The 53268-nt window shown below is 41.9% G+C and overlaps 3 protein-coding genes across 5 annotated transcripts; 1 reads left to right on the top strand and 2 right to left on the bottom strand.

The window, feature by feature from the left end:
• Positions 1 to 176: 176 nt before the first annotated feature.
• Positions 177 to 6160, bottom strand: LOC103376121 (arachidonate 5-lipoxygenase-like). The gene is made up of 12 exons (XM_008306486.1): positions 5829 to 6160; positions 3956 to 4154; positions 3716 to 3797; positions 3520 to 3642; positions 2728 to 2834; positions 2462 to 2634; positions 2203 to 2349; positions 1900 to 2097; positions 1734 to 1820; positions 1269 to 1447; positions 906 to 1027; positions 177 to 447 (listed from the first exon to the last, which is right to left on the bottom strand). Exons 1-12 carry the CDS (start codon positions 5976 to 5978, stop codon positions 296 to 298), a joined length of 1719 nt encoding a protein of 572 aa, XP_008304708.1. The 5' UTR covers positions 5979 to 6160; the 3' UTR covers positions 177 to 295.
• A 698-nt stretch (positions 6161 to 6858) lies between these two features.
• slc25a16 (solute carrier family 25 member 16) lies at positions 6859 to 15796 on the bottom strand. 3 transcript variants are annotated; one of them, XM_008306488.1, is made up of 11 exons: positions 15731 to 15796; positions 15485 to 15624; positions 14537 to 14683; positions 13090 to 13182; positions 12867 to 13000; positions 12560 to 12623; positions 12157 to 12278; positions 11943 to 12009; positions 11682 to 11844; positions 11477 to 11545; positions 6859 to 10346 (listed from the first exon to the last, which is right to left on the bottom strand). In XM_008306488.1, the coding sequence occupies exons 3-11, from the start codon at positions 14628 to 14630 to the stop codon at positions 10190 to 10192; spliced, it is 963 nt and encodes a 320-aa protein (XP_008304710.1). In that variant the 5' UTR covers positions 14631 to 14683; positions 15485 to 15624; positions 15731 to 15796; the 3' UTR covers positions 6859 to 10189. The 3 variants fall into 3 exon arrangements, with proteins under 3 accessions (XP_008304710.1, XP_008304712.1, XP_008304709.1); XM_008306490.1 differs by having other exon boundaries at positions 14537 to 14662; positions 15485 to 15781; XM_008306487.1 differs by having other exon boundaries at positions 15485 to 15781.
• A 1887-nt stretch (positions 15797 to 17683) lies between these two features.
• Positions 17684 to 51723, top strand: LOC103376123 (methylcytosine dioxygenase TET3). The gene is made up of 12 exons (XM_008306491.1): positions 17684 to 18016; positions 18667 to 21031; positions 39916 to 42184; positions 42758 to 42848; positions 43716 to 43809; positions 44223 to 44431; positions 44527 to 44677; positions 45086 to 45175; positions 45976 to 46113; positions 46265 to 46441; positions 46555 to 46699; positions 48302 to 51723. The coding sequence occupies exons 2-12, from the start codon at positions 18848 to 18850 to the stop codon at positions 49336 to 49338; spliced, it is 6585 nt and encodes a 2194-aa protein (XP_008304713.1). The 5' UTR covers positions 17684 to 18016; positions 18667 to 18847; the 3' UTR covers positions 49339 to 51723.
• The last annotated feature ends 1545 nt before the right edge of the window (positions 51724 to 53268 follow it).

Consider the following 53268-nt stretch of genomic DNA (forward strand, 5'->3'; position numbering starts at 1 on the left):
CTGTCAATTTGAAATGGATTTTTAACAATGAGCGCTTCTCACATGGTTTTCTGTGATATTCACTCACTCACTCATTCATATTTACTCTGGTGAAGGCAGTCAACACCAGCTCCACGACAGGAAAACTCTACAGCTGCTCAGACTTTAAGACGTAAACACTGATGCCTGAGTATGAATGATCTTTAATAGTATCAGTGTCATTTCTCTGCAGAAGAATGACACTCAATAATGTTTAATATTTGAAGTACATTTTAGTAACAAAACCTCTTCCCTCAGGTGTATTGTAATATTCTTTTTACATTAAATGAGTCTTTGAATGTCCATTTCCTGACATCCTCTCACTCACCTGTCCAAAGTTGACGGCGGCATGCTGGGCTGAAGCAGTGAACACGATGACCGTCAGGTACTCGATCAGCTCCTCACGTGATTTCACAGACTTGGGAAATTCTGCACACACATTGTAGATGCACAGAATTGACAAAGTGAGCCTAAAACCTTACAAAACCCTCTTTTTTTTTTCTTTTTTTTTCTTTTGCAAGGCTTGCTGTGTGAGAAGATCCTTGCACAAAGCCTTCAGATAGGAAATGATGGTGAAATGCAAGATGGGTATTACAACACTGGCGTTCAGGCAGTGACACCATCACACTCCTGCAAATTCCTTTCTTCACCCAAAACCATTCATCTATAACAGAGCAGATTTGAATTTATAATGCCGTCTGTTCCCCGCCGTACCTGTCTTCTACAGAAAATCCCAAACTAATGAAATATTGAGGGGGGGAGCGAACTTTTTCTCTCCTTGAAAAAAAACGAAAATGCGAGGATTGGCTGGGTGTTACATGTTGTTTGTTTGTTGTTGCAGTGCTGCAAGATGATGATACAGTTGGAGGCCTGTAATGTGAACCCACCGCAATGATCAAAGTCCTGCATGCCGAAGCTGCACACGTCCTTAACGAAGGCCTGAATTTCTTCGTCTCCCTGGACCTTCTCATCGCTGGTGTAGTAAACGCACACCACGTCAGACACGAAGCTGCCAGAGAGGAAAAAGGACAGCTGTCACGTACAGAGGAAATAAAAAATGCTGTAACTTCTCTCTCTTTTGACACTCTGTCAGTCTCAAAAAAAAAACACACACACACACACACACACACAGGGGTAGGACTGTTCACATCTCACTGTTTATCCTTTGTTCTGACTCTTTTCTCTCCCACAAAAACACCAACTGCTCCTCGATGCTGTCTATAAAAACTCGAGGAAGCAGTGCCGCTCACCTCTTTGTAGCCTCCCACACCTTATAGCCGTCATCCCTGTAGAAGTAGGTTGGCAGGTCCTCTTTGCTGTCCACGCCGCGTGACTTGATCATATCCGGGAAGCACAGAGACCGGAAGGTCAGAGACTTCATGGCCTTCTGAACCAGCTGGACATGACCACCTCCACCTGTTGCATTTGCCTTGATATAAATAGAAAACATACAGCACGACCACATGTCACTTATTGTCCATTACTGAATGCGCAGTGGACCATTATTCAAAAATAAAAGCATCAATCGACTGTTATTTAGGGAGAAGAAAGGCAGATTTTATAGTGGAATGCGTCATGATTATCACCTTAATCCTGTTTCCTCTCTGTTCTGTTCTCCCCGTTTTCACTCTTGCATTAAACTTTAACACCATCAGCCCGTTCTTCACTCTCTTCCCTTCTTTCTACGCTGCACCTCTCTAAACCCACAGACTCACCTTGTCGAAGATGCCGCACTCACAGATGAGCTGCTCTCTGGCCTTAGTGTTGATCGCGATGGTGAAGCGAACGTGTGGGATGAGAAGCTGCAAAAAGCAATGACGCTCAATCAATCAATCAATCAATCAATACACCAGTTATTAAGCTAATTAGCCAGAGGTGTACCTTATAAGCAGGGTGAACAGCAGGGAGCTGCCTGTACATGGCGATAGCAAACATCTCTGTGATCAGATGCGTCCTGAGCAGGTGTGTGATGGTCTGGTGGTGCTGGAAGTCGGCCGAGCGGACCCAGATCTTTGCCAGCAGCCAGTCATACTGACCGTCAGTGGGCAGGAAGATCGGAAGACCTGGAGTCTGGCCAAGCTGTTTAAGTCAAAGGGGAAGCAGGGAAAGTAGACTAAGCACAGTTCAGTTTAAAGGAAATGTTTCCCTCATGAAATAAAGGTGCAACACACATCTCAGCATCACCTGTATGGCTATGGGCAGGATCTTGTTGTGAGTGTTCTTGTACAGCAGACAGATTGGAGCTGCCAGGTACTGCAGCGTGCAGGGGTCTGTGCAGTTCGCAGTGATGCCTTCTATCATCTTGTAGTCTACTATGTAGACGTTACCTGCCTGGAGCCACAACACTGGTTTACATTGTACATCAGGACGCTGTACCCTGTCAAGTTTCTCTCTTGGAAATAGAGAGTGAACAGAATAGATTCACTGAAACAGACATGTCTACCTCGATTTCCTGCTCCAGGGTCAGCTCCCTCTCCAGACTGACAGCAACCATCTCATGAGTGACAGGAAACGTGTCAGGAAGTTTGGTGCACTTTTGGATCACTACAGGGTTGCAACCATTCAGAAACTGGTATCCAAACATGAAGTCCTCTTTCCAGTGTTGCATCACATACTCTGTATGATACAATGCAACATAATACAACGCAATACAACACAACCAGTACATAACAGCATGATGTAAGATAATGTGACGTGTGTGTAGCTGACCTGAGATTGTGTTTTTGATTTTCACAAAGATTTTCTCAAAGTCAGCGAAGTCACTCCAGGAGGACTGGAACATGTGCATGAACTGGTTCACAAACAGGTTCTCTATTCTGGGAAATCATCATCATCGTCGTCATCATCATCATCATCATCATCATCATCATCATCATCATCATCCCTCTTAAAATCATCATCATCAGGGTCATGTTTGTCACCATATTTACGTCAAAACAATCCTACAACTGATGCAAGTAATATGTCACTCAAATATTTCAGTTACAATGAATTCTGTAGAAGGGAGTTGTGTTTTATACTATATTTATGCTATGTGTATGGCTGATCATTTTGTCAGCTCTGCATGCTCATTTACTGGCGTTGTTTTGTCCATAAACAACTTTGAAGCAAACTGCATGACTCATTTTTCTTTATATATTTTTCAGAGCTACTGCACGATGCAAACAGTTGTGTTTTGGATCTGTTTTGTGTTATTGTGTCTTTGTGTGAGCTCACACGCCAGCATCAAAGCGCAATGCAAATGTCCCTGGTGATAAACACACAAAGACTCCTCTGTTTTTTCCTGTTAACCCTGAGTACATAACATAGCATGCTCTCAGGCGTCAGCTCAACACCTGATCGTGGCATCATGAAAGCTTTGCATTGAAACCCCCCCGCCCCTCCGAGGTTAAACCTCCACAGACTCCTACTGTTCTGCACTGAAGAGCATCAGCTGTTGTCGTAACCACTGCAAACCTGTCCACCTATTTACTGCAGATGGCTGATAGTGGGAGCACGTACGCCTTACTGTAGTTCAGCACAAAGTCCACTCCCTTCTCACTGTCAAACTGGATGTCTCGGGGCAAATCCTTGTGTCTGTTCGCATCTATGCTCATAGGAAAGCCCGGCTGCCACTCCTTCCACCTAAAAAGGGCAGCAGAGTTGTTCAGCCTCCTATAGCATCCAAGAACAAAAGTTACATGTAGAGTGAACTTGCCTGTAAGTTTTTCTCCTCGTGTCCAGCTCCTTTTGTCTGTGCTGCTTGACCAGGCCGGTCTTATCATCCTCAGGGAGGTGAGCTACAACAATAAGACAAAGTGAGACATGGAGCAGAGTTGGTTTGTTTAACTTTTTGTTTTGGCACTGCAAGCTCTGACTGATAAAAACAAAACAAAAAAAAAAAAAAACACAAGGCAGGTATTTTTTTAGGCCAACAAATGAATGAACTGATGGCTACCTCGTCCATCCCGCAGCACCACTTCCTTGTCGTCCACCAGCCAGCGGAAACAGGGAAACTCTATGTAGTCTCCAGAGGGGGTTTTGACTGTGATGTACTTGCAGTACCAGTCATCCTGCATCCAGTATTTCCTCTTCTGGATCTTCACCAACACGATCTCACCCAGTTCCTCCTCAACCCTCACGTTATACGAGTCCACCTGCAATTTAGTCAGCGGTGTTGGAAATATATGATCAGAATCACTTGAATATCATTAGTTTTGCTTTTTAAAGGGAAATTAAGTGAAACTGATTTGACTATATGTGAAAACATCGATGTCACATGTGGTTTTTTAAGGAAACCATAATAATAAATCACATGCAGCAGCTGACATGCATTCATATGTGCTCACATGCAGTTTTTTGACATTTAACAAGAGGAAAATGACACAATGGAGGCATAGGTGTGTTTGTAAGGAAGTTGATCTAGTCATCCATCCATCCATCATCTATACACCGCTTAATCCTCACTAGGGTGAAGGCAGGAGACACCCTGGACAGGTCGCCAGTCTATCACAGGGCCACACTTAGAGACAGACAACCAAGCACACTCACATTCACACCTATGGACAATTTTGAATCACCAATTAACCTCAACATGTTTTTGGACTATGTGGGAGGAAGAACCTGGAGAACCCGGAGAGAACCCACGCTGCACGGGGAGAACATGCAAACTTTTCGCAGAAAATTCCCAGGTGTTCTTCTAGCTGCAAGGCAACGTTGCTAACCACCGAGCCACCTTGCCTCCCTTGATCTATTCAGTTCTATTTGTTTGTATAGCGTAGTTTACAACATATGTCATCACATATAGCTTAATATAGTCAGGTATAGACCTTACACATTTAACAGAGAATCCAACAATCCAAAGTAGTCTTTGGACTCCTTCTGAGGAAGCGGATCTATAATGTTGATGTTAATGTTGCAACGCAGAGGAAAAAGTGGCTTCAATATTTTGTACTTTGTTGTAAAAAAAAAAATAAAAAAAATTCAGTTAACAAACTGAACTTAAATTTCAGTATTGCATTGAGCAATCTATAAAATCAGAAAACCTGGTGCATAAAATTAATGGTTAAAATGGATACTTTTTTTAAACTAAAGAAAGGATTAAAAAGTGGTTGCTAAATTTCATTATATCATTATATCTCACCTTTTAATAGCAGCTTATAATCCATTTTATGCATTTTGCCATTGCTTTATTAATCACTGTCTCTATTTTATTCATTCATCTTGTCAGTTTCTTGTTGCAAAACACTGTGACATCTGATTTAGAAATGCTTTCCAAACTTAACTGAATATCTCATCATCTTTAGGCAACATTTGCAATTTGAAACAGAAGGTGTGACAGTGCATCTGTCACTACTTAAACTCTGCAGAATAAACTGATGGCAGCAGTTTAATTAGTCAAGAATAAAGTTTGGTGACACTGTAGAAAGAGCTCCACTTTGTGCATTTTTATATTTTATTTGCAGAAATTACTATCTTGTACACTTTACCGTGTACTTCATCATCATTAAGTTGACTGAAGATCCAAAGTGAAAAAGCCTGCTTCTATCTCCATTTAATGTGCTTCATATTAGCAGCAGGAGCTGTGAACTTCACTACACTTTGCTGAAGCAGATTTCACTTTGCAAAAAGTACACAAGCTTTGCATCCTTGAATTCTCTCCGAAATGAAATTATTCACTTCAACAGAATCAATCTCTGTCATCACTTCTTCCTCTTTCATACCAATATGCAGCTTATCTCAATTCACTGTGTTTGCCTGCAGTTCATCAGCAGATAAAAATGAAGGCATTTGTCACACAGTCACCCTCTCATCAGTGTAGCATCACTTACCGCACCCCTCTCAAAGTCATTGTACAGAGGCTTGTCCAGCAGCGTTCTCTCGCTGCATTGCTCCGTGCCCACCAGTGTAATGTAGATATAGTCATCCGTCCCTGCGAACCACTGGTTCCCTGTGGCAATCGTCACTGTGTAAGAAGGCATGGCGGTCAAACACAGGATGAAGAAGACTCCAAAAATGTCCAAACACCCTCTGAAGATGAAGAAATCTGCAAAAATTCAGCTCTACTATCACCGACCAAAAGTTCTTCTCAGATTTTTTTTTTCTAAAGCAAAGGCAAGTTTCTTCTTCTTTCTCAAATCCGTGTTTCTTCCACTAGTGTACACATCTCTTACACAAAGACAATGTGCAATCAGGCAGAAGAGGGAGGTGGCAGGACAAGAGCAAACTCTGTAACGTGACAATCCTCTCCCTCAAACTGTAAATGAGGTCAGAATATAACACAGCTGTCCTTCCTCGACGCCTTATCAGGGGTGATACAGACATGAATGTGGGCGCAGGTGAAGGTGTCTAATTCCAGAAGGTGATATCAAATTAGGTTTTTTTGTCTGCAAACAACAGACAAGCACAATAGATTGAATTCCTGAATTACAGACAAAAAATAAATAGAGTATAACAGTGTTAAGTTGGGCTTTAACTGTGTTTAACTGATGATGTGGAAATGAATTGAATCCAAGAATATGTTACACATCACATTTACAAGTCAAATTAGCGTAGGACGCTGGACAATAACTGGCAGTGTATTCCATTTTCGGTGAAATAAATGCAAATGCATCACAGCCCCTCCGTAGTTTCACAGAAGCATCAGCATTAACATGGATACGTACGTGTGAAACTCTAAGCGGGGAATGGAATCGGCTTGTTTCTGCGTCACAAACTTGACATGAAAAGTCGTTTTTCTGTCTGAAAGGATTCAAACAAGCCTCTGCTCTTTGTCACTTCGTTTAAAAAAAAAAGACATAATATGACACAAGACAATGGGTAAGTTGGCAATCAAAGGCAGAATAAAGAAACGAGGCTGAGTTCTGTTTTAAGAAGATGGCATTTAATGTAATTCAGACACTGCTTAGAAAAAGCATGAAACTGAAGAGGTACAAAGAGAAAAATAAAACCAAAAAAAAAAAGGCATTTTCATTGTTCATTCTCAAAACTATTCATCTTCTTTCAGTCATTTCCAACACAACCTCGTAAGAGAACCGCATAACAGCAATCATGTACATTTACATATAAATATCTGACTAATTCTGTATCAGTTGTAGCGAGCAGCAGGAACAGAGCTGATCTGGACGTACAGACAGAACACGTGGTAGAACCAAACAACCGCAATACGAGGGACAGATCCTGTGCTTGAAACCCAACATGGAAATCAGAAGAGCAGTAAATGAAAGCCACTGTGCACATCGGCACGGAGGACGAATGAGTGGCAGCATGAAAAGAAGATCCAAATACCATATTCTGTTTACCAAATGTAGCTGCCACTCACAAGTGTAAAACCCAAGGACAGGGAAACGGTTCAATATTGCATTCATTCATTGTTAGGAAATCAGAAGTTACACAGAAGTCTTATTTACTTGCACTTTTAACGGTGATATAGGAGAATCATATGTTCGTACGAGTTTAGTCTTTTGTTAAGCAACACCTTTTCTACACCTAACGTTCTCTACAGTGAATAGAGTTTAGGTTGTTCAGTAGTCTATGTACATTTTCAGCATTGTTTCAGTGTTTTACGGCAGTGGTTCCCAACCTGAGGGTCTTAACCCCTCCAACTGGTCAAATGATGAAAGTGAGCAACCACAACATGGTTCAAGTCCTTCCCCGAGCATTGATGTAACCCCTAAAAACTCATCTCTGCATATCAAAGTTACATACTTTCTTCCTTGAAAATAATCAATCCCTGCCTTTAAATGGTTTAAACCTTGATTTTACTCCCTTGTAAACGTGCACATAGTCAGCCAAAGACATCACATGTGTTACTGCTTTCTAGTCTGACACTATTTCTGAACTGTATGCTGATGTCCACAGTGGAATTGGCACTAACTCTTACAGATGGTAAAATTTATGGCACGCTGATTCCACTTGCAGACACTTGTCTTAGATGCAACTTGCTTCTTTAAGAATGTGTAGATTCATAGCATTCCTGTCTCTTTCTGCACCCGTTCCCTCTGCTGCTCAGTGCAGCTCGAGCACACCAGCTTGCCGGTGGCTGAAACACTGTAAAACTACTCTACATGTCACAAGTTAATTCAGCTACACATGTTTGAACCAGAGCCCCATTCTAATAAAGAATAAAAGCATAGGATTGACAGGATTGAATCTTGTCTGTTTGTTTTTTTTTTTATCTGTCATCAGTACAGAAAAGCTCAGCCAGCGCATACCACCCACCATATGGACGCACTAACAAGGTAAAAGCCTTGATTTTCACCAGATGCAGTCATTAAAGAACAACCAAACACCATATTTTAGCTTTAACACAACCCGTTTACAAAATCAAAACATGTCTTTCAACCCTGTGGGACCTAAGTGGATTTAGTGTTGAATTGTTTTTAATGGGATGAAGAATAAGAAAAAATACTGTGTTCTGTGCAAATTTGTGTTTGGGATGACAACTAATTTTTGCTTCTTTTGGAAACATCGCATAGTCTGCCTATTAATGTGAGATAACATCAAGAGAAAAACGGCTTCTTTGGTAGGCATATTCAAACTGTGAAGAGTAGATGTATGCAGACACAGCCTCAGCTGATGGAGGTCACAAGACCAAAAGGTTGGAAACCACTGTTTTAAGACGTCTGTTCTTTGCAATTCATCACCATCATCTTACTATATATGGAAGATAACTGCATCGTCTGTGGACAAATGCCAACAAAACCCATCAGTTACTCTGGTGAAGTAAGACATTAAATGCAGAAGGCGGCATGAGGCTGTAAAACTAGAGGCCATTGGCAAAAGTGATAAATAACATTTTCACTCAGCAATTATTGTTCAGCCTTCCCAAGACAGTGAATGCAAACAGCCATAGAGTAGCTCCAGTGAGTCGTCACATATATTTTCTGAACTGGTTTAGATGATTCCCACTTGCTTTGGTTGAGAAAAATGGGAAAACAAAACCAAAAAGATCCAAATCTGACTTGTAACTGATAAGCTGTGCATTAAATTTGTCTGCTGTGTCCAGCTCTGATGGTAAACAATACAATGTTGTGTCAATGCTGCCACCCAGTGGCAACAAGTCAGTACATCAATAAATAAATGATCATAAAGCTACAGTCATGAAGTGCAAATTACTCCTGAGTCCCTTCTGGCAAACATGTCAGACCAATCTCTATATTGTGTCAAAATCCCGACATCCGAGCAAAGATGTGAATAATTAAATATCACCAAAGCAACAAACGAAACAGTTAGTGCACATTAACCAACATAAAAAGCAAAGGTTTCGCAGCATTAGAAAAAAAAATGCATACAGTAACTGCTATACTCAAGGTGTGGCCTAAAAATTTGAGGTTATTTCAGCATAAAACCACATGCCACACTTGCTACTGCATCTTCTAAAAAAATGTGCAGATAAACGGAGTTATATTGATTTGTGTAGAAAAATGAAAGAAAGGCAAAAATGCACAAATGGCAACTTTTTCTACAGTTACTGCGATGTTCAATTAAAGACACGCTAAGCCCAAAATACACAAAACCTTTTAAATCACCAAATAAGTTTACAGTTCCAGTCATCTTTCAGTAATAACTACATATTAAAGAAAAAAACATGATAAACAACAAAGATATCACTCAATTCCCTTCTTTATCTATAAAAAAAAAATTAAAATGATAGAAATATGATGGTGTTTGATGAGCTGATTTGATCATTTTAAACATCTGAAAGTCACAGGTGATGGAAGTCAGAAGATAGAAGACATATGAGAGACAGATGTGGACTCTGCTGTATGAAAAAAAAAGGGGGCTTCTCCACATTCAGAGGGTTGTTGTGGTGCTGGGACCAGATCATTGACTTGAACCGTCAGACCAACGCAACCAGACTAAAGGTGCTGCTGCCCCACTGTGTCCAGGGAGACACTGATTTGTGGGGAGGGGCTGCTCAGATTCAAGCCACAAGTCGTGTGGCTGAATTGTGGCGAGCAACATAAGCATGAAGTAAAAGGAAACGAAACCGGACAGACGAGTGGCTCACTGTCCGACATCCAATCTCCTTTTCCAGCATTAAAAAAATGACTCTCCTGGTGCCCTCGGTGATCTCAGGGAAAAGGCAAATCCCACACAGAAGAGTTTAAGACGTAGTGAGCGAGCCTCAGATCACTCTGAAGGAAACACTGAGGTCGATGTGCTTAAATGGAAGGTACAAAAACGGCGTCTAGTTCAGGTGGAGGAACTGCTTCATGAACTCGTAGGTGGTGAAGGCCACGGCCTGAGAGGGGACACAGCGGATGTAGTTGAGAGAAAGGCCTCGATACAGTCCCTTCTTGACCCCGTACCGGTGATAGACGTACTTCAGGGTCTTTACCAGTGATCTGTTCGGGTGCAAAACACAAAATTAGACACTTTTTAGAAGCACGGCGTGGAAAAAAAAAAGGGTAAAATGTATGTGTTTATATTTTTTGTGAAGTCAGGTTTCTTTTTGTTTGTTTTTTAAAAGCGCTTACGCGCTTAGAATTTCTATTAATTATGCTGCGCTGACAGTTCAGTAATAAATCTTTCATTTTCTTACAGAACAATTTGCAGTTTATATTGCTGGCAATACAGGAACAGTAAATCAACTTTGTCTGTCGCTGGGGTCGGCCTGGGCCATCAGGAGCTGCACCCAGCTGATGAACAGCAGCCATATTAATACAAAAAACTGTCTCAGGCTCTGATGTATTGACTGGAGCTGGTGAACTTATCTTAAATACCGAGGCAAAAGCAGATAGTGCCAGAACAATGAGCAGTGTTTGGAATGGCATCATGTGAACCTCTACAGGTATGAACGGTATGTTGCTGCAGCTTTATAGCTCAGTTGCTAGTCTGCTCTTTAGACTGTGGGCTTTGACATTTTTATCTAACGTAAACAGCCTTCAAACCTCTGGAATTTATTCTCCAATTTTAAGCATTCAAGTTAATCAAACTCTGCTTACAAACCCAAATGTGGAATCAAGCATTTTAAGAGGGAATGTGCAAACACAACCAAGAGAGTCAGACAGGACCAAAACAATACAGATTTCATTCGTTGGAGTGCAAAGCAACTTTCCTAAGTCTTCTGTTAACATTCATCTCAGTCAGTTAGAGACACATTTATGACTTCTTCAAAACAGAAATGTGTACCAATTAATTCTCTAGCTAGATGAGCTCTGAACCTGTCACTTATGAAATAATGACGGCCATCATGTTGCTCATTGTTACGGCACATTCTTGCCATTATTTCCCCCTTATTTCTCTTCTATTGGGTCAGCTGTAACTAATCAAATCAGACCACTTGAGAACACAATACTTAGGCAACTTTTTGTCTATTTGTTAGAATCGAAAAACATCAGTAAAAATAGAATGGCTTAAACTCTCCTTACCAATATTTAAGAAGTCCACTGACCACACTGACAGCAGGTGTAATGTAGCACACTACATCATGGGGCAACAGAATGAGATGAGCAGGAAAAGTGAAGATACTTACGAACATTTCTCTGAGTCTGGAAGCACAGAGCCTAACTGCATTCTTCTTCTAGCCACATCAAAGGGGTACCTGGTGACAAGACCCACAATTTGACACATCTTCCATCAATAAATCAGTGCAATCAATAACAACACCCAGCAAGGCACCATAAATTAAGCAGCCACGCTACAGAGTTTTGAGTCGGCTCCCTGCCTGCAGCACTTACGATACTGTCTGAGCGATGGCACCGGCGACTCCTCCGCAGAGCAGGTTGATGTGGGTTTTCAGAATGAGGACATCAGGGTTGTCTGAGGAGGGGCGCCCCAGCAGCTCCGGGAAATGCTTCAAGCCAATGCTCTTCAGGGTGCCGAAGGTGAAGAACGAGAGACCTGGAAGGATGTGGGTGGGAGTTAAGAGTCAAGCTAATGCAACACAAAAAACACAATGGACACAATGATCATACATACAAAATAAAGACAAAAATCACCTGCATAAGGGGCCATTCCAATAAGTGTTGGGGTGAGTCCTCTGTAGAAGCCTAAGACACCCCCCTCCTTAATAAAAAAAAGAAAAACAGACAAAAGCAAGCAGGATTAAAGTCATGCTGCGCAGCTGTGAATTTGTAAAAAAAATAAAATAAAAAAAAAAATGCTTGTGAAGACCATGTTTACTGTTCGAGAAGTAGATCACTAGCAAATCACCTTAAGGTAGATGGTGTGGAAGGCATTGGCAATTCCAGTGTAACGATGATCTCCCTTCACCTGGAAGGCCAGCCTGGCTCGGACCACATCCAGAGGGTAGGTGCATATCACCGCAGTCATCCCTGAAATACACATCACAAGAAACCATAAGGAAGGAAAACAGAAGAGTCCACTGTGACTGTGTCCCCTCTTTAATGACACTTGGTAACAAGTGGTGACACTCCCATTGTGATGTAGTTTACGAGACTGTTTGTACAAAGGTGAAACATGTAAACCTAGTCTATGATGACAGAAGAACAAATGACAATGACCTGAGAAGACAAAGTTAAAGCCACAATATCTATGCCAGCAGAGTGCCTGACATCCAGCTAGCACTGAATGCAAAGGGAAGTCTTATCAGTACCTGCCATAGATCCTGCCATGAGGCGGTGGATGTGTCCAGAGATTCCAATCTGTTTACTTAGCAGCTGTAAAGGGAATATTATCAACATCAGCAGGGAGGAAGGTCAGCGGGTTCGACAATAAAAACAATGCACAGGCAAAAAAAAAAAATATCACAAACTGCAGCAAAAATGATGTTGTTGTTACAGCAAATACATATTGACATAAAAGCAAATCACATTTCCCCCAGCAACTTTCTGTCAACGAGTTCTCAATTTTGTCACTCTGGCTTTTCAAAGTGTTCTTTCACAATGAAGTGCATACTGTACCTTTTTGTATTTGTCAAAGGCCATGAACTGGATGGCTCCATAAGGGAATATCCTGACCATCATTGCTCCATTACCCTTGTACAAGCCCAGGATGCCTTCTTTCTGTGGCACAGCTCTGAGGGTGGAAAACACCCCTGTAAAAAAAAAAAGTGGAGAAGTTTCACTCCTGCGGTACAGATGTGTGAAAGCAAACACTTTCCATGCTTGGCTGCAGATGTTTTACCCAGATGTTTGTAATGGGGGCTCTGGGCTTGAAGAAGAATCTTGACTCTGTCCAGAGGAGCGATGGTAGTCTTGGCACAGCATCCTGCTACACCTAAACAAAAATAGACAAACAACACATTTATTATTAAATGTGCAACTTATCATACGGCTGAATGATTGGTTATTATTGTAACTTCAATGAATCAACCAGGGAAAAAGGCCCACCATTTGTAAACAGCCTTGGACTTTAAGACCGGTCACTGTGGATAAAATCTGAGGCATGCGACTGCAATACATGTGACTGCATGGGCAGTTGAGCTTCTGTGTTGACATTCATTGGCTGCGGCAAAGAGTTCAAAACAAGACACAGCAGGCTCCCCAGAGGATCACAGTGGAAGGCCTGCATTTTTGAAACTACTACATTTTATTTTGTTACCCAGAATCCTCAGCAAGCATTTTGGACAGAATATACAGCTGGGTCAGCCTGTACTGAGAGTAAAGTGCAGCTGTGGCAAAAGCGGTTTGATTCCCAGCCCCTCTCAATGCTAAACCCCAAGTTGCTCCTGATGGCAGGTAAACACCTTGCATGATACCAAGTTGGTGCTATATAAATGCAAATCATTCACTTGACACAGCTAAAAGAAACACTTTATTCATGTATCTTTGGTAGAACTGCCAAAGAAACAAGCCTGTTCATTGTCGTCACAAAAGAGTCTCAAAGTAGCAAGCAGCCAGATACGATGGGAACACTGAGGAATAACTGCAAATGATACTGTGTGATATTAGTGCAATGTTTGAAACAAATTCTTTACAAATCAAAATATGTTTAAATCCAACTTGTGTATGCTTGACATTAATGATCTGATTTACAATATTAATCAAATCTGAATTGTTAGTCATGTAGGTTTTACTATTGTGCTGAAAGTACAGCAGAATGCTTTAAGGCGAAAGTGATAAAGTATGTGAATAATTATAAATTTAGCAACAGAGTGCTCACATGTTCTACAGAAAAAGTACTGCTGTTTTGTTGGTGTGTTTACAGAGTTGTTGGAGTCTGTGAGGTCACTTCATGATCACCGATCAGTATTTTTTTTCTCTTTTTTTTCATGTCACGTGTAATTATTGGCCTATGAAGGCAAAGTCTATCTTTGTTTGCAGAAGAAAGCTAAATTCTTGCAAGCAAATAACCCCAGAAAACAATTAGTTGTTGTTGCTGAAGGGTTTTTATGTTGCTTTAAGCACCACTGAATGTCCCGAAAGGGTATGTTTATTGTTTCTTTTTTAAATACCTTCAATAAAGGAGCCTTACTTCCTGGTTCACAAAAGACAGACGTTAAGCAAAGAACAAAATGTTTCTGTGGAGATACCTGTGAGAGGCGTGATCCTGTGTCCTATTGTAAAATTCTACTCGAGCAAATCATGACAGATGTACAACTGATTAGTAAGTTGACGTGTCAGATTATTACCTCCAGCTACAAAGGAGCGAACCCAGTAGTAGTCCCTCTTGGCAGGAGCGCTGCTCATGCTGGGAGAAGTGGAGACCGCAGCCTCCGATGTCATTCTCTCTGCTCAGGAATCTGCCACATCCATGGCTGCAGGGTTTGGTAAAAACACTGTAAACACACTTGACCATGAACATGCAGGTATTGGTTTAGGACGACACAAAATGCAGAATTCCAAAAAAGAAAAATCTCTATGAGCAAAGCAGACTATTGTGAATGACACACCAACCTACGCTTAATAGTACAAACGATCTGCACTTGGTCATACATTAGATCAACTGCTAAGGTTAGTAGCCACAAATCAGGATTGAATTATCCAAGGAAAATATCTAATTGTGTAACTAACACATATGGTTTTGTGCCTTTTGAAGCTTTAGTTTAATATTTATTGTGCATTTCATTTCAGCCATATGATGGATCATTACCTAATGAATGAAATATCAAAATATTAATGAGAACAAGAATGAGAACCTAATGATATAAACTGCCCAAAAAATATATTTTTTACATTCTAAAATTACATACCTGACAGAACAATCATCACAAAAGACGGGGCTGTGTTAAGTTAAATAAATAAAGTAACAATAATAATGAACAAACTAATGCCAATAAGAAAGTAGTAGGACTTTACACTAAAAAATCTCTGACATTGAAACATATAGGTCATTCATGGCTTAGATGCAGCATCTTCACATTTTGAAATAAAGTCTCTTAAGAGTCTACAAAAAAAAACAAAAACGTGTTTGTTAATTAATAGTCCTAAATAATAGGACCAGTGTAAGACACGCTTCATAATGTATATTCTTAAGTGCAGCCGTCAGAATTTGCTAACTGCCATGTTTCAAACTGCGTCTTCGATTTAATATCTATTAACTCTTCAGCCTTTGTTGAATGTTAAATAGTAATACTCACAAAATAATCTGAAGTGCTACAGGGGCAGCACCAGCAGGAAAGTGGATAGTTGGTCTGATGAAATCTGTTCAACAAATCTGCTGCTCCTTCGTTGAGTTGCCTCCTTCTGTCGTTTTCCTCATTCCTCGGTTTAATCCAGCCTGTTGACAACAATGTAGCGTTATAGTCGACACCGGCTCATAATGTACCCAGACGTGTTACTGTTTCCGCCGAAAATCTGATTAAAAGGGGCAGTTATGAGGCAACCTGAGGCACTTGGAAGGGTAACAACATTCGTGTCCTTCGCCCGCAGACGACTGACGGCTGCTCGCCAAAAACAGTCGCACGATGATGACGCAGATGACGCGTGTGAAAGGAGGAAGTAGGAGGGAAGGCTGATAATGGGCTGAATAGATTTATGGCTTAGCTGTATGTTATCTGTAGATTTATGACACCGAAACAGAACATTAAATGGTGTTTTTTTGCGAATAACGCACAAATGTAATATAGATATATTTTAACTCTCAGCTCAATTCACAACCCCTTAGAAACACAGCACACTTACTAACCCAGCAAACAGTAGCCTTGAGGGTTGGGTTAAAAAAAAGTTTTAAAAAAATAAATACATTTTTTAAAAAAGCAACCGTAGACCGTCTAGAAAGTCTAGTTTTTTGTAACCTTCAGGTAACACTGTGGGAACTTCTTTACAAGAGAGTAGCCTATCAGCCCTAAAGTCTCTGTGAATGTTCGTAAGTATGACCTTGTTAATTGTTCCCAAAAGGTTTCTTGAAGGTTTAACAAAATCACCTTCAGAGAACCTTCAGTGAATGTTTGGTAACCTAGCAGCTTTAGGCATTCTGAAGATCTGCAGAATGCTATCTTGTAAATTCCTCGAGGGCACCTTCAGGGAAAGTTCAGGATCTGCTCCCAGAACATTGCTCAAATGTTATTTTAACAGAACCTTCAGACAATGTTCTGGAGACCTTTTTAACAAAAACAAAAAAAAAAAAAGAAAGCAACCTAACAGCCTTAAATGTTCTGGGAAAGTTTGTATGTATGACTTTGAATGTTCCTAAAATTTTCACAAATTCCCCTAAAGAGAGCCTCCAGGGAATGTGCAGTAACCCAACAGATGTTCTGGGAACATCTAGGGAATCTTTAGTGAACATTCCCAGAACGTCTAAGGCTATTTGTTTACTTAAAAAAAAAAAAAAAGATTATTACTTTATTTAACTTGATTCCAGATTGTGCAGATTTTGCTCTTGAGCCATGAATAAACAACCTGTTTCAATGTTAGTGACCATATACATTACTTCCATATTGGCATTGGTTCCTTTTGTGAATAAAAATGATAAAATTGCCAATAACCTAAAGCATTTCATGCTAGTGTTAGGATATATATATCATTCAGGGAATGTCCCTGGTGCTCTCAGCAGTGCATTTCCTGAATTTTATTTTTGTAGAACGTAACAGCCTGAGACTTTCTTAGAATATCCCCTAAAGGTTCCCTGAAGGTTCCCTGTTATTTTGTAGAAGCTGGAGGGAACATTCTGGGAATCTAATGTACATAAAAGCAACCTAACAGCCTTAGATGTTCTGGGAACATTTGTACATACAACTTTGTTAATTGTTTCTAAAACATTCACTAAAGGTTTAACAAAATAACTTTTGAAGAACCTTCAAGGAAAGTTCAGTAACAGCTTCTCTGAATGTTATTTGTAGAACCTTTAGAGAGTATTCTGGGAACGCAACCCGAGGGTCTTAGATGTTCTGGAAATGTTTGTATGTATGACTTTGACTAAGTATTGTACATTCTGCAATCAAGTTAAAAAAAAAAGTAGTAATCAGTTTTAAAAGTAACTTTACAGCCTGAGGGGTTCTTGGAATGTTCCCTGAAGGATCCCTGAATGTTACTTTGTGAAACCTCCTGTGACTGTTTCCTGAAGGAAAGAAAAGTTCAGGGACAGACTTCTCCCTGAATGTTATTACTGGAGAACCTTTAGGGTGCCTTCAGGGAAAATTCTGGAGAAAAAAAAAAAACAGTCGCACCTATGGCAAAAACTGCAGGTGCTTGATAATGTGCAATAAGTGATTTATTATCCTTTACCACCTCTGTCTTTATCAGTTCTTACACCCTCCTGCCACCTCTGGCACTGCTGGGACAGACAGCGGCTGAACTCCACTCCGGGTTTTCCCGTCCTCCCTCCCCTCCAGAGCCGACGACGAGTTTTTGGCCAGCGGAGACCGTAGGTTGCGTCTGGTGGAGGGAGAGTGAGCGGGGCTGCCCTGAATGGATTGACATAAGAGGGATTTACATTTTAACGGGTGTCGTGCTCCGTAAAGACGACACGGTGCACGGTGAAAAGCTGCTATCCGGCCCGGTGTCCGCTCCACGCCGTCGGTGCTTGTACCATGTCCATGTGTCACCGTCGTGAGAGGATTGAACTTAGCAGCGGTCTATATTTGCCGAGGAGGGAAACCAATAGAAGGTCTCGCTGTCTCGCTGGAGCGGAGTATTATTAGCAGTTCAGACAGTGCAACTGTCTCTCTGTGGTATGTAAAGCATTTCAGCCGTAAATGTGTAAATAAAAACCACCGCTGGCAGCAAAACAATTTGTACAAAAGTGCGCTTTGCGGCCGCGTTGAGCCTCGTACGGCGCTCGGTGATTTAAATGACAGCGGTCAAGTGCAAAATAATAATAAACGGCGACGGTGAAGGCGGATTTTTTTTTTTTTTTTTTTTTTTTTTACACGGTAATAACCCTCTCTTCCGCCAGTCAGAGACGAAAACAGGATCCGACCTCCGGCCAGAGCCCTGTCCTCTCAACGCGCCTGCCCTTTAAACTGTTAAAGCCACTCCGGGAGCTTTAGTATTTGTTTTTATAATGTTCCTCTGACGTTATTACACCTTTACTCCACATATTTTTACTGTTTAAGTGTGCCCTATTATATTTTTATTGTCGTAACAGCACTTGCTCGTCCGAGTAGATGTTTCAGGCGTGTCATTTTTGGCAGACGAAGTAAAGAAAATGTCTTTTTTATTTCTCTTTATTGCTGCTATACTATCATATTGTAAGCCTTTAGATTGCACCTGATGTTTTCTGTGCCTTTGTACTGCTAACGATTTGTCATTCAAATTGTATTTAAATGTGCTGAAACTATTTGTATTTTAAAGAAAAAAAATTCTCCCTCTGTTTTTCTAGGTCATGCACTGAAATTACACAATACCAACAGCACTATAAGTCACAGTTCAATGGTAAAACACAAAAGAGGAAGGTTGTAAAAAGAAACTAAAAATAAATAATTGTGTGCCAAGCAAAAAGATAAACATTCACCTGGCTCCCATGCCGGCTGTCAGAAATCCTCCCCTCCACACCCTCAGCCATGCCTGCTACTACCAAACCCGCCAGGAGACAGACGCCCGCTCAGAGGAAGAACGGCCAGAAAGTGATCAGCACCAAGAGGCAGACCTGCAATTCAAATAAACCCAGAGGAAGAGCCGCAGAGAGGCCCCGGAAAGCACCTGCAGAAGCCAAAAGGTCAACAACCAGGGCCCAGGCGCAGTCAGGGCGAAGCCCTCGTGGAAGAGGGGCTGGTCAGGGTCCAGGGAGGTCCCCTGGCAGAGCTAACCATGCCCTGCAAGTAACAGGATCTGCAAGACTTAGACGCTCCAGCAATCTGCCTGACCACTGTGGCAACTTACAAGACCCCCTCGGGCGGAGGAAGTCCCAGCGGGGCGCGCAGGTGTCGCTTACTCCCTGCCAGCCTCCTGAACCTTGCAGAGGTGGGAAAAGCAGCAGGGGGAGGAGAGCGGCGCCCCAGCATGGAAACACAAGAAACCAGCCCTCGAACACCAGCATCAAAGATTCAGCTCTTGGTGAGGAAAACGAGAAACTGGATGATGATGATGACGATAATGAAGAAATCCCTCCAGTTTCTCTAAAAACTGACACTGAAGTTCCTCCAAGTGTCAAAGACCAGGCCGGTAGAGTTAATGACGCTAAAGAGGGCAGCCCTCTTGAAGCTGATTCACCACCACGTAATGACACACTGGAGGACTGTGTGCAGCGCAGCGATGACAGTCCTACAACCCAGCAAGACAAAAAGACTGTCAGCCACAACGGTGAAGGTGACCTGAAGTGTGTCATTGGGGCCCCAGTGTGTGGTGATGTTGACAGACAGCTAAAACTCTGCAGCGACATGAGTGAAGATCAGCCCTCTGAGTCCTCAGAGTTAACAAGCACTGGCTCATCAGGAGTGCAGAGCAGCCACGAGGGAAATGACACTTCATCTATCCCTGGAAATAAGCTTGATCATCTTGCCAGCGATGGGAAGCAAGATGATGTGTGCACTGTCGAACAAGAGGAAGCTAGCGCCTTAGATTTGACAGAGAATAGGATGGATGAAAGTGTCGTCAGTGAGAGAAAAGAGGAGGTAAATGTTGAGGGAGGAGAAATTTTGGACGCAGAGACGACCGTTGAGAGACAAAATGAGACTGTGGAAGAGACGGAGGAGATTTCTGAGAGGCTGGGTGATTGTGAGAGTGAAGACAGAGGCAATAAAGAACGGGAGAGTGAGGTTTCCACCAATTCTGCTGACTCCCAAACCAGCACTCCAGCCTGTCGAAGCCCAGATCCACCTCATTGTAACAAGGGACTGACAGCACCGTCAGAATCACCTGATCGTGTGCTACTGGTCTCCAACACAGCTACCTCAAATCCCACCAAAGCCCCCTCCACCTCAGAGTCACTTGATCTAGAGGTTCTGAGCCAGGGTAAGACAGATATTCAGCCTACCATTCATGGTGCTAAACCTCAGTTTCCAGGGTCTTCAGCGTCAGTCCCTGAAACTACCCTGATGGTGCGGACTGTTGTAGTGAAAAGAAACATGCCGGTTATTATCCGGAGAGACTCCCTCACACCTACGAGCTTGAGGGATTCAAACCAAGGGGAACCACAACAACTTCAAAGCCTACAGATCCAGTCTCCTCAGGGAGAAAGACAAGCTTGCACACCAGCAGAGACGCAGACCAAAGATAGTGAATTCAGTCAGGAGAAGCTGGAGCAAAACACCCAGAAAGCGACATCTTTGCTGTCCTTGTCACTAGTTAGTCAGTCCAGCGCAGACGCCCCTGCAGCCGAACCAAACCTCAGCGAGGACAGCGTTCAGGTCGCAGCGCCGGAGCAGGACTCGGTGCCAAAGATCTCGACTCCTTCTCTGGACAGTAGCTCCACCTTCTCCTGCAGCTCAGAAAGCACTCGCTCCTCTTTTTCATTTGACACTGAATCAGAGGCAGGATATGGAGAGCCCAGCCCGTCTGTTCTGCCCGGATCCTGGGGGCCAGATGGGGCCGGCTCGCTCTTCTGGACTGCTCCAAAACCACAGAAGAAGGAGAAGAAGAAGCGGAGCAGGTGCGGGACGTGCGAGCCGTGCCTCAGGAAGATCAGCTGTGGCCAGTGCAGCTGCTGCCTCAACCGCAGGACCGGCCACCAGATCTGTAAGCTGAGGAAGTGCGTGGAGCTGAAGAGGAGAAGATTTTCATCTCCGCTCGCTCACTCTGCTGCACAGGTGAGGCTTATATTACCGTGCATTACTGCATTTTAATTGTATTTAATAGCACACAGCGGCTTTTATTGCAGCCAGATTGTCAATTAATCCCCTCTAAGGAGGCACATTTAGATCATGACTTGATTTGGAACGTAACAAAACTTATTTGTGCACACAAGCAGCTGATTTGAAGCAGCTGAAACGAGAGCGGTTGTTACTGTCTGACAGCACCGCTTTTGATCTCGGAGGTTTCCCATCCGCCCACTAGTAACAGCAGTGATCGAGAGATGACTGAGCCAGACAGTTGAAACAGAAGGTTTCACTTTCTTATTGTAATTTTTTTCCGCTGGCTTCAACACGTGCTCTACACTGAACTCTATAGTGTCTTCCTGGTAAAAGAAGAGGAATGCACCGAGTGAAAGGGGAAGTACTGGTGTGTGTGTGTGTGTGTGTGCAAAGACAGAATAGATATTTGATTTGATGATGCCCTGTGTTAGAGGGGAAAGCACTGTCACATGACTGGCAGCAGCTCAGCACGTGGTTGGAGCATATCTGTTTTGTCTGTGTGTGTGTGTGTGTGTGTGTTTGTGTGTTCTTGTGTTTGTGCCATCCATGGTGCAATCAGGAGAATAACTGTTTTATGAACTGCACATGCTGCCTGTGTCTATGTGCATACTTGTGTGAGCGGATGGTTCGGTAATTACAGCCTGTTTGAGCCAGATGTTTTTGCACCGTGGCACTGAATGCCATTGTGAATGCATATTTTAGGAGAGAGCCCAGAAAGACAATGACACCCAAGTGCCTTGCTCCGCTACAAGTGACTTTTTTCACATTGTTGTTCAATGCAGAGTACTGTGCAAAGGCACAAAAACTGAAGTGAGGCTGCTTCCACCAATAGTTAATTATTAATTTTGTACAGTAAACAGAAACGAAACTAAAATAAATCGGTTTACATACATCAACAGCGGTTCTAGTTTGGATTTAGGCTGCCCCATTTGCTTTTGTCTCTTCATGTAATCCCAGATCGACTCAATGATGTTGAGATCAGGGCTCTGTGGGGGCTATACCATCTGTTGCAGGACTTCTTGGTATCAGCTGGGACAGTGGGACTGGTTTTGTCTGTGTGTCATCATGGCAAATGGACTCCTGGATGGGGCTGAACTATTACTCAATTTTAAATCAGTATTGCAATTTGAAACAATGCTATTAGCAAATTGCAAAAGCTGCAGTTCAGAATATACATTATGCAGTGTGTCTGACCCTGGGTTTAAGCTGTCGTGTCAGTGGTTTTACAAATTTATGCCGTCCTCCTTCTGTGAAGGTCATGCTTTTGCTTGCATTTCATGTGCTAATGCTTCATCACTGTTTAAATCTATTACACAGTGATTATTGAGCTTTTAAAAGCGTGAAAAATTCAAATATCTGTTAGAAAAATCGCAATTTGATATTTTCCCCAAGTTGTTCGACTCAAGTCATGGATGCATCTGTGGCTAATGTGATAGTTCTTTATGACCCTATCATATGTTTACAGTTGTTGTTGTTATTATGCTGCATAATTCACTTGAAATCAGTCTGAGACCAGATGTATTGCATGGAATAGAATTAAGAATCTAAATGTCTGAAGTACAAATACTTCTGCACAGTGCTGTTTTTCCACACAGAGCAATGAGAGAGCAAAGATTGTCATTACATTTAAATTACATTAATAGTAAGAAACACATCTTAAAGTGGATAATAATGTTCTCCATAAGTGCTGGATGTGTAAATACGCAACTGCTTGCTAAGAAGTTTAAGCTAAAAGATGATGACATGTCGCTGTTGTGTTCACAAATTGTTTCTGTTGCCTCCCAGTGGCCAAAAAAAAATTCTGCCTTTACAAGTTTAGAAGCGTTTACTTTGTGTTTCCGTACTTTTTACTAAAGGTTTGCTAGTCAAAGTAGTGTGTATCCAGGGAAATTAGACGAGTGTCACTCAACTCTGCAGCTCTACTATGCCTTTGAGCTTCTTCAATATTTTTGCGTTCTTACATTTAAACTATATAGCTAAGTTTTAGTGCTTTCGTCCACCACGTGTCTCAGTCGCAGCAGGAAGCTGTTCTCAGCCAACAATCTCTAATAAGCCAAATATACATAACCCAACAACAACTACACATAAAGTCAACACAAAGTGGCAAACATACAAACTCAGTCACCAGTGGCCTGGTTCATAATGCGTGAAAAGTGGGAATTAAAGTCCAACACTTCATTTGAATGAACCTAACAGATTAGTCGGGGCTAAAGCGGTTCCGTAAAGGTAAATTCAAGTTGACGTCATGAGACTAAGTCATTACAGGTTCAAAAGGTCGTGTGTTTACGTTGGGCCAAGCGTGAATCAAATCGATCCAAAAACAGCAGTGGTACAGTTGGTGCATAAATGTTTATGACCACTGAAATGCACTTATTATTAAAAACAGATGAAGAATTTAAACATCTAATAACTAAAGAAAGGAAGTCCAGTGGCTATAAGCAGAACCAGAGGGAAAAGCTGACAAGAAGTTGCTGATCGATTGAATGCAAGAAGAAAGCAAGTTCAAATGTAATAAAAATGTTTTGATCGAACCTGATTAAGTCCAGACAGCTTAAAGGGGAGTCGTGGGGAGCTTGGCCACTCTTAATAGAACATGAGCTCCCCTGGAAAGATGATTGAGGAATTTTTGGGGGTTATCTAAAATATTAACTGCGTGTGCTAGTTTTGTGATGCATTTCTATTTTTCTGTATCTTTATTATCATGAATCATGTGTAAAACAAGGCTAAGTATGTCTGTTGATTTTGATCACAAAAAAGGGGAAACGTGATCGCCCCTGAAAATACAGTAGATTTTGCTCACTAATTAGCCTAAATACATTCAGTCACAACACATTTAAACAGTCAGTAAGTACATACTCTGTAGGTCAAGGCTACAAATGTACTGATATACGTTCTGCGTAGCTTCCGTGGCTGCACTGAAAGGATATGCAAAAGGCTGACACATTCATTTAGATCCTTATTTACAGAAAAGTTTGCTTTTGTTACATTATTTTAAATGTCTTAGCTGTCTTCTCAGCATAAGTGTCCAGAGTAACTTACAGTCATTCGAGCCAAATTAAACAAACCTGAGTAACCAGAGTAACTTACAGTCATTTGAGCCAAATTAAACAAACCTGACTTATTTTGTAAACTTGCATAACGGAACTCACCTGAGCTGTTGAAGAAAATCCAACATCTGGTTAACTAAAGACACATATTTATGTCAGAAGTTGGTTTAGACCAAAGCAGAACTATCAGCTTAGGAGACACAACACTTGAATTTGTCCAGTGTCCAAAAATCTACTATAATATTTCTGTGTCTATACAACAGTTTTGCACTGTTAAGACTTTATACGGGAATATTTTGTCAGGGGTGTGTACTCATTAGTTTGTTATGGAGATATTTTATTATATTGACCAAAGATTTGTGGTCATCAATGCAGATTTAAAATATTTAGTTGCATGAAACTTGCATGGCGGTAGTATTAAAAGTATTCAGAAAATGTTCTATTTAAATGGCACATAGCACCTGTGCTTCATCCCTCACATGCTTCTGAAGGGACAGCACACTAAGCGGACACATTCTCATTTGGGTGAGTGGGAATAATTTCCTTTCAGCAGCTGACTACTGGAGCTACTACATAACCGTGTTCATAGTTCAGTGGTGTCCATGTGGCTGGGGGAGGTGTGTGTGTGTGTGAACAACTGTGTGTGAGGGTTCATGTTGAGTCTATTGTGTGCAGGCGTGCGTACATGCACCGGCAGAGCCTCCAGAGTCGTAGCAGTGGCAGTAGCAGATTAGGGCTGATTATATAACACCTGCAGTATTAGATGTGAAGACCTATGTGCACTATTTCTGAGTGTAAGAGGGGGCGAGGAGGGAAAGATCAGGCCAGGCCAGGCAGAGATTTACAACCATATTATTTGGATTACTCTGAATTGTGGGTCATTGTGTGTGTGTGTGTGTGTAGGACTGACTCAGTGACACACTTGCAGTATATGTGGTTGTGACTCTGACATTACATAGTACACCACCACTGTGCAAAGTGACACAGAAGTGCTGATCCACTGTCATTCAAGCAACAGATCCAGTTGTTGTTTCGCCGTATCACTCTAACTGACATCACTTTGGCCTGCACTTGAAAACAGGTTTTTCTCTGATTCTGTATAACTGCAGGGGTGGAGCCTGCATCAAGTGCTGTAAGCTAGCACTGTCAGGACTGTTGTCATCATGATGAGCTGTAGGTCAAATCCAAACTCCACTTTTCAGTTCATTCTAGAAAAGAACAGGTAGAGCAAGGTTATCTTACATCTTGTATGATCACCCACTGCGAGAGCGTGTGGGTGTTCTTTATGTGTACTCATAGTGTGAGTAACATGCTTGCTGGCCAGTCTGGCTGATCAAGCTCACACACCCTTTCAACGAATGTTTTTAACTCTACAAGGCTGTGAAAAAAGGGTGCAGAGGCCAAAGAGGAGTTCATGTAGTGGCATGTGGATTCTGTTCCTGGTTTTACCATAGCGAGCTGCAGTGGCTGGCGTGGCTGTGGTTTGGTTGTGATTTATTGTGTCATAAAACATGAAATACATGCAAAACATACTTGCAAAGATACACGCTAAATGCAGTTCAGGACACAGATTAAACCGTGTAAGGGATTTGTAATATGAAGATAAAATCCCAAAATAGAAGATCTTTGAGCTCCTGTGGCTTTTATGTTTTGAAGAAACAGAATGAGAGCAGAGCTTTCCTTTTACAAATATCTGTTTTCACTCAGATTTGATGGCCCCCTCGTGGCCTTGCCTTGTATTGGGCAGCGAGGACAAAGCTGAGACCTGGCCCATAACACAGACCTGCATGCCAATACACACTCACCAGAAATGAAACGCTACAGTTCACAGAGTGCAAAAGCTCCTGTATTTGTCGAGTGTATTTGACCGAAACAGTCCTGACATGTTTAGAGCTGTAGGCTGCATAAGCTGACTCAGTTTTTTTATGGACTGCCGATGGAGATGTCAGCACTCATAGTTAATGTTATTAACAATAACATCTCAGCAAAACAGTACAAATGAACACATTACAACACGCAGTCATCATCAGCATTTGAACAAAGAGGCAGTGACCCATTGTGGACTCAGGTACGTCTTAGTCTCACTTGATTTGACTTCCACATTAGCACAAACTCCTCATACATAATGGAATATGGATAGCTGCATTTTATCTGCAAGTGTTGGTGTCTTCTTAAATCACTGTATTTATCAAGATAATGTACCTAGTGAAGCACACTTTCGGTAAGTTTGAGGTGCACCGTAATTACACAGCACTGGGAGCATTCAGTTCAGTGCATTACAGCTGCAGCAGGGCGCTACACTTTGTGCAAATAGTAACCGGCATGCTTCCAGTCAGCTACCCAGCTCACCCCACTTTCTCCTGCATACTCATTTATCTGCTGCACTTCTCCCACTCCTCCTTTTTCTGCTGCAATGCCTGTGCCAGAGGAGTAGCCCAGCTGAGATAACACGTGTATCAGGAACACACTTCTAGAGCCCTCAGACGGGGCTCTGGTGGGGGAAGAAAGGCAGCCTGCAGCATCCAATGGTGACCGCTCTTTTGTGGCAGATATTCAGAGATGTGTGTATTTAACTTCACCTGCAGAGGGGATGTTCATGCACGCTGCTGTACGTGTGCTAGTACGGATGTTTTTACCAGCTGCAGTCACACAGCAGCACCCTCATTGTTCTCAAATGGGACCAGCTTGGTATAAAGTGAGAGTGATTTGTCACAATAGATGCTCCTGTCAGACCTGAAGCCCTCTTCCCCCCTCTCGCTCGCAGACAGCCGTGGAGGTCTTCGGCGCTGATGGTTGCCATGGTGACGTGCCTGTCTGTCTGCTGACCTTTGACCTGCCGTGGTTGTCTGATGGAGTATTCTCAGGGTTATAATTAGGATTAGTGGAGATAACCAGTAGACATGCACTACAGTGGATTTAAGACTTTGAACTCGGTAACCTACATCCAGGTAATTAGGTTAAACTACGCAGGTTATCCTGCTTGTAGTGGGTCAGCAGTTAGCTAAGGCTGTGTACTCGGGATGAGCACTACAGAGACACCAAATATACCTCCAGTTTCCCTGTAAATCTGTGTCTTTAGTAGGGCCATTCAATTGATTGAGTTGCTAATAAACTAGGATGCAAATATTAGGTGTCAGACAGTCTTGATGCATTGTTCATATATTATATAAACACAGTTGCACTATACATATACATTGTGCCACTGTGCTGTGCTTTTATGTTAGATTGTTGGACAAACAGCTTACTGGAAATTGACTGATTTACTGTCTGTCACACATATGAACAGAAGGTATTTCATCTCATTTCAAGATAGCGTAAAGATGTTTTAGTTTTACTCCGATCATTGATTGAGCCCCTTAAAACTCATATTTATGTATCAAAGTGTCATATTTTAAGGGTTTTTTCCCATGAGAATTATCTGTTTCTGCCTTAAAAATGCTTGGATGTAACTCTACACCGTTGCTTCCTTTGAGAATGCGCAGATCTATGAAGATCCCAAAGTTCAATCAGATATGGTTTTGCTCTTTTTCTATCCATCTTTTATCACACTGAGCCAAAAACATCTGAACATCATAGGAATGAAAACAAAAAACGTAGCAACACTTGTTGACGTTCACAGTAAGTCGGTGGTGCTGCTCCCTGAATATTATTGCTGTCAGTATGTTTGTAAATAGTCCTTAAATCATGTGGTATTACTATTCATCGACAAAATCATATTAATCAAAAAACAACAATTACTGCTCTTGCTATTTAACAAGTTTGATAAACTTCACAAACACATTTGAAACGTTTTTCCTTTTCTGCCGTGACTCAGTTCCTATGTTGCTTTCATGCAGGCAAATAACATATCTTTTGCAGAACCTGACTTTTATGAAGCCCACTGTTAGGGGGAAGAATAAAGAATGCAGTTACAGCAGAGAGAACAAACTCTCTAAGCTGCGCACGTAGAGTTTGGTGTGTCACTCTATTATTCTGTGCTGGTCATTGAAAGAGAAATCATCTCCTTTCATAAAAATGAGCGCAGGTTCCTCCACACATGCATGTGGGCGCTCTGGCAGTGAGCTGAAGGACAGATGCACATCCAGACTCTCTCGCTCTCTCTCTCTCTCTCCTTTTTTTCCCCTTGATTACGTAAACGTGTGGGACAGAAGGGGGCTGAGGTAGCGAGGAAGATTCGTGAAATGTCAGAGCCAGTGCCAACATTTTAACAGAGCCAACTCATTATGACCAAGCAGGGTGAGTGGTGCGATTGCCTACTCCCTCTACGACTTCTCTTCCTCTGCACATTTTATTGCATTAGCTCGCCTGTGATTGTGGCTGCTGTGTATTTTCTGTTAACTTGGCCCGAGCCAATTAAATTTAAAACAACCTTGTGAGGTAGTTATCTGTAATAGCTGCAGGGTTTGGGTAGTGGCCCAGAAAAAGGCTCAGTGGACGAGGGGAAATGTCTGTTTTATTTAATTTGTGGCTCAGGCATTTGGCTAGAGTCCACTGTACATTAGAGCAGATGTATGGTCCAGGCTGTGCCAGGTTGGATGCTTACATACAGCTGGAGACAGTGATTTAATGATGGGGAACTCCACTCAGATGCTGTCTGTTTGCTTTAATGCACATGCAGCTGTCAGTTTTTTTTGCAATGCGCTGAGTTGTACAAGCAGTTTGTATGTGTTGTACAACAGTGTTTAGAATTTAGCAAGATATTCGTAGAGTTAAACTTTGATACCATTAATGCTTCACTGCTGAGCCCTCTTGGGCTCCTTGCATCTGTGAGTTTGTGGCGTGTCCTGACTGTTGTGAGGCTCTAAGTCCCTGGATAAGCTTTGAAGTCGTGCCACTTGGTTTCTCTGGGTGAAAAGAAATCCTGACTTTGCCCCCCTAAAAGAAATGCCACTCAAATCCTGCCAAGGTCACACAATGGCCTCCTTCTGGAGAAACCAGAGCTTATTCATGCATCAACCTAAAATGCCGAATTTAGAATATACACCTGAAGAGGATAAAAGCTCATCGTCTTGCCCCGTCCCGTCATGATTTCTGAAGGACCTCAGAAAGCCGTCCACCAAGTTGCAATGAATTCATGGGCTTGTTTATTCTTTTGCCTTGTCCATTCTCCCTTTGTTCATTCATTATCCTCTCAGCTCTGTCTGTTGCTGCACAGTGTGTGCAGTCACTCTTTAATGCACCACTGGAGTTCGCATGCATCTAACATGTATGCATTTGTGTGTGTGTGGTGTGTGCGCCGGTGTGTATGTGCACACACACACACTAACACACACACACACAGTCATATGGCAAACATGCCTACTCAGCATGTTGCACTAGCACAAACTTAAGTAAGCCTTTTCCTGTCTCATTGTGAGAGGATCTGAGGCCCCCATGCTGCTCTGCCTGCATAGTGTTTGTGTGTGTATTTAGGTCAGTGTGTGTGCATGTGTGCCAGTGTTTACATAAACTAATGGACCCACTCACCTTTCTCTCCTCACCCTTTCCAAGGTGAAACTCTTACTTCCATATTTAGCCACAGCAACTCCAAAACTTGACACTAGCAGAACTAAGCTAAGGGTTAATGCAGGATTGTGTGTTTTTAAAATTGTTTGTCTTGTGTCTACTGACCAGATTTAGCAGGTAGGGACAAAAGAAAGACAAAGTATGTGCAAGATTAAAGGGGATGTTTTGTGAATGCATTCAGATTTTAAAGTCCACTCCTCCTCTCCTGGACGGGCGACAGGGGTGAGAGACAGAGTGACCAGCTCACGCTGACTGACCAGTGTCGGCCCTAAAATTGAGTCCATGTGGGTTTGGGGTGTGGCGTTGAATTGTGCGCATTTTCTTCCAAGAGTGGGATTGTAGTGTGTTACATAACACAATCTGAAATGGAAGTTTGAATGAGAATCTATTGTGTCCTTAAAATAGCCTCACCCATGGGCTAGAAACTATGCATACAGGAAGTGTGAAAGTTACAAACATGCAGTTGTGTTTGTACAACTGTGTGTGTGTGTTTGTAGAGGAAGCAGAGGGCATGTAGAAGATAGTGCAGAAAGTCACTGTGCAGGCATTTAGTCACAGTCTTGAGTCTGCAGATGTTCTTTTGGAAAAAGAGAGGAGTGTGGATATGTGAGCAGCCTCTGGGGTCTTCTGAAAATGAGCCACACTGCTGCCTCCTCTCAGGTAACACACACTTTATAGTTTCAAGGTTCTCTTCAAGGAGAATTTGCTTTTGCACAACCTCAGTATGACTCCACAGGATCCAAATGCTAATGCGGTTGTTTGCGTATAAAGATTGCTGCTGCTGATTCTCAGGGTCTAAATGTTTGTGCGTGCTGGTCTTCTGGGCTTTGAACTGTGCAAGGAGGTGTTTGAGTGTGTGTGTCAGATATGCAGCAGGTCCAAGCAGAGTCCCATTTTCCCATTGCTATTACTGCTCACTTCAGCACCTCCGACACCTCCTTCACTCGCAAACACACATCTCTGCCCTGGATAGCACTTTTTGCTCCCTCCTCATCTGACTCACTGACTGTGATAGGTAGAAAGTTGCAACTTTCATAAAGAAGCTACAAGAGGAGAAACTCCCTCCAACTCCTGCCCTTCATCAAAGATCTGTGTCGTTTCCATGCAAATGAGAGGCAGGTTTGCATTAACGTCTGCAGTAATGGCAGTAATGACAACTGTTGGCAGCGGTCGTGTTTGGCACAGCTCCACCGCCAGGCCGCTCTCCAGTGGGTCAGCCTCCACATGTGTCAGAGACAGTTTACGACTGTGGTGCAGAGTGACTTTCTTTACCTCGCTGCGCTTGTGTACTGCAGCTCGGGGTGATTAATGTCCAGACTACTTGTTCTTAACGAGAGCTGGGCAGCTCGTTAAAGGGAAAAAAACATATGGGACACTTAAAGAGCTGAAAATTAAGGGTGCGGTGGAATATTGTTAGTAGTTGTAGAGTATTTTTGGACAAAGGAATGGAGTAGCTGCAGGAGCTGGAACGGTCTGAAGGCTGAGATGAAACGTAGAGCAGACGCACTGCATGGCTGCATTGTAAGCTCTATGTTTTTAAGATAAAGAAGTACTTTACACACATGTATATGTTTACATAAACCATAGTGTGTTGAAGATTTTTGATAGTTGCCCTCACACCAAGAATCTACATATATACTCGTTTTATGTTAGAGCCAAAAGGGAAAACCTTAAATCATTCCTGTTTTCTTTTCTATGCATCATTTAGTCTCGTTTTTGTTGATGAATTGTGTGGTTTAAATCTGAAATCTGTGTTATCGTAACGGCGTAGGGGCCACGGCAACACATGCAGATTGATAGTTACGTGCATCTCAGCTGTCAGTAGGTGTGTTTCCTACACGGGCTTGTGTTACTGTTTGGGTTGGTGTAACCTGTTAAACAGTGTAGCTTAGAGATGTTGTGTAAATGTCGAACCTGTCGGACTACCTGCCAGGTTCTTATTCAGAAGAGAGCTCAGTCGTTACTATCACAATGAACAACAGAAGGAAGCCACAACATTTAGCGCGTGGTTTTGGTTGTTTTTATTTTTAATTGGGACATGATCGTTTCTGTTTGATAAGGTAAGGCTTTCCTTAATCTTACATTTTGATATATTTTGCTTTTACATCTACATTTTGAAATCGACAGCAAGAAGCTCTTCTTAATACAGTATTCCAAGTATATAAAATGCTTTATGCTTTATTTAATGCTTCAAAAAATCAGATCACTGTTTGGACTAGAGTTGCAGCAAATAATAAATTAATCAATTAGTTTTCAACAATTGTGTTATGAGCTGTTCTGATTATCAGGTAACCAGATACTGATGGAGTATTTTTAAAGAAAAAAAAAGTCATTATGAATATTTTGACTATAAACTGTGGAGAAAGCAACACAATTCGGGATTGTTGGTCTTTCATAAACACTGATCAACATTTTTCGACATTTTATCAACCAAACAACTAATCGATTAATTGAGAAAATAATCAACACATTAATTAACAATGAAAAGTGTGCAGATGTAGTGTTTTGTTTCTTTTACAACAATGTAATAACACTGTACTGCAGCAAGTTGTTCCAATGTGAGATGAGTCTTTAACAAGTAATAATGTAGGTCAGGAAATTATGAAGTCATAATGAATTAATGACTTTAAGTGAAATGCTCTTAAGTGCATAAGCATTGACTTTATTATGTCCATATCATGTTCCCATTTAAAGGCTATCATATATCTACATTGGTACAGTGGGAATTCTATAGCTGCTGACGCAAATCGACTTTATGATTAAATAGCTGAGAGTTGTCATTTGGACTGGGGTTTTCTGTTACTGACAGTTTGAAGAAATATTATTTTGTGGGGATGAAGTTTGCTCCAGCACACTACGCACATGCCTTTTGTATATCTCGACTGTTTAGTCTACAGCTGCTCTTGTTTTACAGCATGTCAGGAAACCTGTGATTATTATTGTTGGGAGGAAAAAGACTTAAGTTGTTGTTACATGTTTTTTTGATGCTGCTCATAGATGTTATACTAAATAATCAGCTACCTTAGCAAAGGATGTGGCATCTTAAAAGCCTGTTTGAAGTTGTCGGTTCTACACAGTGGTTGAATGTAACACACTTACATTTACTTTGCTTCAATACAGTTTTGATGTACTTTACGTATTTCCATGCTATAATACTTTCTACTTGTACGCCACCAAATCTCTACTAGGTCTTGGAAGCAAATACTGTATACTGTGTACTGTTTATGCTCCAATACATTTATTTTAAGGTTTTTAGGGACTAATTCTCTTGCACATTCACAATCTTAAAATAAAACTGATATAAATTATGCTATATTATTGTAGCTTAAGCCACCCAGCAGTATATTGAGTGTTTAAATTTTATTTCAGCTGCATCAAAGTGTTGTACGAAGGATTTTAATACAGTTATATACTGTGTATGCTGATCTGAAATAGGCTGTTCTGCATAATCAGTACTTTTACTTTGGATTGTTTGAGTATATTGTGTACTTTTATTAAGCAGGATTTTGAATACAGGACCTGTACTTGTATTTGAACACTATAGTATTGCTATTTTTACTAAAGGATTAAAATACATCTTCCGTGTCTGGTCCCACATTATAAATCAAAATGAAACCACTCACACTCACCAGCCACCACCATAAATACATGCTATAAGACAGTCAGTGTCTGGTGTTGCTCCAGGGCTCTGGGTTTTCAAAATGTTTGCCATGAAACCACATATGCATGCGGCCACACCATGCAGGAGTTTGACTGTGATAAGTTATAAGCATCTAACTGACTAACTGACTGACTGTTGGACTTTATAGTATGATAAAAACACGACTTTCTAATGACTGGACTCAGAATGCAATCTAAAAAGTTGCACTGCAGTGCTCCGGTGCACATTGCAGTGAAGTGTTAACATTGAGTTGAAGTGATTATGTTCAGATTAAATTTCAACAACATGCGTCAATAATGTCGCAAGTAAAAACCAGCCAACCCTTTGAATACACAATATTCAAGCCTACTTGATGTAACATGCTCATGAATCACGTTTGAGGTGTTGACGCGGCTCGCTGCTGATTCCGTCGATATGACCTGATCTTCCAACATGACATGCTTGTGCAATTGTGTCATCCTGATGTGTAGCATGCTTATTGCAGAATGTGATGTTATAGTTTTGTTTGAGCTGCATGATCTGTTGCTCTCACAGTCGAACACACGGCTGAGGATCGGTTGTTAGAGTGTTAACGACAGCCGCTGGCTCCGACTGCCTTCATGTTTCCTTGTCCTGGTGTGACCTCAGCTTCTTGGCCACATGGTTGCCTTTAAAAGGGGCGAGTGCTCTACTCTCTCATAACATTTTTCTCCTTGTCTTTGTTATTTTGCTTTCTATCTTATGTTTTTCTCTCTCTCTAACCGCAGCTTTTCCTCAGGGAATCGTTCAGAAAGAGAAAAAGCATTTTGGGGGGTTGAGTGAGAGAGAATGAGGAGACAAACAGTATGGATGTGTCCTCTTTCCTGCTATGCGAGGGCTTGCACGTTTACAGATCGTACAGGGAAACAGGTACTGCAGAAAATTATACTGCCACGCGTAGTGTGTCACTCTGCGTAAGCGTTTAAAAGGCTCATCATGATAACTTGCTTGAGTTGGATGGGGCAGGCTGCAACACTTCCTCATAGTATACTAGGTCACGTGAAACTCAGGGGGAGTAGTTTAAGAGGAAGGGAGATAAACACACAAACACATGCTGGCCAGTGGATCTATCATGTGATGTTTGCTTCTGCTTAACAGAATAAGTGTTTTTCTCATGTGTTTTCTATCGGCTTGCATTAGTATACATTTTTTATAGCTCCTCTGTGCAGCCGTAGGTGTCAGTTTAATTAACAGGGCTTGTTTCTGTCTATGTCTAGGTGTTGAGTTGTCTATAAAATGTAAAGAAAATGAAAAACCAAACGATAGCCTCAAATGTTAAACTGGCTTTACTTTTTCTCCATCATCTAATTGATCAATAAACTGATTATGTCATCAGTGGGCCCAAGAAATTCAGTAAAAACCAGCAAGAATCCAGCAGGCGTGTTGGCGAGCTGCTTCAGGGGTTAATATCTCAGAGGTGATGGAGTTGTTTTCCTGTGATCCCAATCCAGCATGTGTGCAGTATCCATTCCACAGCTTGCCTCCAATCCCTGTGCGTAGGGCTGGAGTAAAAAGCCCACATAGGGGATCCTTTGTTTAGGAGAGTCTAGGCATGGAAGATAATTTACAAGCCGCTAAGGTCCTCACGCCATTGGCTGATGAGGCTCTGTCTGCATCTGCGAAAGGCATCCCGTGTGTGTGTGCGTCTATATGTCTGTGTGTGTGTGTGCGGCGAATGTGTGCACGTCTGCTGTAGCAGCACTTTGCTACAGCGGCTCACAGTCGCCCTAGTCATGACACCCGGGAGCTTGCCCTGCGCACGGCTACTGTAGCCAGCGTTTTCTTGAGGCTGAAGGAAGGCAAAGCAAGATGGCCACCAATACCTTTTAGGGATATGCTGCCTAAACCGGAGGGGCTTCCTCCGAGGACAGACAAGGTAAAGGCAACCAGAGTGTTCACCCTGGGGTCTATTGTCTCGCTGCAGATGGGTCAGCTACAGTGGAGCTCAGCTAGAGGTTATCCTCCGTTGTCTCTCTCTCTCTCTCTCTCTCTCTCTCTCTCTCTCTGCTACCCTGGGTTTAGCTGATTGAAGTGCTCTATTTGGAAGCTGGTGTTGTTATTGTTCCCACTAAACCACTGAGGACCTGGTCTTCTGTGTGTGTGTGTGTTTGGCTTGTCTTTTCCAGGTGGGTTTTTTAAGGATGTGACAACAAACTAAGCAACAAAGAGGTCAGTTTCCACGGTAACAGAGACCCCTCTTCTTTTTTTTCCCCGTTGCGTGTCTGTGTTTTTGGGCTGTTGCACTGTATAAGGAGCCCCTTTGCTTCCCCTTTTTTTTTTTTCGTGCAGTGTTTTGGACAGCCATATTTCTGCACCTGCTGTTTCCTGACTGCTTAGCAGAAAAGTGGTGCGCTCGTAAGCCTTGGGTCGTAACTTGTCGTAATTTGGCAGGCTTTGCTTGGTAGTAATGGTGTTATTATTGTGCGGTTTGTAGAAAAGGTCTCTCTGTTGCTGAAATAGTCTTAATCTGTACAATTTTATAGGTGATTAGGCTCTGATTCATGCTGGTGCACTGCGAGCCAGTTCTGTTTAAGTTTATAAGGTTTATTGCCAGCTATGCAAACCATTCTTTGTCGCTGTTTTTCTCTTTTATGTAGTGTGTTTTGTGTGCCGACTACGTGACATTGGGCTCAGCGCAGACAGGAAACGCTCATTCAATGAATGAAGGAAATTCTCACGTGTTCAGAGAAACCACTACTTACTCCCTCAGTCAGGAAGGAAGCATGCTTTTTCTGGTTTACAGTCGAAGTGTTGCGAAGTGGCGCTTCTAAAAACGTGATTTCTGCACAACTGAATGTTATTTATGAATATGGAGCATTCTCCTTTTTGTTGCAGTTGATGTGAATGTATGAATGCATGTTTTTGTGTATATATGTTTGTTTGTTGGTGTTGTTAGGTCACAAAGGGATACACAGTCCTTCAATCCTCCAGGGAAACCCGTGTGTCTCTCGAGAGGGAAAGGTTTGTTAGGATTCGAGAAGTGGCCGCACTTGTGTTGCTAGGGCACGTCTCTGAACGTGTGTTTTGTGTGTGAAGCACTCACCATTAGCTACTCAAGCATACGTTTTGTTTACTCTTACGGCTTTGACAGGCACAGCAGTTGGACCGTGTTTGCCTGACACAAAAGGAGGAGACTGTGTTTGCATTTAGAGCAGCGCGGTGACATGTACTCGAGTGACTTTAGACACCCCGAGGCAGACACTACAAGCACACAAAGACACAGCCCCAACACATCACACACCCAGCTCTCCCCAGAGACCCCGTGGTTAAATGAGAACACATGACTCTGCATTTACATCCTGCGTTAGGCTTTTTGTTATCATAAGGCTGAATGTAGCATAATTGAAAACAGGGCTTTGCTTCAAGTCAGATCATAAACTCTTGAATGCGTACACATGCACGCAGACACGTGTGTGTCTGGTGCAGCGCTGGAAGGCAGCCAGTGCTGCTTTGTCATTGAAAGCAGTTTATTGTGACACACTACCTCTCACCCCCTTCTCTTTCTCTCTCTCTCTCTGCTCCTCGTCTTCTTCGCTCGCCTTCTCGCGTTCTCATTTGACCGTCGCCTGTTTCCACATGATGCGTGGAGCAAGTATCTCACCCTCTTGCATTGTCAGGTTTAGTATTGCCTCAGCCAGAGCTCCGGCTATCTGTTGCATCAGCAGCGTGTTTCTAGTAGTAAGACACAGTCCTGACAGACACGCAGAGTGCAGTGGACTGAGGAGAAAGTGCAGTGGATCAGAGAGGGATCAGTGAAAAGACCTGCTGATCAAGCAGCTCCATCACATTAATCATGTTAACATTTTATTAATAATAAACAGCTCCGGTTACTGGAACTCTCCCATGAATTGTCAAACAACAGTTAAACTTCTGCTCAAAGAAAAACCACCAGGTTCACAGGGGCCAATCTTACTGAGTCAAAAGAGGCGGAGCTTCTATCTGAACAGCATGTTTTATGGATTTTTAGCAATCAGGCTGGAAACAGTCACTTCTGAAGAGGTAAATATAGGCATTTTTATTAGCTTCAGTTGTCTTAACAGCTTGTGCACATACTTTTCTCTCTTCCCTTACGATTTAATACCTTTTTCCCCCCACCACATTTGTAATCAAACACTAAATCAGCAAAATCAACACAGATTGGTAATACTATATGTGATAAAGTAGAAAGTATGAAATGTTCTCTGAAACACAGCCTTGATCAATCAGCCCAAACTAAACACACTGTATCCCGATCACCATGATTAATAAAGGATCTTGAGAAACAACTTCCCTCTGACTTCACACTGCGCAGTAACAGATCTCCTTCTTTAATACACGCGATGCGAGAGATTGCTCAGCATTAATCCTCTTATATCTCAGTGCTGCCTTCAACACCTTTTATTTTCCAACTTTAATTGAGTGCTCCAGAAGACTGCCCCACCTCTTGTTTTTCCAACATGTTCTTCCTCACAGATGACAGTTCATGCTTTTAACAGCCGTCACATGTGGGATGTGACAAGCCTCAGTTCTTTTTTTCATATGCTTTAAAGTGTAACACACTGTTGCTATTTTATCCAGATTGTCTCAGAATCTTTTAAGTGGACCAACATTAGCTCAAGATTTGAGCTGATTATCAGTAGTAGTGTGACTTTGAGGATGGTTTGGTGAAAAACAGTAAAAATGTGTTACAGCAATACACAAGCAACTGTGACTCAGGAGGTAGTACAGATCTTAAATCTTAATCAAAAAGCTTCCTCACTGTATAGATTGCATCCATTTCTGTATTTGATATACTACTTTAAATAGTTAAATACAGTGAAAGTGGTATAGTAACAGTATATCAGTAATGTCTGACGGAAACAGAGAGAACAAAGCACCAGAGCACATGCAAGTGATAAACACAAGTGTTTTCTGTTTGGTCTGTGGGCTCACAGGAGTCTGGTTTATATTGAAGTACTGTTGCTGCTTACTCTTGATCGGTCAGCTCGGCGTGCACATCTCCTGCTGCAAAATGCATTAAAACAGTGGCCATGGTGGAGTTTAATGGCTATTTATGCCAGGTAAACAGTGATAAAAAACATATCGCCAGCTCCCCTGCAGTCACGCTACTTCATTAGTGGGAAAATTAGATGCCACATAAACTGCCACATACACATAAACATACAGCACACACAGCTCATAATAATGCGCCCATATCCTCCAGCTCCTGCAAATGAGTTTAAGATCCTTTTGTCAGCTGAGTCTTGGCACATGATGCAGTATTTTTTTTTTTTTTTTTTATCTTTGTCACGCTGCGACATTTTTAATCAGTCTTCCACTGCTGAAGGCTTTAGTTCTGAATGTGATGCAGTGTTAGGTCCTAAAATAAGAAGCAGCTTGACTTGATTTCAGTTGACCTTGTGCTTACTCAAGATGCTAAAAAATGATAAAGATTTTAACACATTCTGTTGCAGAAATACTATATATAAAGCAGACAAATTTTCGCAGAAACATGTAAGCTATAGTGTTATAGCAGTTGCAAAAACACTGCCCTCTAAAGCTTGATGAACTTCCTCAGACACTGAAAGTTATTAAAGTCTGTGGTAGTGTGTTAAAAACAAAGCTTTTTGGGGTAAATCAGTGTCTGTACCTTAGGCCTTTGGTTGATTTTAGCTCATTGAGAATTAGTCTTAGCTGAAGGGTCAAGCAGTGCTGTCGCTGCTCAGTTGTCTGGGAAAGATCTTGGTTGGGGATGGAGGCATGTCTTTTTCTAGATAATTTTCCTTGACATTGTTGGAAAACACCATAAGTTCAAGGAAAGACGTGAAGGAGAATTAATGAAGACAGGAACAGCTTTGAATGTTGCTGCTGCAAGGAATTGTAGATAAACTTTACCTCCTTTCCTTTTCTAAAGGATGTACCACCGTACATTATGTGTTTTAAGCAATGAAGCACCTTCACTTAACATTTACAGAATTCAACCAGCTCTTATTATTGCCACCACGTAAATACTTTTGTGTCATTTCACTCAGATGGGAACCTTCCAAAGCAAAAAAAAAACTGTTGGACTGTAACCCTAGAATGGGTTAATCGCTCACTTAACAATGCATGAGGGTTAACATGGCAGGGCAGCTGCAGGAATAAGCACATGTGCTCACATACACATGCATGAATGCTCGAGAACACGCTTAGAAACCCAGCAGAACCACAACATGTGTATACACGTTGCACAAACGCCCTCAGTGACCCACCGGTAGTGACGCAGTTATGAACTGTGCGTGACTCCAAATGTTTACTTGTTGGCTCTCGGCTACCTGTGGGTCTGTGGCTCTCAACACTCCACAGCGCAGGCAGGAATGTGGTCGTGATCGAAGCCTTGACTGTGCACTAACACAGTTTCACTTTTTATTAGCTGTGTTTAGAGATCAGTTTCGGCAAGATCTCTAGAAAGCACATTTTTTTTCTGTTTTCCCATGCCATAATATTTTCCACAGCCTTGATAGTGGCTGCAGCAGATGCTCATGCCATGCTGGGAGGCAATCTGCTGTGCGGTGTGCCGTGACTGTTTAGAACAAGCTGAATCACTGTGTACTGCCAGAGCTTGTTGAGTCACCTCTTCTCATTTCTCTCTTTCTGTTTCTGTGTCTCAGGTGGTTCCAGAAAGTGGGTCGGTAAATGGCAAAGGCAAGGCACAGATGGATGACACCCACATGGCAGCAGAGGAGGATGAGGGGGAGGAAGGACACATACCTCATACACAGTCTCCCCCCATCACCCACTCGCTCACCCACAACCTGGCCTCAGACCAGGGCGGACGGCTAGCACTTATTAAAAGAGAGCCCAGGCTGGAGCTGACTAGCAATGCACTTCACCAAAATGTATGCTCTTCTGTGACTTTGCAGAACGGTTCTGCTGAGAACCTGATGAAACCTAATGGTGCTAATATGACCACTGGGTCACACTCTGATCTGAAGTCTGCATATAAAAGGACTACAATGGCATCAGAGCCTCAAAGGACTATAATAGCTGCAATCCCTAAAGACTGCTCTGAGAATGGACCCAGGACTCCTCCAGATGACATGTCAGTTCCACTAAAGAAGATCAAACTGGAGGAGCCGTGGATGTGGATCACTGAACAGACCACCACACAGCTGAGTGATGAAGACGAGGTTTGCGAAGACCCGCTGTCGACGCTGGCGGCCGTTGTGTGTCTTTCTGTCACAGAGAGGAAGGGACTGGAGGAAAAACTTTTCAGCTCGCGGTCTTCCATTCTTCGCTCCGTCAAAACAGAGCCACAAGATTTGCACTTTGTCAAAAAAGAGAAAGATGACTTAAAGAATGACTTGTGTCAGAAAAGCACTCCTGTTAACTCACAAAGGACTCCCCAGACCATCAAAAGTGAACCTCCTCCAAGTGTCTTGTTACCAAGTGTGCAGTCTTTGGCAGAGAGGAGAAATCTTAGTTTTGATCAGGCTATTGCTATTGAGGCCTTGACTCAACTGGCAGCTATACCTCAAAGCACCCCAGGGTCCATTAAAGCTGAGACTAAGTGTGAACATCCCATTTCTGCTGCTGCCCCATTCTCAACCTCCAACACAAATACATCCCTGCACGAAGCCAAACCCACAGCAGCTATCCGCCACAACAAAGTCTCGGTCATCAGCTCACCACTACACCAGACGTCAGTCATACGCCCTCCTGTGGCCAGACAAGGGAACGTCATCCAGTGCTCCCGGGGGTTGAACACAAAGCTGTCTCTGCAGGACCTTCTAGAGGCCAGCTCAGACAGTGACAGAGCGACCTGCAGGTGGACGGACAAGGGCTACGGTTCTCATGTCATCAAGTCAGAATGCAGCTATAAAGACCCCAGTGACATGAAGTTCAGCAGGGATCATGAGCTGTTGTTTGGGGAGGACAGAGACGGAGTTGTTGGAAAAGTAAGGAGGAACAGAGATGAGGAGGAGGTGGCGGCTCAGCTGGCAGATCTGGCCTTCATCATCCAGTCCCGACACAACCAGCGGTCAGAGAACAATCCTCCAAAAGGAACTCCCGTTTCAGCTATCAAGTATAACTTCAAATCCCAGCAACCCCCCACTCAGAAAAAGCCCCTCATAAAGAAAACAAAAGCTACGCCTTCCAAGCCCAGGAAGAAGAAAAGTGATGGATTACATGAGGGAATCAACTGCAGGACCCCCCTCTCAAAACGCATGCCAAATGGAGAGACGCCCCACAGAAGCAGAGGCCAGAAGATCCTCCCGCAGGGGAAATCAGGCCTTTACCACAAGAAGAACCTATTTCTGCCTCAGGCTCAAATCGATCTGAAGAGATACTTGGCTGAGGCTCAGGAGGAAAGGAGGCAACTCATTCATCACAGTAACACACACAATACAGCCTTCTTAGCGCAGCAGAGTCAGAACTACAGCACTCTCACGAGGATCAACCACACTCGTGGTCAAGAGAACCAGCCATGGTCCCATTTTAATGGTCCACTTCACCAACACAATTCATGCAATGGCTATGCTGCAGGACCAGAGGAGTGCGAAAGGCATTTGTTATCTCAGGTAGCGCAGCCCTGTGGTGGGCTGCAGCACGGTGCTGATCCTAACGCCAGCCCAGCCAAAACCGCTTTTCTCAGCCAGGCCAGCGGGCACCACGGTTTGGCTAATGGCTTCTCGGGGCCTCGTCAGTCCCCTCCTCCAAGCCAACAGGGCTACTACAAGCTGGAGAGGTCGGGGCCAGTGACGGTCTTGTCCACGTCTAGTGACGGAGTTCAAGGCCACTCTGCAGAGTCGACTCCATCCAAGAACAGCGTCAACAGCTTTCTGGAGTCTCCTATGAGTTATCTGGACACCCCTACCAGGAACCTGCTCAATACACCTTCCAAAAAACTGGCGGATCTTCCATGCTGTCAATGTGTGGGTGAGTTGGTTTTATTTAAGATTTTTCTGAAGAAAACAAGTAGCTTCTGTGTTGGTATCAAACTTGATATATTCCACTGTGTAACAAAATCTGCCTTGAAAGTTTGCTTTCAAGTAAGACTGCTGTTCTTTGACCTCAAACTGAATCTTGTTTTCCGTTTCTCTTTCTCTGATGCAAACACACACTCACGTACACATAAGCTGTGTCCTAATTCAAGGGCCAATTCAAGCAAAAGAAGGCTGCATTTCTCTGCCTTATTTGGAGGAGGCTTTGGGATGCTTTGCAAAGTCTTGTTGACCCATTATGATGTATTTGTTCTTGAAATGCAGACTTTTAAAGTGTTGGCCTTTGAACTGAGATCCAGCTACGTTTATTGAGTGAATCGCTCCTTTGTCAAAACTGTCTAAAGGGATGCCAGAGTTTTTCTCAAAAACATACCGGCATCACATCAGGGGAATCAAAGCAGTGGCTCTTCTGAAACTAGTCTCTTGCTCGACCATTGTGCTGTTTGATAATCAGTCCTACAAAGTAACGTTTCTATGCTATCCCTTAAATCTTTTTTGTTTTCCACAGACCAAATCATTGAAAAGGAGGAAGGCCCTTACTATACTCATCTTGGAGCAGGACCCAGTGTTGCTGCAGTGAGGGAGTTGATGGAGAACAGGTAGAGTGACTACTACTATCACGTTATTTACACCGTGTGCATGTGGGTGTATTTACTACTAAACACGCCGAGAGCCTCCTAGTCAACCACAGGCTCTGTGGAATGGGGTGGGGTCACAGCTGTACTCTGTCATTAAAAGGAAGCATTTCTGAGATAGCTGCACGCATGCACCCTGCGTCTCCCTACACACATGTACACAAAACACAAACACACAGCATGCTGAAACAGGAAACCCCTAGAGCTGAGACGAGGGGCCCTTAAACCAAGTTGACAGCTTGTTTAAAACAGCTTTCAGTCCATCACCGTCCATCTGACAGCCAGTCTTAACTGAAAAAGTGTTGTTCTGCAGTTTTCAGTGGCAGACATGATTTTGTTTTAGCAAAGCCATTTAGTATTTGCTCTAATTACATCTTTAACATGATAGTAATAGTGTTGCCCTGAGGTTTAGTGAGGAACTGTGGTCTAATATATATTATCATTGATACTTGCTCTGTGGTTATTAGCATGTAAGGCTGCAAGTACTAATTATTTTCAATAATTATAATCTGTAGATTTTTTTTTTTTCAATTGATCAGTTTATTGTTTGGTCTATGAAATGTAAGAAAATGGTGAAACTCACATAATTAGTTCAAAGACCATCAGAAATGTGAAAATCTGCCCGTTCTTTTAATGTTTACACTTTCTGGTTTTGATAAATGGTGTAATTTTGGTGATTTTCTAAAAAATAACACGCCTACTGTGGGTCAGAGGGTTAAAAAGCTGGAATTCAAAACATTCAATCAATTGTCGTAATAACTGCTGATCAGTTTATTAAATGAACTGTTAATTGTTGCAGCTCTAACAGAATATGTGTTTTCTGTGCCACAGGTATGGTGCCAAAGGAAATGCAGTAAGGGTGGAAGTTGTTGTTTACACTGGGAAGGAAGGCAAGAGCTCCCAAGGGTGTCCGATAGCTAAATGGGTATGTGGTTGGTGTTTGTGTACATTTTGTTCTAAATGTCCTCAATATGTCTGCTATGTTTTGAAGTATTCCACTGCAGTATATTTAGGGAACAAGATGAAAGCCAGTCCCACATTTTTACTTTTATCACCTCTATGGCAAATCCTTATTGGCCTCCACTCATGTAACCTCAGTTTACTATAATACATTTATTGTAGACACATTAAGATCTAACAATGACCCTTTTCAAACCAGTGTCAGGTTTTTTAGGTCAGGACCGTGATTTAAACTCGTTGCCCCATGGAAATCGATTACTTTATGATAAAATTTTCAAAAAATGCTTTCTTGTTTTGCTCTATTTGTGGGTGTTGAAGTGTTGTTATTCATCTTTGTTTTTTATAACTTCTTGTTTTCTATGTAAAATCATCTGACAGGTAATCCGGCGTGGCAGTGAAGAAGAGAAACTGCTGTGCTTGGTCCGCCAAAGGCCGGGGCACCGCTGTGACACTGCCGTATTGGTGATCCTCATCCTGGCGTGGGAGGGAATCCCTCGGCCGGTGGCGGACCACCTCTACCAGGAGCTCACAGAGACCCTGTTTAAATACGGCTCCCCCACCAGCCGCCGCTGTGCCCTCAATGAAGAGTGAGTACCTCTTCCTTTGTTTTTCAATGACACTACTTCTTCCAAGCTTTTCTTTCTAATGTCTTTTGTCTCCCCTTTTCACTCCATCGCCGCAGTCGCACATGTGCATGCCAGGGTTTGGACCCGGACACCTGCGGAGCCTCTTTTTCCTTTGGCTGCTCCTGGAGTATGTACTTCAATGGCTGTAAGTTCGCCCGCAGCAAAGTGCCCCGCAAGTTTCGCCTGCTTGGAGACTACCGTGAAGAGGTGAGGGAGTGTGTGTTTGTGGATTTACAGCAACAAGTAGTGAGACTGCAATGTAGCTTATAAAACAATTGACAGGAAACTATTTATTACCTTCTCCCCTGTTTGTTTCTTCTTGTGTTACGATGATGCAAGAGGCTATTTTATGTATATTCAGTGTGGTAGTCTTTACTTATATTTGGCTGAAGACATTTTAGATTTTAACTATAGATTAAATTGATCTTTTTCTGCTTAGCTGCAATATAATTTGCAAAAGGGCCAGACTTAACTAGTTAAATCTTTTCAAACTTTTGCCTCCTAGTGGCTTATGTTGAATATGACAATCACAACCATGGACAGAAGTATTTAACCAGCATACATGTTTAAATCAGCAGTTATTTACCCAAAACGTCCTGAATCTATTTCTTTTAGGAGGAGAAGATAGAGGGCAACCTTCAGAATCTCGCCACTGACCTCGCACCACTCTACAAAAGACTGGCTCCTGAGGCTTTCCAAAACCAGGTATGACTCACTGTGGGCTGATTTTTTTTGCTGAAATATAAGGTCCACCTCTATGATACTTACTTACCATAGATTCTTTACTACTTACATTTTTACTTGTTTTCATACTTGTGTCCCATCTGCTCTGTGTAGATACAGCCTGCTGTTCAGCCCAGTTCAGCCAAAAAGTCCCAGAATTTTTTGTCATGTGACTGTTGGGTGGAGCTGAGTCACAAATGGCTTCATTTTTTGTTTTTTTTTCAGAATCTGAGTACTAGTTTATTTTTAGTTTATTTTCTGCAGATTTGTATTTGGGACATGGATCTGAATGTGATGTCAATAAACTGTCACAATTTTAAGCTTAGATTTTGCTTATTTTGCATAAAAATTGTACAACACAGACGTGTAGTTCAGGGACGATCAGAAAGTCTGAATATTCCTTCTGTTTTACATTTTATAGTCTCGATAAATGATGTAATTTTAGAGGGTTAAACAGCCAAATCTCTGATGATCCTCAGCTGTCTTTGGCTCTTATTAGTGACATTTCAACAGAATTGATTTCATATTTCTTCTCTTTGCTCTCAAATTGTAGCTCCACTCTATATTGCTTCAATGATCTCCTCACAGTTTATGGTCCAGATGTATGGATTCTGCTGACTCTTACTTGCTAAACATTCATTGCTTTGTGAAGCTTCGTTTAGTTGATATGCTGAAGCAGCAGAGAATGTGCACTTCTTATACAAGATAAGTTACCGCGAGTCTGTTACTGTCTTCACCACAAACCAAACTCTTCCTGCGTCTGCACCTTTCCCCTCTCACAGGTGGAGAATGAGGCATCAGGGGAGGACTGTCGGCTGGGCAGGAGGGAGGGACGTCCTTTTTCTGGGGTCACAGCCTGTGTGGACTTCTGTGCTCACGCTCACAAGGACACTAGCAACATGAACAATGGCAGCACCGTGGTAAGCAGTCTGAAAGTGTGACACCATGCACTTGACTTTCATATTCAAAGGTCGATGGTTCTAGTTTTGAATCAGTGTTTCCTGTATTGATCAGATACTGTTTGGTTGAACCATTTTCCACTTGTCTCGTTTCTTTTTTTTCTTTTTTAAGGTTTGCACTTTAACCAAGGAAGATAACCGTGCAGTGCGTAACATACCAGAAGATGAGCAGCTCCACGTGCTGCCACTTTACAAGATCTCCGACAGAGATGAGTTTGGTCAGGTTGAGGGCCAGTGGGCCAAGATCCAAAGTGGTGCACTGCAAGTTCTGTCTGCCTTTCCCCGAGAGGTGATTGAACATGAAATTAGCTTTTGTTATTCAATAGTATGCTGCTGCAAAAAGGTAAAACTATTTTATTAACATGTATCACGTTTTACATCATTGATTTTGTTGTGTATCAGGTTCGTCTGCTGGCTGAACCGGTGAAATCAGCCCGTAAGATTAGGCAAGAAGCTCGTCAGAAGGCTCAAGCAGAACGGATGGAGAAGAAGCTCGGCCTGACTCCTCTCACTCCAGGGAAAGTAAAAGTTGAAACCCCCAACAAAGGTATTACATCAAAGTTTATGGTTTTTCAAAGTTTTATAAATTAGCCGTGTTTCCATATCGGATTTTTTGAAATGTCAAAAGAAAAAAACTTTTCTGAAAAGAAAATGTAAATTAGGCTCGTGTCCATTAATGCTTTGGAACTAATAAACTCAGCTGTGTAATGTAATCAGAAGGTGGTGGTGTACGCTACATTATGCATGACTGTAATAAACAGTAGAAGAAGCAAGAAGCAAAACCAGAGGCCTGTACCACGAAGCAACGCACCCAGGGCATCTTTTTGTTAACTGACTTCGCTAGACCTAACAACCACTTTCAACTCAGTAAGTCAACCCAGGATTCCTGAATCTAGCAATGATCACATTCACATGAAAGGTGTGGAATTGGCACTAGATGACCAATCACAAGCATGGATAGGTGTAGAATCGTGTTGTTTTTATAGGAAGAACAAACTCTACACCTAAACCAAAATGAGGAGAATAAAAATGCTAATAGACACATGGCTACATCAGCCAAAGTAGGAAAAAAAGTTGAATGCAGAATGTGTAAAGTTAACAAGCTTCTCAATATCATTGCTACATTGTACATAAATTGCCTAGATGTAGCTTTAGAATTTAAGATTCTCTTTAATTATCATCGCTCCTCACAAAAACACAAATTAGACAAAGAATGACTTACCACATTGCAAAAATAAACATATTTTTATAATGATGTGGAGGATAAATTTCATATTCTCACATTGAATTACATTCCTGTGACGTGTACGACAGTTTTAGCCTTATGCCACTGCTGTAACCTCTTGAACACTTTTGGGAGCAACTGAAGAACAAATATAAAAACACTATTCAAACTGGTAAGTAAGCTTACTGCACATCTTATAAGGTCAACAAGTAGGCTATAAGGTTTTAGTGTTTTAATCAGTTTCTGTTTTAGGATTATATCGCTTCACAAGGGAATTTAGAACAACAAAAGGCTCTTGAAATCACTTGCAGCTCAAACAACTCCTCTCACTATCTGTGCACTGAGCTCCATGAAATCTTGTACAAATGGTGAGACTTTTTTCCAAAAGCATTGTTCGGTCAGTAGCATAGATTTTAATACACATTATTCCGTTGTCTTGAACATTACCTGCTCCGGAGCAGGTTAGGTGTTCAGCATAAGTTACCGTGGTGATATACCACTGTCGTAGTTCTAAAAAACCCCAAGTTAAACCAGAAGTTACTCACTAACCTCAAATCCTGCTTCATAGTACAGGCCTCAGTTGTTTTCTAACCGCTAAGAAACCTTAAAAGAAGAACAAACAAATTAAACTTTGCCCATCTAAAAGAGAGAAAAAAGAGAAAAGGTGATTCCATTTTCCATTATTTTGATTAACTCTTTTTTCAAAAAGTGGAAAAAAATTACCTAAAGCAAACTTAAAAACTGTTTCGTGAAATTAAAAATGTTATTATTTATTTTATTTTGCCATTTCTATTAATTTTTTCTAATGTGATATTTCAAAATGTTATAGAAACACGGCTATTTGGGTCAAATTGTGTAATGCTGTTGGGGTGTCACCTCAGATTTTCACAACAAAAATATGTTTGTTTTCTGCTTTCGAAAAAGAGCCACAAGGCTACTACAGCGCTTACAGACTACCACCCAGACCTGCCAGTGTTGGAAGGTACCCACCTGAAAGGAATCAACCCAGCACTTACAGCCAGAGCACCAGCAACTACCCCACTCCAGGTGCAGGGGTCGCCCCACAGAGGGAGGTCATCTCGCCCAACCACCACGGCCTGCCGGGCCTCCAGTTTGGACAGAATGGCTCAGCTCTCACTTATAAGACAATGAGTGACACCATGAATGGTTATTCTCCAGCATCTGGTAACCAGAGCATTCTGTCAGAACATATACCTCCACACAACACCCTTAGAGACTACCCCAGTCCTTTTAAAACTGAGCCCAACGAGGTGCACTGCTCTCCTCTGCGCAGACTCTCCCCCAGTGCTCCTCCTCCCTCCTCTTTCTCCCCCAGACCTACCTCTGAGGGCCTCTTCAGCAGGCTCAACGGACTCCACAGGGCTGCAGAAGATGTCGCAGCAGAGGTCAGGGATCATGGCCTCCCTCCGGTCGCATCTCTCGCTCTTCCCCTACAAGCTCCCCCAATTGAACCGGAGGAAGTTAAGCAGGAAGAGGTGTGGTCGGACAGCGAGCACAACTTTCTGGACCACGAAATAGGCGGAGTCGCCGTGGCACCATCGCATGGCTCCATCCTAATCGAGTGCGCGCGGCGGGAGCTCCACGCCACCACCCCGATCCTCAGGCCCAACCGCAGCCACCCCACCCGCATCTCCCTGGTCTTCTACCAGCACAAGTCCCTGAATGAGCCAGGCCACGGAATGGCTATGTGGGACGCCAAAATGGCCAAGCGGGAACGGGATCGGGAGGAGGAGGCCGAGAGGTTAAGGATGGAGGGCAGCCTGGGGAAAAATGCTGGAGGGGCGGAGGGAGAGGAGGATGCAGGTGAGGACGCAGAAGAGACGAGGAGGAATATGAATGTCCCCACACGTCAGGCATGGACTCTCCCGAGGGATGGCGTCATCACCGTGTCCCCTTATGCTCTTACCCAAGTGACGGGCCCTTACAACCGCTGGACTTAGTCAGCATGTTTTACACCTAAACACACACGAACACACACACACACACACACCCACAGAAACTCCTACACCCTGTGCTTCTGCCTTACCTCAATCAACTTCAAACTGCTACTCTCATTTTTATGTCGTTTTCATTGTGCTTTTCTAATATCTGTTAACTTTGTCCTTCTTCGTCTCTGCCTTCGAAGTGATGGGGAAGACCAAAGTTTGTTGGCTTTTTAACTGTGAGTTTCGGTGTTGGTTTTTATTGTATAGAGATGGTGCTTTGAAGCATTTAAAGACGTTTTTAAACTGGTTTTATATACATGATAACGAACAAAAAAGATGTGATTATTTATTCTGATCATAACGATTTCTATTTAATTTCTGGTGTAAGCCTGTTTACTGCAAGATTTCTATGATAACCTGCATTATGTGTTGACGCTCAGAATTTATGTTGTACAGTAGGACTATACTTTTTTTTTTTTTTTTTTAATTTCAGCCAATAGTTCTCTTTTCATGAGATGAATCTGATTGGCTTTTACATTGGTGCCATTCTCACTGTAATCTTTGTTAACTCATTACATCACATAATGTAGAATACAAGACTAATATTGTGCGTATATTTACTACAGATTGTCACATGTAGCATTGTGCTTTTCCTTCTGCTGCCTCTGACTTCCGTTGGTGGTTGATGAAAGAACTGTACGTCTTTGGTTTCTTGTTTTGTTTTTTTTCTCTACATCTGGATGGTTTGTCTTTTATTCACAGATATGTATGGCATATTAAGAAGCACTTTTTTTTATTTTCCTAAACCTAACTTGAAAAAGGTCCCAGTCCATAGGCCTAAATATGTATGTACAGACAGAGATATATATGACAGTTTAACATGAACCCTGTTTTATTTTTACAGTATTTCTGCATTTGTTTGCTTTTCACTCATTTGATCGAAAACGGCATACATATCAAATGAAACTTAATGAGGAATCATGAAATGCTGCATTAGTGAAGTGCTTGTCATTAGTGGCACTTAACTTTTGTTCAGCTTCTGGAAAAGAAATTCAAAAGTCTTTCAGAGGGAACAAGTGTGATCATAGGAATTCAAAAACTTACTGTACATTTTAATGGTGCTAACGAAACCTCTGTTTGTTTTTTACAGAAACCACAAAGTGTCACATTATGTCAAACAGAATATTGCCAGCTTTGATGTCCATACTCTGGATTTGAATATAAAAAAAAAAAAAAACTGTGTTAGCCACTGCTGAATAGTCAAACTATTTCCTCTGCTGCCTCCTCCTCCTCTTTCCTCTTGTTGTAAAACCACTCAAACATCAGATCCCACTCAGACAATTGCCTAAGACGATTTCGGGTGCTCGACCCTCGTGAAGACTTTGTTTACAGAACTTTCTTACAGGGTCTGAATAAAGGGGTTGCTGTCAACTCCTGGTGAATCAGGATTTTTAGTCTGTTTTTTTGTTACCCATGAAAGAAAAGCTCTTCATTTTTAAGAACACATTAATAAAATTTTTAGCACAACCGGTAAAGACCTTTCACTGATATTCACACTAACGCTGATGGCATAAACATGTTTGCCTTTTTTTTTTTTTTTTTTTTTTTAAACACATTCTTTGACTTGCTTTTGGTGCTAATAGGACAAGATGTCAAGGTACACACATTGACTTAACCTGCTTATTTACTTACATAACAGTGATGGCATGGTGCTTTTTCAAACTCAGCACTCACTGATCTGTTGTAGGATTCAATGCAAAGGTAGTTTTTATCATTTCTCTGGAACGTTACTTACTTGACAACAGACTGAGATGCATTAGCTGCGATGTTTGTCGAGCGCGAGTACAGGAAAAAAAAAAGAAAAAAAACAGGCAAATTACTGTGCAGATGTCCATGTAGAGTTCAGATGTCTTCCACGGATAACCCAGCTCTCCAATAGTTCTCAAAAATCACAACATACATGCAAGAGAAATGAATGTAAACAATTTTTAAATCTGTTGATTTAGAAAGAATATTTTCAAACATCACATGACAAAATTACTGTTGTAAATGTTTCTTTCGATTTACTGTGGCTGACTTTTTCAGTCCACGTTGAACATGTTTGTATCAATAAGGAACTAACAAAGAGCACCAGCATTCAAAAAACTGAAAAAAAAACAAAAAAAAACTTTTATTAGTAGAAAATGTGTAAATATGTATGTGAACCACATTGTTTTTACTGTATTGTTAATGGTGTTTAGACAATGGGTGATCTTGCTTATTTTGAAACTGAATTACTGTATGTTGCTGCAAATATATCCAGTTTAGACTTGAGAAGAGACTAAATTTAGCATTCCTTTTATGGATGGCTGATCTCTTTCGGGATTGTGAAATAAAGTCATATTTATATTTTGGACCTGATCATGATTTCCTCCTTTTTTTTCTCGCTCTTTCTGAGTTTCCCACACTTGCTGTATGACTGTATGACTCACTGCTGAGGAATTCCAGTTTAGAAATCTAGACTTTAACCTTTAATATCTGGGAGTAAAACACTTGTTTTAGCACAATTTGTCTCCTGAGCTGACAGTATGTTGTTTTTTTCTGGCAAATCACATTAAGTATGTAAAAAGAAAAGCAATTCCTCAGTGAGATCTAACTTAATGCCTTCAATAAATGCAAGAATGTTGTAGGAGTTTGCTCAAATCCAAAAATAACATGAATCAGTATACCACAACATTAGTTTTAAGATGTGAATAAACCTGCTGAGATCCACTGTTAATACTTTGCTGCTGAATCAGAAAAGTTGTTTACAGGACCGCACTGCAGCTGCTGTTTTGTTTTTTAACCTTACAGCAATTCAGTGTATTTTGTCCATAATTTTTAAATGTAATCAAGCTCCAGTCATTCAGCTCATGTTTTTTTGTTTGAAAATGTTCATCTTCTAGACTGGTGACCTGTCCAGGGTGTCCCCTGCCTTCGCCCTAAGTCAGCTGGGATAGGCTCCAGCCCCCCCACCACCCTAATGAGGATTAAGCAGTGCATAGATGATGAATGGATGGATCTTCGGTAGCCTGAAGCAGACTCGAGTATCACTATAGCAATAAAAACAGAGAAGGCAGTCTGCAGGGCTAGAAGTACTCAGTTACTACGGCGTAAAACTCAACCATCAAAATTAAGTACCACAAGTATTTATTATACATAAAGGACCATTTTTGAATAATAATATTATTGATTTAAGTTGGCTGTGCTTTTTGCGTGCATATACACATCATGTTGTAGACAGTAAAGGTGAAGCTCATTTTACACACTTAATATTCACGGCTGGGTACCTTGTGAATTCAATTCTGTAGATCCAGAAAGTCTTACATTATTCTACAGATCATAATAATTTAGTTGTTGATTTTTAAGCAACTCTTAAGTAACTGGTTAACACATACATGTATTGGAATACAAAGTACAGTACTACAAAGTCCAAACACCTGAAATTTGTGCTTAAGTTCTTTTATTTTCCACGACTGACAGCAAAAGCATGAGATTTATAATGACACAGACATATTCAGTGATATTTACACAGTGCCACATTATGTCATCTCACTGCACTTTACATAGTAGAGTAAGTTCACACCTTACAGTATTATAGAGAGAAACACAATAATTACCTTTAAGCAGCACTTTGCAAGAGCAGGAAGAATAGTCTTTGGTAGTAATAAGCAACACTTCATGATGATATTAGATCAGCAGTGATGTTGCATAAATGTCATTAAGTGCTGTGAATTTCCAATTATTTCATTTACTGGCTGAGTCACAAAAGACTTGCCTGCTCGTAACTAACTGCTCAATTACATCATTGCATTGCTACAAAATAAAATTACTTAATGCTTCAGGAGAGAGGATTTTATCTACACTGAGGAGAAATATAAATGCAAATGCTCCTCTTTTCTGATTTGGAGAAAATGTAAAAATCTC

This window comes from Stegastes partitus, unplaced genomic scaffold (assembly GCF_000690725.1).
Source record: "Stegastes partitus isolate 25-593 unplaced genomic scaffold, Stegastes_partitus-1.0.2 Scaffold3673, whole genome shotgun sequence".
Lineage (NCBI taxonomy): Eukaryota > Metazoa > Chordata > Actinopteri > Pomacentridae > Stegastes > Stegastes partitus.

Bases quoted from the DNA above. Each gene is read 5' to 3' on its own strand.
- LOC103376123 (XM_008306491.1), top strand. From the start codon at position 18,848: ATGCCTGCTACTACCAAACCCGCCAGGAGACAGACGCCCGCTCAGAGG. The intron at 42,185-42,757 runs GTGAGTTGGTTT...TGTTTTCCACAG, and splicing joins TCCATGCTGTCAATGTGTGG to ACCAAATCATTGAAAAGGAG. The intron at 45,176-45,975 runs GTATGACTCACT...CCCCTCTCACAG, and splicing joins CTGAGGCTTTCCAAAACCAG to GTGGAGAATGAGGCATCAGG.
- slc25a16 (XM_008306488.1), bottom strand. From the start codon at position 14,630: ATGACATCGGAGGCTGCGGTCTCCACTTCTCCCAGCATGAGCAGCGCT. The intron at 12,279-12,559 runs GTACTGATAAGA...TGTGTATTTCAG, and splicing joins CATGGCAGGATCTATGGCAG to GGATGACTGCGGTGATATGC. The intron at 12,010-12,156 runs GTGATTTGCTAG...TTTTTTATTAAG, and splicing joins TCCACACCATCTACCTTAAG to GAGGGGGGTGTCTTAGGCTT.
- LOC103376121 (XM_008306486.1), bottom strand. From the start codon at position 5,978: ATGCCTTCTTACACAGTGACGATTGCCACAGGGAACCAGTGGTTCGCA. The intron at 3,798-3,955 runs GTAGCCATCAGT...TTATTGTTGTAG, and splicing joins GGTGCTGCGGGATGGACGAG to CTCACCTCCCTGAGGATGAT. The intron at 1,821-1,899 runs GTACACCTCTGG...TGCTTTTTGCAG, and splicing joins CTGTTCACCCTGCTTATAAG to CTTCTCATCCCACACGTTCG.